At 45.4% G+C, this 72,089-nt stretch overlaps 1 long non-coding RNA gene across 1 annotated transcript; it reads left to right on the top strand.

The window, feature by feature from the left end:
• Positions 1–37,108: 37,108 nt before the first annotated feature.
• On the top strand, positions 37,109–55,121 carry LOC120993255. Its single transcript, XR_005777181.1, has 3 exons — positions 37,109–37,120; positions 51,404–51,418; positions 54,965–55,121. It is a non-coding gene; the product is annotated as an uncharacterized LOC120993255 (long non-coding RNA).
• The last annotated feature ends 16,968 nt before the right edge of the window (positions 55,122–72,089 follow it).

Raw genomic sequence — 72,089 nt, 5'->3', positions numbered from 1 at the left:
CGTCCGCAAAATGGGTCTGCATCCATTCCACAATTTTACGGAATGGGTGCAGACCCATTCATTTTCAATAGGGCCGAAATGTGCTGTCCCCAATCGCATTTTCGGATCCGCATTTGCGGATCCGCACTTCCGCATCCGTGCTTCCGTTTCCGCAAAAAATTGCAGACAAGATTAGCCATTCTCTATTATAGCGCCAGCAATGTGCGGTGCGCAAATTGCGGAATGCACATTGCCAGTGTCCGTGTTTTGCGGATGTCCGTAAAATTGTGGAAAGGATGCAGACCCATTTTGCGGACGTGTGAATGGAAAAGATATCCCTCAAAATGAAAATAAATTAAATTATTAAAGTTAACCAAAAAGCATAGATGTGGTAGGCAATAACAAGTGCTCGGCGGCACTAAATCAGGTGTTCGGCGGCACCAAATGAGAAACCATATGTCCTACCACAATCCGGGGGGTTCCAGTGCACATCCATGAATCTCGGAGGGAAAGCAAAAAACATCTATCCCTGAGCTAGCTGATGATGTGGTATTGAAGGACAGGGTGGGCAAAGAACTGTCCCTGATATTGCCCTACAGGGGGGTGCTATTCTGGCCCTGATAGCCTAACCACAGACCACCCGCCCTGATAAGAGCGACCCCGTCCGGATCCTTACCCTATATAAAAATGGCCCTAGTAAGCCCCTAGCCCGTAGGCCCCTGACTTCCAGGTGATTACTATATAGATCTAGGTGTTTTTGACTCATAATAAAAGTATATTAATTATTTATTAAGTATATCGCACCCCTCTGTGTGACACAACTATCGAACGCGTGCGCACACAGGAGACCGCGCGTTCACAGGATCGGGAGGTAAACGAGTACATCTACAGCCTGCCAGCGGCGATCATTCGCTGGCAGGCTGTAGATGCAATTTTTTTAACCCCAAAAAGGTATATTAGACACTGTTTTGTTAACAGCGTCTAATATACCTGCTACCTGGTCCTCTGGTGGTCCCTTTTGTTTGGATTGACCACCAGAGGACACAGGCAGCTCTGTAAGTAGCACCAAACACCACTACACTACCCCCCGTCACTTATTAACCCTTGATCACCCCATATTAGACTCCCTGATCACCCCCCTGTCATTGATCACCCCCCTGTAAGGCTCCATTCAGACGTCCGTATGTTTTGCGGATCCACGGATCCGCGGTTCCGCAAAACACAAACGGACGTCTGAATGGAGCCTTACAGGGGGGTGATCACCCCATGTAGACTCCCTGATCACCCCCCTGTCATTGATCACCCCCCTGTAAGGCTCCATTCAAATGTCCGTATGTGTTTTGCGGATCAGCGGATCCACGGATCTGCAAAACACATACAGACATCTGAATGGAGCCTTACAGCGGGGTGATCAATGACAGGGGGGTGATCACCCCAAATAGACTCCCTGATCACCCCCCTGTCATTGATCACCCCCCTGTAAGGCTCCATTCAGACGTCCGCATGTGTTTTGCAGATCCGCGGTTCCGCAAAACACATACGGACGTCTGAATGGAGCCTTACAGGGGGTGATCACCCCATATAGACTCCATGATCACCCCCCTGTCATTGATCACCCCCCTGTAAGGCTCCATTCAGACGTCCGCAAAACACGGACACCGCGGATCCGCAAAACACGGACACCGGCAATGTGCTTTCCGCACATTGCCAGAACTATATAGAAAATACCTTTTCTTGTCCGCAATTGGGGACAAGATTCGGACATGTTCTATAGGCTCTACAAAAAACGCATTGTTCGCCCGATCAGGCCTGATCTTGTGCGCACACTTGCGTTCAGTTCGTCCCACCGCAGTGACAGAAATTATTTTTTTCTGATCACTGCAAAAACACCGTAAAATCGCTGCGGCGGTATAAAAAGATCACTTTTGAGGGGCATGGCGAGTTCATAGAAGATTTTTTTTTTTTTGGCACAAGTTAGCGGAAATAGATTTTTTTTTTGGGGGTTTTTGTTTTTTCTTACAAAGTCTCATATTCCACTAACTTGTGACAAAAAATAAAATCTCACATGAACTCACCATACCCCTCACGGAATCCAAATGCGTAAAATTTTTTAGACATTTCTATTACAGAATTCTTCTCATGCTTTAGGGCCCCTAAAATGCCAGGGCAGTATAAATACCCCACATGTGACCCCATTTTGGAAAGAAGACACCCCAAGGTATTTCGTGAGGGGCATGCCGAGTTCATGTAAAATAAAAAATTTTGTCACAAGTTAGTGCAATATGAGAATTTGTAAGAGAAAAATAAAAAAATAAAAATAAAAATCATTTCCCACTAACTTGTGCCAAAAAAAAAAATTCTAGGAACTCGCCATGCCCCTCACGGAATACCTTGGGGTGTCTTCTTTCCAAAATGGGGTCACTTGTGGGGTATTTATACTGCCCTGGCATTTTAGGGGACCTAAAGCGTGAGAAGTAGTTTTAAATCCAAATGCGTAAAAAATGCCCTGTGAAATCGTAAAGATTATCATTCGAATTTGGGCCCCTTTGCGCACCTAGGCTGCAAAAAAGTGTCACACATGTGGTATCGCCGTACTCAGGAGAAGTAGGGCAATGTGTTTTGGGGTGTATTTTTACATATACCCATACTGTGTGTGAGAAATATCTCTGTAAATGACAACTTTAAAAAAAAAAAATATACAAAGTTGTCAATTTACTGAGATATTTCTCTCACCCAGCATGGGTATATGTAACAAGACACCCCAAAACACATTGCCCTACTTCTCCTGAGTACGGCGATACCACATGTGTGACACTTTTTTGCAGCCTAGGTGCGTAAAGGGGCCGAAAGTCCAACGAGTACCTTTAGGCTTTACAGGGTTGCTCACAATTTAGCCCCGCCCAAAATGCAAGAACAGTAAACACACCCCACAAATGACCGCATTTCGGAAAGTAGACACCCCAAGGTATTCGTTGAGGGGCATATTGAGTCCATGAAAGATTGAACTTTTTGTCACAAGTTAGCTGAAAGGGAGACCTTGTGAGAAAAAAAAAATATATATATCAATTTCCGCTAACTTGTGCAAAAAAAATTAAAATTCTTTGAACTCGCCATGCCACTCACGGAATACCTTGTGGTACCTTCTTTCCAAAATGGGGTCACTTGTGGGGTATTTATACTGCCCTGACATTTTAGGGGCCCTAAAGCGTGATAAGAAGTCTGGAATCCAAATGCCTAAAAATGCCCTCCTAAAAGGTATACGTTGGAATTTGGGCCCCTTTGCGCACCTAAGCTGCAAAAAAGTGTCACACATGTGGTATCGCCGTACTCAGAAGAAGTAGGGCAATGTGTTTTGGGGTGTATTTTTACATATACCCATGTTGGGTGAGAGAAATATCTCTGTAAAATGACAACTTTGTATAAAAAAATAGGAAAAGTTGTCTTTTACAGAGATATTTATCTCACCCAGCATGGGTATATGTAAAAAGACACCCCAAAACACATTGCCCTACTTCTCCTGAGTACGGCGATACCACATGTGTGACACTTTTTTGCAGCCTAGGTGCGCAAAGGGGCCCAAATTCCAAAGAGTATCTTTACGATTTAACAGGGCATTTTTTACGCATTTGGATTCCAGACTTCTTCTCACGCTTTAGGGCCCCTAAAATTCCAGTGCAGTATAAATACCCCACAAGTAACCCCATTTTGGAAATAAGACACCCCAAGGTATTCCGTGAGAGGTATGGTGAGTTCATGTAAAATTTAATTTTTTGTCATAAGTTAGTGGAATATGAGACTTTGTAAGAAAAAATATAAAAATAAAAATCATTTTCCGCTAACTTGTGCCAAAAAACAAAATATTCCAGGAACTTGCCATGCTTCTCACGGAACACCTTGGGGTGTCTTTGCGCAAACTTTTGCGCAAACCAATAAATATACACTTATTGCTTTTTTTTATCGAAGACATGTAGAACAATACATTTTGAGAAAAATTTATATAGAAATGTAGTTTTGTTTGAAAAATTTTACAACAGAAAGTTAAAAATAATTTTTTTTTGCAAAAATTTCGGTCAATTTTGATTAATAACAAAAAAAGTAAAAATGACAGCAGCAATGAAATACCACCAAATGAAAGCTCGACAGTATTAGTGAGAAGAAAAGGAGGTAAAATTCATTTGGGTGGTAAGTTGTAGGACCGAGCAATAAACCGTGAAAGTAGTGTAGTGCAGAATTGTAAAAAGTGGTCTGGTCATTAAGGGGGTTTAAGCTAGGGGGGCTGAGGTGGTTAAAAGTTTCCTGTCTGACCCAGGAAGAAGTACAACAGCGACTTAGGCTACTTTCACACTTGCGTTCGGCATTCCGCTTGTGAGTTCCGTTTGAAGGCTCTCACAAGCGGCCCCGAACGGATCCGTACAGCCCCAATGCATTCTGAGTGGATGCGGATCGGCTCAGAATGCATCAGTATGGCTCCGTTTCACCTCTGTTCCGCTCAGCAGGCGGACACCCGAACGCAGCTTGCAGCGTTCGGATGTCCGCCTGGCCGTGCGGAGCCAAACGGATCTTTCCAGACTTACAATGTAAGTCAATGGGGACGGATCCGTTTGAAGTTGACACAATATGGTGCAATTTTAAACGGATCCGTCCCCCATTGACTTTCAATGCAAAGTCAGGACGGATCCGTCTGACTAACTTTTAGACTTAGATTTTTTTCTGAAATATAATGCAGACGGATCCGTTCTGAACGGATACCATCGTTTGCATTATAGGAGCGGATCCTTCTGTGCAGACACCAGACGGATCCGCTCCGAACGCAAGTGTGAAAGTAGCCTTAAAAAGATTAAAATTGACAAATCGCCAGGACCGGATGGCATACACCCCTGTATCCTAAGGGAATTAAGTAATGTCATAGCCAGACCCTTATTTCTGATGTTTGCAGACTCCAGGGGCGTAGATAAGGGGGGGTATAGGGGGGTTCAAACCCCCCCCCCCCCCAGAGTGTCTGTCCTCCTAACCTGCCAGAGAACGGGCCCGGCGTGCCGCTGCCTGCAAGAGCGGCGCGGGCAGTGCGGCACACAGAGAGGTGATGGAGGCTGCAGGGCGGGCAGCGCAGGGGGGCAGGTACGACGGCACAAGTAACTCACAGACACACACAGGGCAGCCAGGCAGGTATGACGCTGATGATCACATGATCGCTGCCTTCAGGCTCCGCCTGTCGTACGTCTGCGCGTGCCTGCTACTCCTGGGCGGCGGCTGACAGAGCACAGAGCCTGGAGATCTCGGAAGATTAGAAGAGAGAGAGAAGAAAGAAAAATAAGTAGTTTGAGAGAGAGAGAGACAGAAGCACTGCTATCAATTCACCGTTTGGAACCAGTGACACCACTGGATGTTTTGGATGAGCTCGCTAAGAGAAAAAAGAAACTAGATATGTCATAACTTTGGTAAGTGATGCTTGTTATATCTCCTGCATTATATATTCTGAACTGTATTTGGGCCAAATTCACAAGACTGAAGAAATAAAAAGAATTGCCCATGGCAACCAATGAGATTCCATGTGTAAATTTTTAAGAGAACCTAAGAATACAGAAGCAAAGATCTAAGTGATTAATATGTGCAACAATTACAGTTTTTCTTGCTCCAGTCCAGGTGATTTGGGCCCACTTTTGTTTATTTTAAATAGACTTTTGGTTGGTGTCTGCTGCATATTTTTACTTTTTTTATATATTTTTTGAAAATACTCAATGAAAATGTGCAGTGGGTAGGTACCAATTACGAGTCTTTTTAAAACATGTTTTTTCCATATGGTGTCAAACAACTAAATCGGTATTGCTCAATGTAAAGGATTTGTTCAGGAATGATATGGCAAGTATATTTTTTCAAACCCTGGTGTGTCTGCTAGATAAAGTCTTATAATTTGAGAAAGCTGAACCCCCCCCCAGGAAAAAAAAATATCTACGGCCCTGGCAGACTCTATACTGACAGGGAATGTCCCACAGAATTGGCGCATAACAAATGTGGTGGCAATATTCAAAAAGGGTCCAAAAACAGAGCCTGGAAACTATAGGCCGGTAAGTTTAACATCTGTTGTGGGTAAACTGTTTGAAGGTTTTCTGAGAGATGCTATGTTAGAGCATCTCAACGGAAATAAGCAAATAATGCCATATCAGCATGGCTTCATAAGGGATCGGTCATGCCAAACTAATTTAAATCAGTTTCTATGAGGAGGTAAGTTCTAGACTTGACAGCGGCGAATCAATGGATGTCGTATATCTGGACTTCGCCAAAGCATTTGACTCTGTACCACATAAAAGGTTAGTATATAAAATGAGAATGCTCGGACTGGGAGAAAACATCTGTGTGTGGGTAAGTAACTGGCTCAATGATAGAAAACAGAGGGTGGTTATTAACGGTACACACTCAGATTGGGTCACTGTCACTAGTGGAGTACCTAAGGGGTCAGTATTGGGCCCTATTCTCTTCAATATATTTATTAATGATCTTGTAGATGGCTCGCATAGTAAAATATAATTTTTCGCAGATGAAACTAAACTGTGTAAAGTAATTAACACTGAAGAGGACAGTATACTACTACAGAGGGATCTGGATAGATTGGAGGCTTGGGCAGATAAGTGGCAGATGAGGTTTAACACTGACAAATGTAAAGTTATGCACATGGGAAGGAATAATGCAAGTCACCCGTACATACTAAATGTTAAAATACTCGGTAAGGCTACTTTCACACTAGTGTTCGGGTGTCCGCTCGTGCGCACCGTTTGAAGGGGCTCACGAGCGGCCCCGAACGCATCCGTCTGGCCCCAATGCATTCTCAGTGGAGGCGGATCCACTGAGAATGCATCCGCCTGCCAGCGTTCAGCCTCCGCTCCGCTCAGTGAGCGGACACCTGAACGCTGCTTGCAGCGTTCGGGTGTCCGCCTGGCCGTGCGGAGGCGAGCGGATCCGTCCAGACTTACAATGGAAGTCAATGGGGACGGATCCGCTTGAAGATGACACAATATGGCTCAATCTTCAAGCGGATCCGTTCCCCATTGACTTTCAATGTAAAGTCTGAACGGATCCGCTCAGACAACTTTCACACTTAGAAAATTTTCTAAGTTTTAATGCAGACGCATCCGTTCTGAACGGATGCGAACGTCTGCATTATCGGAGCGGATCCGTCTGATGAAACATCAGACGGATCCGCTCCGAACGCTAGTGTGAAAGTAGCCTTACACTGACATGGAAAAGGATCTAGGAATTTTAATAAACAGCAAACTAAGCTGCAAAAACCAGTGTCAGGCAGCTGCTGCCAAGGCCAATAAGATAATGGGTTGCATCAAAAGGGGCATAGATGCCCGTGATAAGAACATAATCCTACCACTTTACAAATCTCTAGTCAGACCACACATGGAGTACTGTGTACAGTTCTGGGCTCCTGTGAACAAGGCAGACATAGCAGAACTGGAGAGGGTCCAGAGGAGGGCAACTAAAGTAATAACTGGAATGGGGCAACTACAGTACCCTGAAAGATTATCAAAATTAGGGTTATTCACTTTAGAAAAAAGACAACTGAGGGGAGACCTAATTACTATGTATAAATATATCAGTGGGCAGTACAGAGATCTATCCCATCATCTATTTATCCCCAGGACTGTAACTGTGAAGAGGGGACTTCCTCTGCGTCTGGAGGAAAGAAGGTTTGTACACAAACATAGAAGAGGATTCTTTATGGTAAGAGCAGTGAGACTATGGAACTCTCTGCCTGAGGAGGTGGTGATGGTGAGTACAATATAGGAATTCAAGAGGGGCCTGGATGTATTTCTGGAGTGTAATAATATTACAGGCTATAGCTACTAGAGAGGGGTCGTTGATCCAGGGAGTTATTCTGATTGCCTGATTGGAGTCGGGAAGGAATTTTTTATTCCCCTAAAGTGGGGAAAATTGGCTTCTACCTCACAGTTTTTTTTTTTTGCCTTCCTCTGGATCAACTTGCAGGATGACAGGCCGAACTGGGAGGACAGATGTCTTTTTTCGGCCTTATGTACTATGTTACTATGTTACTCATTCACTCTTCTGCTCCACCAGCTTCATTAATGAAGTCGGAGGAGCATGAAGGAGTGAGTGATGTTACACTGCCGGCCTGCCCGCCGCTTTGATAGTGAGTACTACTACAGATGATTACGCTAGTTTAACAAACCAGAGCCACTGCTTTGGCATTAAAGGGGCTCTGCAGTTTTTTTTAAAGTGATTATCTATCCTCTGGATAGATCATCAGCATCTGATCAGTGGAGGTCTGACACCCAGGACCCCTGCCGATCAGCTGTTTGAGAAGGCAGCGGCGCTGGCAGTAGTGCCGCAGCCTTCTCGCTGTTTACTGCAGGCTATTGACATTCAAGTGAACAGAGCTTAGCCCCGCCCAGGCCATTGATACTAGTCGTGACGTCACTGGGCATGCGGTAAACAGTGAGAAGGCCGCGGCGCTACTGCCAGCGCCGCTGCCTTCTCAAACAGCTGATCAGCAGGGGTCCCGAGTGTCGGACCCCCGCCGATCAGATGCTGATGATCTATCCAGAGGATAGATCATCAGTTTAAAAAAAACTGCAGACTTTACATGTAAAGACTACTGTGAGCGGGGCCCAGTGTAATGGAGTACAGTGACTGCAGCGGGCCCCACCGCGAGTGCAACAGCAGTTGCTGACCTCCAGCCCCTCCTCCCACCCCACGTGATAGAGGTAAACTGTAACTGATAGATTGCAGGCTGCCCTGTGCAGCATAGCAGACGGCGATGTATCAGTGTCAGCAATGTAAAAATTGCACCATTCGATTTATAAGACGCACTGCCATTTATCCCCCACTTTTGGGGGGGGGAAACGGCGTCTTTTTTGTATTGTTAATTTTACACTTAGATGCCGCGATCATGTATGAATGCGGCATCTTAGGGGTACAATGATGGGGGCGGAGCTATTGCAGCTCCCTGTCATTGCACCAGCTGCTTACAAAAAATGAGCTTCATGACAAAGTAATTCGTCCCGAAGCAAATTTTCTTGTGAAATCCAGCGAATCAGCCGAATCGAACTTTTAAGAAATTTGCTTATTTCTACTAGTAATTTTACTTGAAAATGCTGACATGATAGTTAAAAATGGCAACTAGAGATGAGCAAACTTCCCAATATTAGTTTGGATCTGATTCAATAGAATCAGCGATTAGATTTGACCTAAATTGAGTGCCCCAATTGAAAAGTTGTTTATGAGACTCTGAGGTCTCCTAGGAATGTATCCAACCCCTTTCAAGCTTTTTTAATGTCAATAGAGCATTAGTAATGACAGTGATATAACGCTATGATTAAATGGATGGTGGTAACAAACAGCCTGTTTAGAAACACACTGCACTGTCTGATTTATAAATGCTTTTTTAAATTAAAAAATGGTCCAAAATTGTTACCTTTTTGATGGCAGATGCCTTCTTTTGTCTTCTGATCTATAAAGTGGTGACTGCCGTTTTAAGCAATTTGTGCAGTATAATTCACAGAAGTGTAGGATTTGCCAAAATTAAAATCTTTTTTTAGAAATTCATAACTCATTTGATTTGTGTAGAATTGATTTGTGACGACCAATATAACATTTTGTTGTTGACAAAAATTAAATGCCACTTTATTTACTATTATAGGGCCCATTACACAGGCCTATTCTTGGCCAGATGATCGCAAATAAATGTTCATAGGAATGATTATCTGGCAGTGTAAAAGTGGCTGATTACCTGATGAACTAGCGAAATGCATGTCATTCATGCAGTCACAAAAATCAACATTTGCCAACAGCAGATTGTGCTCTGTAAACAGTATGTGCTGCCGGCAAACAACAAGTCTGCATGGGGATGGGTGATGGCATTATCAATTGCTCCTCCCCCATACTGTGGAGGAGATTGCTGCATGAAAATGCTTCCTTCCTGATAATTGCCTGCAAAATTGGTCCATGTAAAGGAGCCTTTTGAATAGGTTTTCATGCCATTTAAAACACAGAAATACGAAACTAAACCCTTTAATGACCAGGCCTGCAAAGGCCTTATTTCTGTTATATTTTGGGGAAAACTGAAACTACATCACCGTATTTTTTTAACTATGCAAACTGACACCAAAATAAATTCTAAAAATGGATTCCCTATCTTGAATTGAGGAGAGGATCATAAAAGGAGAGAAAGTACAAAGAGCAGATAAGACTTCTCCTTTTTTTTTCAATTCGCTCCTGGTTTTGGCTTTCAAAACTGCATCAGAAAACCTGACCGTGTGGTCAAACCCTTATATTTATTCATCTAGTGACAGGGACCTGTTGTGGCAGACCATTGGTCAGTCACGTGAGGATCGAGCCACATGTTCAGGTGAATGAGTCAGCAGACAGGTATAACTCAGACAGATTACCATCTGTGATGGGTGAAGGCCCATTTATTTATGCCCCTTCCAACAGGGTATAACTTTTAAAGTATTGACATAATTGGCTAACAAATATTCCAACAATGGCTTCTGATTTGTACACTAATAATACTTCTAATTGGTCAAAACTGAATCCATCTGTTGGTTAATTAGCTCTCTCCCTTAATGGGTTAATACTGAAATTTACTGAAACGGTGTTTTTACAAAATGCACAATGGCTATTTAGCACGTACACAGCTTATCTTGTCTTAACACACAGTTGCTAACTTCTATATGTTTTAAAGGAAACCTGTCATCACTTTCTAAGCCTATTTATCCTCTTACTTTTCTAAACATACTTTTTAATACTTTAGTAATGATATTAAAATAAATTCTGAACGAACTATCAGTTCAGAAAAAAACCTAAAATAAATGTCCCTGCCATATATGTAAATGAACCTTAGGTGAGTCCTGTCTCCTCCATGCTTCAGAGATGAGTCCAGCGTTCTCTGACTCTGAGCCCAGCCACGCCCACTGTGAAGGAGCCCAGCACCGCCCCGCATCCTCGAAATCTCCTCCTTGCTCCCCGACGTCACAAAGCTAAAGCGCCGTAATCTCACGATGCACGAGCTAGTGCATGTGCAGTTCGTTCCCTGAGGCTAATGCCAGCACAGGGAAGGAACACTATGCCGACACTGCGCATGAGCTAGCTCGCGCATCATGAGATTATGACGCTCTAGCTTTGTGACGTTGGGGAGCAAGGAGGAGATTCGGAGGATGCGGGGCGGTGCTGGGCTCCTTCACAGTGGGCGTGGCTGGTCTCCGGAAATGTTAGTAACAGATCCTTGGGCTTCTTACTCGCCTCATTTACATATATATCAAATCTTTTTTTTTTACACAATAAAAGCACAGAGAGCTATGGGGAATGGATATTGCGGATGTGCTAGCGGCTATCTATAAGCAAGTCATCTTCTTACTGAACACTTTAGAAATTACACACAATAATTCTGTATTGAACAAGAGTCCTTAAAATGGCTGCCAAACGAAAGCTGGAGACTTCTTTATCAGACCTCCCTACACTTTTACTGTTTGTACATTACTTTTAAAAATGTGTCAATTTATTTTTTTACCTCCCCAATAGTAAAATGCTGTGGAACATGTTGACACCATATATTTAAAAAATATTACTATTTTACAGATAGTAGAAGAGTGAAGTTCCTTTAGAAAAAGAAATAGACCCAAATATAATTTGAGCAATTATGTTGACTAATAAAAATTGGCAGATACAAACATACTGTAGCTCTAGAATAGTTTGCTATTGCTTAGGGCTCATGCACATGACCATATGTATCTTGCTGTCCGCAAAACACGGATCCACAAAAAATATGGATGATGTCCGTGTGCATTCTGTATTTTGCAGAGCAGAACAGCTGGCCCCTAATAGAACAGTACTATCATTGTCTGTAATGCGGACAATAATAGGACATGTTCTATATGTTTGCGAAACAGACATACGAAATAACAAAATAAAGTGGTCTTAAAAGGCAGAAAACGCTCAAAACTCCATATGCTGTTGCGCATACTTTTTAAAAAAATTCTTTATTTATTTTCCCTTGTATATATCACGAGGGTTACATCATGTGTATAAATTAAAGGTAAAATACAATTACATGCTCAAGTTACTAATCATACAATACATTAAGAATAGTGAACAGAGCTCTTGTGCATCTAGATCATTTAAACAATCTATGTATGAGAACGGTCTAAGGTCAGCTAGACCGGGAACAGAAACGTAAGAAGCATAACTAATAATGACCACCATTTGTCCATCATCTGGAGGCTCATCTCAGTGAAATATTCGCAGAGACATACCCTGATTGACCTATAAGAAAGACGTGGGAATGCGCGAGATAACCACCCCAGGGGAGAGGAATTGTTCGTTCACCAACTCATTCCAGTAAGAATTGTTGTGCATCAGGGCCACTAGCAAAACATAGCCAGGGCTCCCATATCTTGTAGTATTTAGCCGTAGACCTGTAAGTAAAAGAGCCCATTTCCTATAGCCTGGCTACCTGGCCTACCTTTTATAACCAGTGAGGTAAGGGTGGCATCAGGGTCTGTTTCCAGTAGAGTGGAATCATGCTTTTAGCGGCCAGCACCATATGTCTCCAGAGCAAGGTATTATATTTAGTCGAGAAATCAGGCAGGATGTTTAGGAATAACAAGGATGGCAAGATTTCCAGAGATCCCGGGCACACATTTTCCAGTACCCCTCTCACCTTTTCCCAAAAGGGGGTGATCAAAGAGCACTCCCACCATAAGTGCAGATAGGAACCAGTGATGTGAGGCATCTCCAACAGGATGAGGGGATAAGGGGATTCATGGCATGCAGGGCTACTGGCGTTTTGTACCATCTACTGATGACCTTGTAAGAAGTCTCTTGCATAGTAATACATCTAGGTGCCATACGCATTTTTGTACACTGTTATAGTATCTTCCTTGAATAGTTTAAGGTGTAGTTCCCTCTCCCAGGCTTCTATAAATGAAGGTGCAGGACTGTCTATTGGGCCCACAATCATTTTGTATATTGTAGAGATTAGTTTCGGGGCAGAAGATCTCTGTGCTGCTAGCTTTTCAAACCAATAATAATCCCTTTTTAACATGTCTGCAATCGGGAGGGTTTTGTAGTTAAGCAGTGGCTGAGAGTATGTATGGTGATCAAACTTAAAACTTGGAAGCCTAGATTGTAAAGTAAGTAGGTCTAGGAAAGTGTCGTCTATCAGTATATTGCATAATCCGTAGTCTTTCAGCAATCTCTGCCTGCCAGTCCAGTGAGAAGTGAACACTGAACAGGTCTTTAAGACCCAAAAGGTCTCCTATGTTCAGGAGCGGAGAAGGATGGGCCCACAACTTGTATGGTTGATGGGAATTCGCCCATACGGAAAGTGGAGATTTCGTCAGTGTGAGGGTATTAGTGGAAGGGTGTTTCCCTAAACCAATTCCGATTAGGGCTTGGGTGAGTGAATAGCCTACTATTTCTTCCTCTATCCTAACATATCATTTTAGTAAAGGGTTTTTAAGCGTATCTAATATTCTGGTTAGTTGGACTGCTTTATATAGGCTTTCAATGTCAGGGAATCTAATGCCGCCGAGGTGTCTAGGTTTGACCTTAGTGGAGTAAGCAACTCTACACATGCCATTTTCCCAAGTGTATTTTAGGAAGATTTTTCGGAGTTGAGCAAAGAAGGATCGGGGCAAGAATAGGGGAAGTGTCTGGAGTAGATTCAGCACTATCGGCATTATCATCATCTTTAATAGATTCATTCCTACTGGCGTACATACAGAGGTTGCAGGGGTCACAGTTGCGACCAGGCACGGCACTCCAGGAAGCCTGGTCGCCTGTGGACCCCCCCCAGGCCACTGGCGTACATACAGGGGTCACAGGGGTCGCAGTTGCGACCAGGCACGGCACTCCAGGGGGCCCGGTCGCCTGTGGACCCCCCACAGGCTGCCCTAAAGCATGTTAAAAATGGCCACTGGCAGGGGCCCCGCTGTACTCACATGTAATGGAGTGCTCTGATGGGGCCCGGCATGAAGTACAGTGGCAATTTCTGGTCCCTTCTGAGCGCTCCATGCCTCCCTTACATGTATAATATTGGGGGGGGGGTAGGAAGAGGGGGGGAACGTGCACTCACTCACACACACCCGGACAGGCAGTTCGTTTTCATAGTGAAGCAGGGAAACCTTTCTTCTCCCTGCTTCACTGATCTTCAAAGCTCAGGAGCTCCCCCTGCTGGCCCCGCATTGCGCTGCTGGCTGTGGGAGGAGAGCTGAAAGCCCGGCAATATGCCTTCAGCACAGCCAGCAGCGCGATAAGTGTGGGAGCCTGTCATCAGGGAAGAAGGTAAGTATGTGTTTTTCTTTTTTTTTTTTTAATGCTGCAGACTGGGGGTAGAGGGGGGTGCTTGATGGGCACAACTAGAGTAAGGAGGCACAAAAGTGGACATCTCTACTGAGGGGCACCTAATCTGCCATAACTAGAGTTGAGCGGACACCTGGATGTTGGGGATCGGCAGGTTCGGCCGAACTTGAAAAAAAAGTTCGGGTTCGGCACCCGAACTTGACCCCGAACCATATTGAAGTCAATGGGGACCCGAACTTTTGGGCACTAAAATGTCTCTAAAATAGTCCTGGAAAGGGCTAGAGGGCTGCAAAAGGCATCAAAATGTGCTTAAGAGCATGGCAACTGTTCTGCAAACAAATGTGGATAGGGAAATGACTTAAAATAACATAAAATACAGCAAAATTAAAAATAACAATCTGGATCTAGGAGTAGGAGGTTGAGGAGGCGGTGGATGGGTGGATGTGGCGGTGTAGGTTGACGTGGCGGTGTAGGTGGAAGCGGCGGTGAAGGAGGAATAGGTAGCCAACACTGATTTGTGTTATTTTTTATTTTTAAATTGGGGTATCCCCCAAAATATTGGGACATATAACAAAATAAAACAAATAATAAGTGCACTTGAGTACAAGAATGGATGGATGAGGCTGGTATAAATGTCTATTCTGCACAAGGTACGGACAAGTCCTGTGGAATCCATGCCTGGTTTGTTTTAATAAACGTAAGCTTGTCCACATTGGCTGCGGCCTGTGATAATGCTCTCTGCCGTGCTAAACACACGTTCACACTATACACTGGCTGCAGGGCAGGTCAGCACCTCCACATTTGGGGCCATGCTAACCCTGCCTTCTCAGGTGCTGGTAGTGCCCCAGCTGCGTTGGCGACCTCTTCCTCCTCCTCTGCCTTCGCCTTGTGCTTCCACTGTGCCCCCGCTGTCAGGTGGGAATGCTATCATCAGCGTGCGCTTGTAGTCGCGCATCTTCCGATCAGTAACAGATGTTTTCACTAAATTTAGTTCCCTGTCAGCAATGCAGAGCAGGGGCTCATTCATGGCAAAAGGGGGTTCATGTCACCCAGCAATACAACAGAGGATTTTGAGAGATTTAGGCCCTTGTCACCCAGGCACAGCAGGGGTTCATTCACGGCAAAAGGGGGTTCAGGGTTCATGTCACCCAGCAATACAACAGAGGATTTTGAGAGATTTAGTTCCCTGTCAGCAATGCAGAGCAGGGGTTCATTCACGGCAAAAGGGGGTTCATTTCACCCAGCAATACAACAGAGGATTTTGAGAGATTTAGGCCCCTGTCTCCCAGGCACAGCAGGGGTTCATTCACGGCAAAAGGGGGTTCATGTCACCCAGCAATACAACAGAGGATTTTGAGAGATTTAGGCCCCTGTCAGCAATGCAGAGCAGGGATTCATTCACGGCAAAGGGGGGATCATGTCACCCAGCAATACAACAGAGGATTTTGAGAGATTTAGGCCCCTGTCAGCAATGCAGAGCAGGGGTTCATTCACGGCAAAAGGGGGTTCATTTCACCCAGCAATACAACAGAGGATTTTGAGAGATTTAGGCCCCTGTCAGCAATACAGAGCAGGGGTTCATTCACGGCAAAAGGGGGTTCATGTCACCCAGCAATAGAACAGAGGAGTTTGAGAGATTTAGGCCCCTGTCACCCAGGCACAGCAGGGGTTCATTCATGGCAAAAGGGGGTTCATGTCACCCATCAATAGAACAGAGGATTTTGAGAGATTTTGGCCCCTGTCAGCAATGCAGAGCAGGGGTTCATTCACGGCAACAGGGGGTTCATGTCACCCAGCAATACAACAGAGGATTTTGAGAGATTTAGGCCCCTGTCACCCAGATACAGCAGGGGTTTGTATACGCCAAAAATGGTAAAATGTCACCCGACAATTAAAAATAAGATTTTTTTCAATTTAGGGCTCTAAAATTGGATTTTTTATTTTATTAAAATGGCTCTAAAATAGTCCTTCAAAAGGCTAGAGGGATGTAAAAGGCAGTAAAATGTGCTTAAGAGCATGGCAACTGCTGTGCAAACAAATGTGGATAGGGAAATAACTTAAAATGAAATAAAATAACTAAAAATTACAAATTATTAACCTGCAACTCAGAGAAGTAGGTGGATATGGAGTCGGAGGTTGAGGAGGCGGTGAATGTGGTGTTGTACGTGGAGGCAGCAATGGAGGAGGAACAGGTAGCCAACAATGTTTTTTTTTATTTTTTATTAGAGTAGGTAGCCCTCAAAATATTGGGACAAATAAAAGAAAAAGAAAACAAAGAATCATTGCACTTGACTTGAGTACAAGAATGTATGTTTGATGGTGGTATAAATGTCTATTCTGCACAAGGTACAGACAAGTCTTGTGGGATCCAAGCCTGGTTTATTTTAATGAACGTGAGCTTGTCCACGTTGGCTGTGGACAAGCGGCTGTGTCTGTCTGTAATGACGCCTCCTGCCGTGCTAAATACACGTTCAGAGAGTACACTGGCTGCAGGGCAGGCCAGCACCTCCAAGGCATACAGGGCAAGCTCTGGCCATGTGGACAATTTGGAGACCCAGAAGTTGAATGGGGCAGAACCATCAGTCAGTACGTGTAGTTGTGTGCACAGGTACTATTCCACCATGTTGTGCAAATGCTGCCTCCTGCTAACACGCTCCATATCAGCAGTTGGGGCCGGTTGTTGCGGTGAGGTGACAACGCTTTTCCACATGTCGGCCATGCTAACCCTGCCTTCTGATGTGCTGGCGCTGACACAGCTGCGTTTGCGACCTCTTCCTCCTCCCCTGCCTTTGCCTTGTGCTTCCACTTGTCCCCCGGCGTCAGTCGGGAATGCTCTCAGGAGCGCGTCTACCAGCGTGCGCTTGTAGTCGCGCATCTTCCGATCACGCTCCAGTGAGGGAATTAAGGACGGCACATTGTCTTTGTAACGGGGATCCAGCAGGGTGGCCACCCAGTAGTCAGCACACGTTAAAATGTGGGCAACTCTGCATTCATTGCGCAGGCACTGCAGCATGTAGTTGCTCATGTGTGCCAGGCTGCCCAGAGGTAAGGACAAGCTGTCCTCTGTGGGAGGCGTAATGTCTGTGTCCTCTGTATCCCCCCAGCCACGCACTAGTGATGCGCCCGAGCTGCGTTGGATACCAGCCCGCTGTGAACATGCTTTATCTCCATCCTCCTCCTCCTCCTCCTCCAGTAGTGGGCCCTGGCTGGCCAAATTTGTACCTGGCCTCTGCTGTTGCAAAAATCCTCTTTCTGAGCCACTTCTAAAAGACTGGCCTGAAAGTGTTAGAGATGACCCCTCTTCCTCCTCCTCGTCCTGGGCCACATCCTCTTCCATCATCGCCCTAAGTGTTTTCTCAAGGAGACATAGAAGTGGTATTGTAACGCTGATAACGGCGTCATCGCCACTGGCCATGTTGGTGGAGTACTCGAAACAGCGCAACAGGGCACACAGGTCTCGCATGGAGGCCCAGTCATTGGTGGTGAAGTGGTACTGTTCCGCAGTGCGACTCACCCATGCGTGCTGCAGCTGAAACTCCACTATGGCCTGCTGCTGCTCGCACTGTCTCTCCAGCATGTGCAAGGTGGAGTTCCACCTGGTGGGCACGTCGCATATGAGGTGGTGAGCGGGGAGGCCGAAGTTATGCTGTAGAGCAGACATCCGAGCGGCGGCAGGATGAGAACGCCGGAAGCGCGCACAGACGGGCTGCACTTTATGCAGCAGCTCAGACATGTCGGGGTAGCTGTGAATGAATTTCTGCACCACCAAATTCAGCACATGCGTCAGGCAAGGGATGTGCGTCAAACCGGCTAGTCCCAGAGCTGCAATGAGATTTCGTTCATTATCACACACCACCAGGCCAGGCGCCCACTGGCAGCAACCACTCGTCGGTCTGTTGTTCTATACCCCGCCACAACTCCTGCGCGGTGTGGGGCCTATACCCCAAACACATCAGTTTCAGAATTGCCTGCTGTTTACCCCTGGCTGTGCTGAAGTTGGTGGTGAAGGTCTGTCGCTGACCGGATGAGGAGGTGGTAGAAGAGGAGGAGGAGGAAGGTTTTTTTCACTCTAACCAAAAAACTGTATTTCTGTCCTAAATGTGACAGTGACTTATGCACGTGTAATCACAGATGTGCAGTATATTAGAGGCTTTTTTCACCTTTAGTAACCAAAAAGCTGTATTTCTGTCCTAAATGTGACAGTGACTTATGCACGTGTAATCCCAGATGTGCAGTATATTAGAGGCTTTTTTCACCCCAGTAACCAAAAAGCTGTATTTCTGTCCCAAATGTGACAGTGACTTATGCACGTGTAATCACAGATTACTTTAGGGTTTTCGGCACCCGAACCTGAACATTTGCGTAAAAGTTTGTGTTCGGGTTTGGTGTTCGGCGATTTTTAGAGGCTTTCTTCACCCTAGTAACCAAAAAGCTGTATTTCTGTCCTAAATGTGACAGTGACTTATGCACGTGTAATCACAGATGTGCAGTATATTAGAGGCTTTCTTCACCCCAGTAACCAAAAAGCTGTATTTCTGTCCTAAATGTGACAGTGACTTATCCACGTGTAATCACAGATGTGCAGTATATTAGAGGCTTTTTTCACCCCAGTAACCAAAAAGCTGTTTTTCTGTACTAAATGTGACAGTGACTTATGCACGTGTAATCACAGATCTGCAGTATATTAGAGGGTTTTTTCACCCCAGTAACCAAAAAGCTGTATTTCTGTCCAAAATGTGACAGTGACTTGTGCACGTGTAATCACAGATGTGCAGTTTATTAGACTTTTTTTTCACCCCACTAACCAAAAAACTATATTTCTGTCCTAAATGTGACAGTGACTTATGCACGTGTAATCACAGATGTGCAGTATATTAGAGGGTTTTTTCACCCTAACCAAAAAGCTGTATTTCTGTCTCAAATGTGACAGTCACTTATGCCCGTGTAATCCCAGATGAGCAGTATATTAGAGGGTTTTTTCACCCTAACCAAAAAGCTGTATTTCTGTCCTAAATGTGACAGTCACTTATGCTTGTCTAATCCCAGATGTGCAGTATATTAGAGGGTTTTTTCACTCCAGTATGCCAAAGCTGTATTTCTGGACTTGCAGATAGCCTATGCTGGTGCACTATCGTTGCATAAAATAACTGCCGATCATGTATTGATATTGACTAACTGAAGAAAAAAATAATTGTTTTCAGCAGTAGTTGGCTCAGGGCAGGCTTAAAAAATTGTGCACTGCACCCACAAAACACTTTTTCTATAGATCGCTGAGTACATAACCCAGTTCTTGATGATATTTCTCCTTGATCTCTCCCTCATAGCAGCTGCAGCCTCTCCCTACACTAATCCGAGCAGAGTGACGGGCGGCGCTACGTGACTCCAGCTTAAATAGAGGCTGGGTCACATGCTGCAGTTGGCCAATCACAGCCATGCCAATAGTAGGCATGGCTGTGATGGCCTTTTGGGGCAAGTAGTATGACGCTTGCTGATTGGCTGCTTTGCAGCCTTTCAAAAAGCGCCAGAAAAATCGCCGAACACCAAACCCGAACACAATCTTTTACGCAAATGTTCAGGTTCGGGTGCCGAAAACCCTAAAGTTCGGTACGAACCCGAACTTTACAGTTCGAGTTCGCTCAGCTCTAGCCATAACAAAATTGAGGGGACACCTAATCTGGCATAACTACTGTGAGGGGGGCACATATGAAGGCATAACTATGAGGACACACATATTAAGGCGTAACTCCTGTGAGGGGGCACATAATCTGGCATAACCACTGTGAGGTCCACATATGTGGGGATATCTAATGTGAGGGGCACATAATCTGGCATAACCACTCATGAATCTGGCACATATGAAGGCGCAACTACTGTGAGGGGGCACATATCTGGGCATATCTACTTTGATGGGGAATATAACCAGGCATAAATACTGTGAAGGGCACATATTCTGTCATTACTACTGTGAGGAGACAAATAATCTGGCATAACCACTCTGAGGGGGCACATATCTGGGTATATCTACTTTGAGGGGGCACATAACTGGGCATAAATACTGTGAAGGGGCACATAATCTGGCATAACTACTGTGAGGGGCACATAATATGGCATTACTACTTTCAGGGGCAAATAATATGGCATTACTACTGTGAGGGGAACATAATCTGGCATTACTACTGTGAGGGGCACATAATCTTGCATTACTACTGTGAAGGGCACATAATCTGGCATAACTACTGTGAGGGGACACATAATCTGGCATTACTACTGTGAGGGGACACATAATCTGGCATTACTATTGTGAGGGGACACATAATCTGGGCATTACTACTGTGAGGGGACACATAATCTGGGCATTACTACTGTGAGGGGGGACATAATCTGGCATTACTACTGTGAGGGGCACATAATCTGGGCATTACTACTGTGAGGGGGGACATAATCTGGCATTACTACTGTGAGGGGCACATAATCGGGGCATTACTACTGTGAGGGGGCACATATCTTGGCATTACTACTGTGAGGGGGCACATATTTGGCATTACTACTGTGAGGGGGCACATAACTGGGCATTATTACTGTGAAGGGACAGATAATCTGGCATTACTACTGTGAGGGGACACATATCTGGGCATAACTACTGTAAGGGGACACATATTTGACATAACTACTGTGAGGGGGCACATATCTGGGCATAACTACTGTGACAGGAACAAAGGTGGCATAACTACTGTGAGGGGCCACAAGGTGGGCGTTAGTACTGTGTGGTTGCACTTAGGGGAAACGTCCTAGATTACCCTGCTATACATTGGCATGGCTCAGTCTTACAGGCCAGCACAGCACACCCTGCTGGTGATTTCACAGGGGCAGTCACCATCCCTTCCTTATGTGATTATTCTTTTTTTCTCACCAGAGGGACCTTGTTCTGGATCCATAGGACATCACGCCGACGCCAGTGACACCCTGGATGAGGTAGGACCAGATTTTATTAGGACTGCATGAGTTTAGCCATGCATTGGGCTTAGGGATATGTGAAAGAGAGCCAAGCCCCGTTCCAGACAGCAGAGACACGGAGCATTAACATGATTGATAATGCTATGTGCCTCTCTGTGATCTTTTTACTACAAAATCACAGTGAGATAAAGTTGTCACCGTGATTTTGTAGTAAAAAGATCACAGTCAATCATGTTACTGCTCCGTGTCTCTGCTGTCCAGAATGGGGCTTGGCACTCATTCACGCAGCAGATTAGCCGCACGGAAAGAGCCCTTAGTAAGAAAATATGCTGCTTCTTTGTAAAAATGGGGGGCCCCAATCCAAAGTTTGCACTGTTGCCCATAAAACTATAGTTACGCCACTGACCGCTGGGCAGTGTAACCCTCTAAGCTACGCGGGTGAGCGGCCGCGCAGCAATTATTGTGCCCCCACTCACAAGTCACCCGTACATACTAAATGGTAAAACACTCGGTAACACTGACATGGAAAAGGATCTAGGAATTTTAATAAACAGCAAACTAAGCTGCAAAAAACAGTGTCAGGCAGCTGCAGCCAAGGCCAATAAGATAATGGGTTGCATCAAAAGGAGCATAGATGCCTGTGATAAGAACATAGTCCTACCACTTTACAAATCGCTAGTCAGACCACACATGGAGTACTGTGTACAGTTCTGGGCTCCTGTGAACAAGGCAGACATAGCAGAGCTGGAGAGGGTCCAGAGGAGGGCAACTAAAGTAATAACTGGAAAGGGGCAACTACAGTACCCTGAAAGATTATCAAAATTAGGGTTATTCACTTTCGAAAAAAGATGACTGAGGGGAGATCTAATAACTATGTATAAATATATCAGGGGTCAGTACAGAGATCTATCCCATCATCTATTTATCCCCAGGACTGTGACTGTGACGAGGGGACATCCTCTGCGTCTGGAGGAAAGAAGGTTTGTACACAAACATAGAAGAGGATTCTTTACGGTAAGAGCAGTGAGACTATGGAAGTCTCTGCCTGAGGAGGTGGTGATGGTGAGTACAATAAAAGGATTCAAGAGGGGCCTGGATGTATTTCTGGAGTGTAATAATATTACAGGCTATAGCTACTAGAGAGGGGTCGTTGATCCAGGGAGTTATTCTAATTGCTGATTGGAGTCGGGAAGGAATTTTTTATTCCCCTAAAGTGGAGAAAATTGGCTTCTACCTCACAGTTTTTTTTTTTGCCTTTCTATGGATCAACTTGCAGGATAACAGGCCGAACTGGATGGACAAATGTCTTTTTTCGGCCTTATGTACTATGTTACTATGTTACTATGTCCTCTCAGCGCGCCCGCTCACCCGCCTTGCAAAATGCCCACACACTTGCCCACACTATTGATGAGTTCTTCCAAACTTCCTCCTGTGTGTGAGGTAAGTGGGGCGCAGCCTACCACATATTCCCCGCGCCACTGCTGCTACCTCCTCCTTCTTTTTCTGACTGAAGAGGAGGAGCGGCATTGCACAGGGAGAGGTAATGTGGAGGCGGCGTTGTCGCAATCTTAAAAGCTAGACTCCCTCCTGAAACTGAGATCTGCCTGCTGCACCTGCTACATAAGTATGCTGGGAGTGGGGACAGACCTGGAGGGCATGCTGCTGCAGAACACAAGGGGTTAAGCCACTGTCATGGACACACCATCCTATCCCAGTGATAGTCTATCACTGGGATGGTGTGTTCCTGCCAGTGGTTTAGCTTTCACCCCTTGTGTTCTGCAGCAGCATGCCCTGCATTTATATACAGCCTATACCTATGTACAGCCTATACCTGTACATAGATATAGGCTGTATATAGGTATAGGCATATCTATCTAGCTACCTATCTCATATCTCTCTATCCCACAGGGGTTATATTGTCCGTCATGGTGTAACCTCCAAACATTTGCTGTACAGTACACATTATAATCCCTGCACAATGCCATACAATATACATTATAATCCATACACCATGCCGTTCAATATACAGTATAACACTGGCTTCCCTGCGATAATCAATCATGAAGCAGCCGCCGGAGGTTGAAGCACTGTGTGCAGTGAGCGCTTACTTCCGCCGCCTGCTTCATGAGTGATTATCGCAGGCAAGGCAGGTTAGTAAGTGTACCGGAGCATTAGATTTCATAGAAATGGTGAATATACAAATTATTTTAACTCCTAAGACGCCTGTGGCCACCGGGGGAGCACGGGAGGCAGAAGCACAAAGCCCGCACACCCCGTCTCCCCTTTTCAAATAGAAGACGGATGGCCCATAGCAACGCTCATTTCTGAGAGCGCTGCTTGTTCTGTCCCCACATGAAGGCGAATGAAGGTGTAACTGATAATGGCTTTGTGACTGGCCTACCTTCGTATCCAAGCAGTGGAGCAGACCGGACCGGCAGATGCTCAGGTTAGATGGATCCAGACGTAGACATGAGGATGCAATCAAACGTGGGTTTATTTGATCCAGAGCAGTGACATACAGTGATGCAATACAGGAATGCAGTAGATGCTGTCATGTGAATGTCTTTCCTGAGGCTAACTGCTGAGGCAACTACTGGTCAAAAACTGATGCCTTCACAAGCCGAGGTGTGTGTCTCCAGTCACAAAGGATGCAGCACTGAAAAAGGCTACAGGAAGTGACCAGGCCCAAGGCTGCTAAAACCACGCCCAGAGAAAACTTTATAGACAACGAACGAAGCGTGCAGCATACAAATTCCGGCCAGCAGATGGCAGCAGAGAACAATAGATTAAAACAACATAGGTAAAACAAGAAATAATACAGTGCAGAAATTCAATATGAAAGGAACAGCACACTCCCCGTCTGAAATTCACTTAGGGGATTTCACTATGACGAATGTCCATAAAATATAAACAACCTGTAAAAGAAAACATGTTAGAATGCAAACATAGATAGTCCTGTTCACCCTGCAGGGACGTTCTCGACGGGTAATATTAAAATGAGTTCGTTGATTGGTCTTGAGAACGTTTTAAGCTCGCCTTTCCTGAAGATCTTCAACTCCACCTTCCGGACCTTGCCATCCTTGCTAGGGAAAACCTTTGAAATTAGTCCGATAGGCCAGTCAATCCTTTCGGTTTGTTGCTCTTTCATCAATACAAGGTCCCCTTCCTTCAAGTTTGGTTTGTTGTGTTGCCATTTTCTTCTTCCTTGAAGAATACTGAGGTACTCCTTTCGCCACCTGTTCCAAAAGTAATCTGCTAGATATTGTACACGTTTCCAGTGTTTTTGGTAGATGTTAGCATGAGTAAATTCTCCACTAGGTGTTAGCGTACTCTCAGTCTTTTGGGTAAGTAGAATAGCCGGAGTCAGTATGGCAGGTGTTTCAGGATCCATAGACACTGGCACAAGGGGTCTTGAGTTGATAATAGCCGAAACTTCGGCAAGAAGGGTGACTAGAGTCTCATGTGTGAGTCTTGACGAGTTTACATCCATCAGCATAGAATTTAAGATGTTGCGCGAGACGCCGATCATTCTCTCCCAGGAGCCCCCCATGTGGGAACTATGAGGAGGATTGAAAATCCAGGTGCAACCTTTTTCCGCCAACTGATCTTGAATGGACTTGGTGTCGATGTTAAGTTCTCTACAAGCTCCGATGAAGTTGCTTCCCTGGTCAGACCTCAATTGTTTTACTGGTCCTCTGATTGCGAAGAACCGTCTTAAGGCATTGATAAGGCTGGATGTGTCCATAGATTCTATCACCTCTATGTGAACTGCTCGCACACTCATGCAAGTAAATAGTACAGCCCAACGCTTACTGTTTGCGTGACCGCCGCGAGTCCTGCGTGCGGATACCATCCATGGCCCAAAGACATCTAGGCCAACATAGGTGAAAGGCGGCTCTGTACATAGTCTGTCCGCAGGCAAGTCGGCCATTTGTTGATGTAGTTGTTTTCCTCTTGCTTTACGACAGTGCACACATTCATGCAATACTTGGGCCACGCGTTTTTTTATACCTATAATCCAAAGGCCAGCAGACCGTATTTTGCCCTCAGTAATTTGCCTGCCTTGGTGTTCGGCCCTTTCGTGGTAGTGTCGGATTAGCAAGACGGTGATATGATGTTTGCTGGGAATGATGAGAGGATTTTGTGCTGCAATTCCCAGGTGGGCTTGATTCAAACGACCACCAACTCTTAGCAAGCCAAAACTGTCGATAACTGGATTTAAGTTGGCAAGAGGGCTTTTTAAAGGAATCTGCTGTTTGTTGTACAAGCACTTCCATTCTATGTTGAAATTTTCCTGCTGGACGTGACGTAATATGAGGTACTCACTATGAGAGATGTCCTCAGCAGAGAAGGGTTTATGACAGGCATGCCAACCATGACAATCTTTATCTTGGTGAGTATTATGATAACATCTTGCAATGTGCACTAACCTTGCAATAGTTCTGACGAGTCTCATCCAGCTGGAGAAACGTTCAAAGCGCTGACAACCGAAGCTGGCGGTTTGCTTTGTTCCAGTGACTAATGCACTAACTTCAGCGCGGATTTCTGGATCATTATCCGGATCCTGGATGCTGAAAACTTCCTGTACACATTCGTCCGCCTCTTCAAGCAGAAACTCTGGACCTGTAAGCCAAGTAGAGTTAATAAAGGAACCTATAGACATAGGCCTAGTGGCGTGATCTGCTGGATTAAGTTCGGATGGTACGTAGTGCCATTGTTCAGGTTTGGAGGACCTCCTGATTCTCTCTATGCGGTTACTAACGTACACATAGAATCGCTTGGTCCGATTGTGGATGTAACCTAAAACGACCTTACTGTCGGTGTAATACTGGACTTCAGCTATGTCGACACCCAGTTCTTGTTGTATGAAATCCGCAATCTCAACTGCCAACACAGTCCCACAAAGTTCCAGTCTGGGAATAGTATGATCGGGCTTGGGGGCTAACTTAGCCTTACCAAAGACGAATCCAACGTGGTTTTGGTTGTTAGGTTCTGTCACTTTCAGATAGGCAACCGCTGCGATGGCCTCCGTGGAAGCGTCTGAGAACACGTGGAGTTCTTTCTTTATGCTAGAGGAAAGTGAGGTTTTAATATAGCATCTCGGGATGTGGATCTCATCCAAGGCACACAAAGATCGCTTCCAGGCTTCCCATTTTTGCTCTTTCTCGGAGGGAAGTGGGGTATCCCAATCCTTGACTGTTTCAGAAAACTGTCTCAGTAGAGATTTACCTTGTATGGTAATGGGCGCTACAAATCCCAGCGGATCAAATAGGCTGTTTACTACTGATAGGACGCCTCGTTTTGTGAATGGCTTGTCTGCACAACTTATCTGAAAACCGAAGGAGTCAGCCGAGAGATCCCATCTGAGGCCCAAGCTCCTCTGCACAGGTGGACTGTCCAGTCCCAAGTTAATGTCCTTGAATCCTGGTGCATGATCGCCTGATTCGAAGGCCCTCATAACGGCCAGGCTGTTTGAAGCAATTTTGTGTAGTCTAAGTTTAGCTTGGTACAACATACTTTGAGTCCTTTTGAGCAGATCGATAGCCGCTTCTTCAGTGGGTAGTGATTTGAGTCCATCGTCTACGTAGAAGTCCTTTTCTACAAAGTCTCTGGCGTCTTTACCGTACTCGAATTCTCCCTCTAATGCAGTGCGCCGAAGGCCGTAAGTTGCCACGGCAGGTGAAGGGCTGTTTCCAAATACGTGTACCCTCATACGATATTCTGCCATCTCTGCGTTGGTGTCATTATTCTTGTACCACAGAAACCTGAGGAAATTCCGGTGGTCCTCTCTGACTACGAAACAGTGGAACATCTGTTCAATGTCGGCGGTGATGGCAACGAGCTCTTTTCTGAACCTCATCAGCACTCCGACTAAGTTATTCGTCAGATTAGGACCTGTGAGAAGGACATCATTAAGCGATACACCTTGATGTTTGGCACTTGAGTCGAAAACAACCCTAATTTGATTAGGTTTCCGTGGGTGATACACTCCGAATGAAGGCAAGTACCAGCACTCGTCGTTCTTCCCTAAGGATGGAGCTGGTTCTGCATGGTTGTTGCGGAATATTTTGTCGATAAAGGCAACGATGTGTTCTCTCATCTCAGGCTTACTGTTCATGGTACGCTGAAGAGAGTTAAATCTAGACAGAGCTTGTTCCCTATTGTTCGGGAGTCTCACCCTGGTAGCTCGGAAGGGTAATGGAGAAACCCAGTGATTGGTTTCGTCTTTAAGGAACTCATTGTCCATTATCTTGATAAATTCTCTGTCCTCTACTGACAAAGCTACTTTATCATCGTCCTTGCTGGTATGAAAGACTAATCTTCCCAAGTTGTCAGCAAAGTAGGGAATGTCGTCAGGTGGTTGTATGAGGTCTGGAGGCTTCTCTTTCACCTCATAGTGATGAGGGCAAGGCTTAATGCAAGTTGTGCGTCCATCTCCACGCACGTACGTTTTGAATGAGCGGATTTTTGGTTGATCCAAGCATACATTTCCTATGACTACCCATCCCAAGTCCAGTCTCTGGGCGTATGGTGCATAGTCGGGACCATTACACTGTTGACGCACCTTGTGTACCCTTAGATTGTCTCTGCCAAGCAGGAGTAGAATCTCGGCGTTGTTGTCCATAGGTGGGATAACGTTGGCTAGGTGCCTTAGGTGTGGATGGTGAAATGCAGCTTCCGGGGTAGGAATTTCATCCCTATGGTTGGGTATTTGATCGCATTCGATCAGCGTCGGTAGAGGTATTTCCGTATTTCCACTGACGGAACAAGCGATGAATCCTTGTGCCCTCCTGCCGCTAGTCTCTATGCGACCCGAGCAGGTGTTTAAGATGTAGGGTTCTGATGGTCCCTTTATTCCAAAGGCTTCAAAGAATTTAGGTCCTGCTAGGGAACGGTTGCTTTGGTCGTCAATGATGGCATACATTTTTACTGCCTTTTCTGGTAGCCCCTCCGGGTAGACCTTGATTAGGCATATGCGGGCACAACATTTCTCACTCTGGCCCTCCCCACATACGTCCAAGCATGAGCAGGAAACAGCAGTGGCTGTGTTAGCGTGGTTCTGGGGCTCCCCGCCATGACTTGGAGCAGGACTGGTGGTGACGGCAGCAGGTGAATCCCTTGTGAGTGGAGTTGGGTGCATAGCTGAGGCATGTCTATCACTATGACACTCCTCACACTTGATAATGGATTTGCAGTCCTTAGCCATGTGCTCCAATGAAGCGCAGCACTTGAAACATACCCCAAGCTCGGTCAGGACTTTCCTGCGCTCCTGTATTGTTTTGGATCTAAATCCTCTGCATTTGTTCAGTGAGTGTGGTTTTTTATGAATGGGACATTCACGATTGAAGGCCTTGTCTCCTGTTGAGGTAGTGTACTGTCTACCAGTGGGTACTGCAGATGATGGTAGGTTAGTCTTTCTAACATTCACGCTGCTCTTAAAGTCTCTGTGTTTATGTACAATACTTTCATACCTTGATGATGGTGTCACTGAGGCTGTAGTATTGAACTCCAGGAAGTCGAGGCTGGGGTCATTCCTCATCTGGGACTGTTCATCGATGAATCTGCAGAAATGAATAAATGGGGGAAAAGTGACGTCATGCACTCTTTTGTACCTTGAGACTGATGCCGCCCACTTCTCTTGCAGGCTGTATGGTAGCTTTACGACAATTGGGTTCACCCCATGGGCTGTATCCAGGTAGCACAGCCCGGACAGACGAGGGTCTCTTTTGGCGAGCTCCAGTTCCATGAGCAAATCACTTAAATCCTGAAGCTTATGGACATCCTTGAGACTGATCTTGGGGACGTTCTGCAGTCTCCTGAATAGTGCCTTCTCTATTGCTTCTGCACTGCCAAAGGTGCGTTCGAGTCTCTGCCAGGCTGCAGCGAGACCTGCTTCTGCTTGTCCCACATAGACAGTTCTAAGGCTCTTGATGCGATTTGTGGAGCCTGGGCCCAGCCAGTTGATCAAGAGGTCGAGCTCCTGCTCTGCGGTTAGGTTGAGGTTGGCGATGGCGGCTTTGAAGGTTGCCTTCCAGGCTCTGTAGCTCTCCGCACGGTCATCAAATTTTGAGAGACTGGTGTTAATTAGCTCTCTGCTCACCATAAACCTGGCAAACTCAGACATATCTGATTTCTCACTGCTTGTTGCCATGACAACTTGTGATGCCCCTGGGGCGTATAGGCTGCGTGGCGTGAAAGGGTGAGATGCTTCCGGGTAGAATGATGTTGCTGCAGGGTTGAGCTGTGGTCTAGCCTCTGTAGATTCTGATGACTGCTGCTTGAGCTGTGGAGGTAGGCCAGGAAACACCTGGTAGCCATCTTGCTGTAATAACTGCCCTTGAGAGGGCGCGTCTGGGCAACTGTTATTGGATTGCTCGGGTGCTGTGGGTGTCACTGGCCCTGCAGGTAGAGCTGACTTGGAGGTTTCAGTGTTGTTGGCTTGGACAGTACTGCACACTGGGGGTGATGCAGATAACTGTTTCAGTATGTAGTCGCTGGTGCGATCAGCTGGATCGTCTATCTCCTCTGGTGGTAAGCAGACTGAATCAAGGCCTTGGCTCAATGCTTGCTCAAGTAGTCTTACTTTTGCTAATGCAATTTCCTCTTCCCTCTCTGATTCAAGGATCTTTATTCGAGCCTCTGCTTCTGCCCTCTTGGCTTCTGCCTCCGCTTCAGCCCTCTTGGCCGCCGCCTCTGCTTCTGCCCTCTTGGCTTCTGCCTCCGCTTCAGCCCTCTTGGCTGCTGTCTGTGCTTCTGCCCTCGCAAGGACTTCTTTTTCGGTGAAGGAACGTCTCACTTTGGATTGCTCTGCATTTATGCGGGCCTCTAGTAATCTGTCGCTCAGGGTGGAGCTTCTAGAGCATGATGATCTGTAGGACCGCGAGGAATGTTTGGATGAATGCGATCTGTGTGATCTGGTTTCTTGCAAATGAGAGATGCGGAGTTCCACTTTATCTTTAGCATCCAGCACCATGGCGTCTCTTTGTCTGTCTATTGATTCTACCTTGCACAATTCTGATGGGGCTTCTTCAATATTAGAGTCTTTTAGAAAGGTTATATACCTTGTGGACAGTCTCTTGTATCTTTCATGGGCTGCATTCAGCCGCCCGACGGCAACTTGTAAACTGGTGGTGTCGCCTGAGGAGGACTTAAGTCCTGATATGAGGGAGGAAACTCGTCCCCATAGCTCTTCCAAGTTGTCACATAGCTCATCTTTCATGGTGTGATAGTTTTCTGTGATCTTTATAGTTGGTTTGAGAGAGCGCCTTGGTCGCGTGACTTGGTCTGCTGGAAGTGTGGGTTCTACCTCCAGCTCTTCATAATGATCAGTATCAGGTTGCATTTGCTTTATTTGATCACTGGGGAACTGTACGAGGTCCTTTTCGGCCATTTTGATTTAAGGTGCGCTGTCTCTTTAAGAAAATGAACTTTTGAATTGGGGGCTGAAAATTGCTGTGCGGCTCAGATGAGGCACCCCGATGAGTTTCCCAAGGTGTTTTGAGTGAATTGCGGGGTTTTGGTTTGAGGGAGGCCCCGCGTGCGTGAACAGTTCTTATATCATGCGAGCAAGGGTTAATATAGGATGTAGAAAGTGGCTTGGCGAGTAGTGGAGGACTTCCAGGCGAGAGTATATCTACTGCGGACACGCCGTGCTTCCCCTTAGGCTTATGGGACGAGCACTGTTGCTGGGCAGATTTGCTGGGAGTGGGCCTGTTGCAGGGGAGGTTCCTGAGTGTGGCACTGGGCTCTGAGGGAACCTGCAGCCGGGCATTGGACATTCAGACGGATATTGACTGGGGTACAAGGCTTTAAGGCAGTTTTTGACTGTTCTGTCCCCACATGAAGGCGAATGAAGGTGTAACTGATAATGGCTTTGTGACTGGCCTACCTTCGTATCCAAGCAGTGGAGCAGACCGGACCGGCAGATGCTCAGGTTAGATGGATCCAGACGTAGACATGAGGATGCAATCAAACGTGGGTTTATTTGATCCAGAGCAGTGACATACAGTGATGCAATACAGGAATGCAGTAGATGCTGTCATGTGAATGTCTTTCCTGAGGCTAACTGCTGAGGCAACTACTGGTCAAAAACTGATGCCTTCACAAGCCGAGGTGTGTGTCTCCAGTCACAAAGGATGCAGCACTGAAAAAGGCTACAGGAAGTGACCAGGCCCAAGGCTGCTAAAACCACGCCCAGAGAAAACTTTATAGACAACGAACGAAGCGTGCAGCATACAAATTCCGGCCAGCAGATGGCAGCAGAGAACAATAGATTAAAACAACATAGGTAAAACAAGAAATAATACAGTGCAGAAATTCAATATGAAAGGAACAGCACACTGCTAAGGGCCATTACAGCCCCAGTTTACTACTAAAATTAAACGTTTTGGCTAAATAAAGTATATAACAAAAATGTTACCTATCATTTGCCCTACACTTTAGCAAAAAAAAAATTTTTTATGGCAGTTACACTTTAAGCTTTACAGCTGAGTGCGGTTATGTACATGTACATACCTCCCAACTCTTGCCCCTGGCAAATTGTGCAGAGGTAAAGCTTGGCAGGACAGCAGGATCCAAAATCGGTCTGCCCCGCACAAAGCGGTACTGTTGGGAGGCATGTCGGGTGAATGGTAGGGGAGGTAGTTAGGGGGGGTATTGGAGGCAGTTTGGGGGGGGGGGGGCGATGGGGAGGGGGCCCCATGGATCAGTTTCACACCGGGGCACCATGGATTGTGTGTACGCCACTGCCTCTACCTATCCACAATATATATGGGATTTTCCATGAAGTAATTATATTCCCTTTCTGTCACAGCAATGAAGCGTAGTTTAGTGTGAACCATTTGTCTAGATCAGGGGATAATTGTAGGTCTAAATATTTTATATGACTGGTAGACCACAGAAAGTTAGTGGTAGATTTACTCTACAGATCATATTCTGAGGGCAGGATATATTCATGGCCGTTAATTTTGTTTGGATTTATCTTAAAGTTTGAAAGGAGATGGAATTCCTCAAACATCTCTGACAGTAAGGGAAAAGATATGTCTGGGTTAGAGGTTATGACGAGTAAATCATCTGCATATGACGCAGTTCTATGGCACTGTCCTCCAATTGTTACTCCTCTAATTTCTGGGTGTTGTCTAATGTTTTGTATAAGTGTCTCCACAATGAGAACAAATAGAAGGGAGGAAAGCGGGCAACCCTGTCTGTTCCATTAGTGATCTAAAAAATAGAGGATATAGTTCCATTTATCCTAATCGAAGCAGAGGGGCGAGTGTATAGCCAATCTATTCTATTGAATGCTTTTTCAGCATCGGTAGAGAGAAGAGCGACAGGGGCCCGTTTGACCTTTGCATATTGTATTAATTGCAGTATCCGTATAGTGTTATCCTTTCCCTCCCTGCCTTTGACAAATCCAATCTGTTCTGGATTGACCAAGGAGGGGAGCAGATGTTGGAGCCTATTGGCATCATTTTAGCATACAGTTTGACGTCTACATTGAGGAGGGAAATAGGTCTATAGCTTCTGCACAATTTGCTATCTTTTCCCTCCTTGGGCAATACAGTGATATGCCCTTTCAAAGATTATGTAGGGAAATCTCTATTTTAGCTGCTGAAGTGAAAGTTGACAAGATGTGGCAGGAGCAATTCCGAAAATGTTTTATAATAAGTTACAGACAATCCACCTGGCTCAGGACTCTTACCAGTAGGGGTTCCTTTTAGAGACAGTTGTAATTCCTGCATAGTGAACGGGGTCAACAAGTGGTTTCTCTGTAAGTTGGATAAGCAGGGCAGCTGTAAAGAGCTTTGGAATTTCTCAATCTTTTCTTGTCTGGAGGTGTAGGTTTGGGGTGTGTCCTCAGTTCTTAAATTATATAGGGATGAATAAAAGTTTTCAAATTGAATTGAGAGCTATGTCTTTAGTTTCTGTGGTCATCACCCCAGATGGCTTGCGTATCTCTTTAATATACGTTTGGTCTTGCCTTCGTTTCGCCATTAGCACCATCAGTCTAGAACCTCTATTATTGTGTATATAAATTTTCGCGTGTGGAAGCTTTGTAATTTAACAGCTGATTCAGTTTGTCTCTGTGTCGTAAGCTCAGATAAGTCTCGTAGTGCTAGTGAGTATTTGTGTTTTTGCTCTAGTTCTGAAATAATTGTTAGTACATCATCTATTTCTTCTTGACATAGGTTCCTGGTGTGATTAAATCTCCCCGAATCACAGACTTATGGGCTTCCCAGATCACCAAGGGAGATATCTGAGAGGCAACATTTTCAGTGAAGTAGTTTGAGAGGGTTTTAAATAATCTGTCTTTATGGGGGGCTGCTTTTAAAAGAGATTTGTTTAATCGCCATGAGAAGGATCTCTGAGGAAGGGAGTTGACCAGTATAGGTCTTTTAGGAAGAGAAACCTACCCTCTGGGTCTGTCAGACTAGATTGTAGAGTAAATGTTACGTTCTTTTTGATTGCAATGGTTACACCTCTTGACCTGGACCCGCCATAGCAGGAGTGGAACCACTGCAAAAAGTATTTCTGAGGTAATGTTGGTACCTTACCAGACTTAAAGTGGGTTTCTTGTAAGTTAACAACCTCAGCATGAAGACATCGCAGGTGTTGGAGGAGACGTGACCGCTTCTGTGGTGAGTTCAAACCTCGTGCATTCCACATCAAAATTTTAACAGTAGCCATAAAGACAAAAAATAGAACTGATTAAGTCAAATGTATACTTAAGGGCATACTGATAGTAGAAGATGCAGTGTATCCCTCTTTATTCCAGCAGTGCACATTTTGCCTGCTGTGGCTGTGGTATGCTGGTGTCTTAAGGAAGGGGGGGGGGGCTAAATTACTGAGTCGATCAGACAACAGAAATAAATTCTAACACAGCAATTTTTTTTATCTGCTGTTTCCCTAACTGTAGGAAAGTCTGAATGCCTGAGCCAGTCAGTGGTATCTGCTTAACCAAAGGCTATTAAACCTGTAGGATTAAATATAACGCAAAAGGGGGAGCAGAGAACCATCAGTTATAATATATCAATCATTATATCAATTGAGTGCGAAACTACTCAATCTTCTGAGGTGGGCAGCCGCTTCTGTGGATGGTGACTTTTAGACGGCTTCCAAGGCATCACTTCTGGCAATTTTGGGAGATCTGCCAAGTCTGTTATCTGCAGTCAAGACAAAATCTCTGAAGGTGACAGACCAATAGTTTCACACAGAGGGATCTGATCATCTGGCCTTCTGATAAATTTAGTAGAGCCTTGCAAGGAGAAGATACCAAAGGGGAACAGCCACCTATACATTATCCCTTTTGAATGCAGAGCATCGGTGACTGATTTTAGTTGTCTTCGTTTGTTGAGCGTGACCGGGGAAAGATCCTGATAAAAGGAGAGTCGGATCCCTCAAATGAGACTTCTTTTGCCTCTCTGGCTGATTTCAATATTGCATCTCTATGCTGTGAGTGAAGAACCCTGCAGATAATGTCTCTAGGAGGTTCTCCGTTTTTAGGCTTGGCTCTAAAAGCTCTATACGCTCTTTCCAGAACCAGGTCTACTGTGACCTCAGGGGTTAAAAAGGGTCTCAGGATTGAGTATGTAATGTCCATTGTTGAAGAATCTGCTTGATTTTCTGGTACCCCCTTAATTCGTAGATTGTTTCACATACCCCTGTTGTCCTGGTCTTCTATGTAGGCTAATAGGTTATTCTTGCTTAGCATGTTTGAAAAGCTTCAGATGTTGCTCCACCGAACGCTATTAAAGAGGCTTGCGTTTCTTCTAGTCGTTCTACTCGTCCTCCTGTTTCACGTATATCTTGTTTGATATCTGAGAGGTCAGCTAGAACTGGTTTGTAGGGCCGATTCTATTATTCTCTGCAGGGCTTTCTGTGTGGTGACCAATTGCATATCTTTGGATAGAGGTCTTTCATGACTCACGCTTTTTGTGTCTGAGGACTCCAAGGGATCTTGAAGCGTGGAGTTCAATGCTTATAATTGGTGACCGGGTTTGGTATGGGGTAAGCATTTGCGCAATTTTTTTTCCATATGGTGCTGTGTTTTCTTCTGTTTCGGTGTAGTTGCCACCTCTGGTTTTCCAACTTTGACCATGTTTAAATATTTAGTATATATCCAGTATTGTAAGTGGAAAAGGGGTACTCCGTTCTCCTCTAGTTTAGTAATGATGCATTCAGGGGTTCTCCCAAGTAGGTATGAGAAATGTGAGAGACAACTTCTTAGGTGTTAGATAAGGAAGATGTCACGAGGGTGTCAAGAGCCACAGCTGACTCCGTTATACCCGGGGTCAGGAAGTCGCAGGGGGTGGCTGCGCGTTCTATGTAGAAAGATAGTGCTGTTTCTTTATGGTAGCTTTCTGGGTTTGCCTTGCAACCCTTTTTGGCTCACTCAGGGATCCGTAGCTCCTTCTCCTCAGCTGTTTCTTGTCCAGCACTCCCAACCTCCTTATATTCCCCTCTCCCACTTCTCTGGTTGCCAGATATAGAGCTTCCTGCCTGGACTTCTATACTGACCCACTGGAGCTGTGTAGCTGTGTTCCCTGGTTGTTGTTCCAGAACGTTACCCTCCGGATCCCTGTTGGGCCTTTGTGGTCTGCTGTTGTCGCCCACCTGGGATTATATGTTTGTCTGTATTGTCTGTCCTCTCCTTGGTGTTTTCCTCTTAGTGTCAGTGGTGCGGACTAGTGATCCCACCGCCCCGTTCACTACATAGGGCTCATCTTAGGGAAAGCCAGGGTTTAGGCACGTGATCGGCGTGCGGGTGAGGAACCTGTCTAGGGACGTCAGGGCAGTCAGGTGCCAGCCGCAAGGTGAGTCAGGGGTCACCACCTTTCCCTCTCCCTTGGACAGGGCCTTCCCATTTCCCTCCCTTTGCATGACGCCGGTCATTACATTATATCTGGCCTTTATTTTGTGTAGGTAAAAAAAAAAAATTAAAATTTTTTCTTTATACCTACTTAGAATCCCCAGTATGGATCCAATTGCTGCTTTGTCAAAGCAACTTCAAGGCCTGTCTTTGGAGGTGGCAGGATTGAAGGCGTCGGTCCTCCAGCAACAGCAGCAATTGCAACAGACCGCAAGCCCAGCGGTTGCTACAGGTAACCAGGTTGTTGCGGAACCCAAGGTTGCTCTTCCTGACAGATTTTCTGGGGGAAGGGACAAATTTGTGACATTCCGTGAGGCCTGTAAATCATATTTTAAGCTGCGCCCTTACTACTCTGGTAATGAAGAAGCACTGGCTGAATCAAAATTACGGAGACTCCTACAGGGAGAGCGGCCAGTAGAGGAGTATTGCTCAGAGTTCCGTAGGTGGGCTACGGATACCCAGTGGAAAGGCCCGGCTCTCAGGAGTTAGTTCTGCTCTGGGTTATCCGAAAGGATTAAGGATGTGCTTGCGCTATATGAGACTCCCTTTTCCCTTGATGCGGTTATGTCCCTTTCTATCCGAACAGATAGACGTCTTAGGGACAGATTGAAAAATCCGGAGCAATTGGTAACCCCTTCCAAGCAGCAGTTAGTCTGTACGGACTTAGACGAGCCTATGCAGCTAGGAGGAACTACTCGTCAGGTCCATCCTCCTGAGGCTCGCGGTAGGCGTGGGGTTTGTTTTTTCTGTGGGGAGAGGGGTCATTTTATTAATGTCTGTCCTTCCTTCCTCAAAAACAAAAGACCGTCGGAAAACTACTAACCCCAGGCTGTGTGGAGGATTTCAGCCGGGGGGTATTTGTTTCCTCCATACGTACATCGCAATTTGTGTTGCCAGCGGTTGTTGTTTTTGGCGTTAAGACGGAGACTATTTCTTTTTTTCTAGACAGTGGAGCAGGAGTAAATTTGATAGATGCCCATTTTGCCCACACTATGGGTTTGTCTCTCTGTACGCTACAGAGATCTATTCCCATATTCGCTATTGATTCTGCTCCTCTGTCTCAGAGAAACCTCACACATTGTCCATAACTTACACCTTCGGGTAGGGGACCACCATAACGAGTTGCTTTCATGTTATGTTCTGGAGGGGCTTCCCACTCCGGTGGTGTTGGGTCTTCCCTGGTTGGTAGCGCACAATCCAGTGGTGGATTGGCAGGCCAGAGAGATATTGGAGTGGAGTGAGCAGTACAGAGAAAATTGCTTAAATAGCAATTGCTTAGTCGCCTCTATAGCTACCCTACCTACATTTGTTTCAGACTTTGAGGACGTTTTTTCTGAAAAGGGTTGTCAGAAGTTACCACCTCAGCGTCCTTATGATTGCCCGGTTAACCTGATTCCCGGTGCAAAATTACCCAAGACCAGGTTATATAATCTTTCGGGTCCGGAGAGACAAGCCATGAAAGATTATATCTCCGAGAGCTTGGCTAAGGGACACATCAGACCCTCTTCTTCACCCGTGGCTGCAGGGTTTGTCTTCGTTAGAAAGAAAGATGGGGGCCTGCGTCCTTGCCTAGATTTTCACGAATTAAATCGGATAACCATCCGAGACCCATACCCTCTTCCTCTCATTCCTGACCTATTTAATCAGATTGCGGGTGCTAGGTGGTTCTCCAAACTTGATCTTAGGGGGGCCTACAATCTTATTCGTATCAAGAAAGGGGATGAGTGGAAGACAGCTTTTAACACCCCTGAGGGGCATTCTGAAAATCTAGTCATGCCTTTCGGTCTGACCAATGCTCCTGCTGTCTTCCATCATTTCGTTAATGACATTTTTAGTCATCTTATCGGCAGGTTTGTGGTGATATACCTAGATGATATTTTAATTTATTCGTCTGATCTGAAAACACATGAGGTGCATGTCAGACAGGTACTGCAGGTCCTACGGACGAATAAATTATATGCTAAAATTGAAAAGTGTGTCTTCGCCGTTCAGGAAATACAGTTCCTAGGTTATTTATTATCTGCTTCAGGTTTCCGTATGGATCCTAGGAAGGTCCAGGCAATTTTAGATTGGGATCTTCCTGAGAACCTCAAAGCACTGCAATGGTTCTTGAGCTTCGCAAATTTCTATAGAAAGTTCATTAAAAATTATTCAGTGATTGTAAAACCCCTTACTGATATGACTAGGAAGAGAACTGATTTTTCTAAATGGTCTGACGCCGCTAAGAAAGCTTTTTCCTCTCTAAGGCCTCATGCACACGACCGTTGTGTGCATCCGCGGCCGTTGTTCCGTTTTCCGTTTTTTTTCACGGACCCATTGACTTTCAATGGGTCCGTGGAAAAATCGGAAAATGCACCGTTTGGCTTCCACGTCCGTGATCCGTTTTTCTAGTCCGTGAAAAAAATATGAGCTGTCCTATTTTTTTCACGGACAACGGTTCACGGACCCATTCAAGTCAATGGGTCCGTGAAAAATCACGGATGCACACAAGATATTCATCCGCGTCCGTGATCCGTGTCCGTGATCCGTGTCCGTTTTTCCTATCATTTTCAATGGAAACTTGACTTAGGTTTTTTTTTCACTTTTCATGTCCATGGATCCTCCAAAAATCAAGGAAGACCCACGGAAGAAACAACGGTCACGGATCACGGAACAACGGAAATCTGTTTTGCGGACCGCAAAAAAAAACGGTCGTGTGCATGAGGCCTAAAAGAGAGGTTTACCTCGGCACCTGTACTAATCCAACCTGATGTCTCCCAGCCTTTTATTGTTGAAGTCGATGCGTCAGAGGTGGGAGTGGGGGCTTTGCTGTCTCAGGGTCCGTCTCCTGGCAAATGGCGTCCTTGTGCTTTCTTTTCTAAAAAACTATCTGCAGCAGAAAAGAACTATGATATTGGCAATAGGGAACTATTAGCTATTAAACTAGCGTTTGAAGAATGGCGTCACTTTTTAGAGGGGGCAATCCCTGTGATTACGGACCACAAAGACCTTCTGTACCTCGAATCAGCTAAGCGTCTCACCCCTAGACAAGCTAGGTGGTCGCTATTTTTTACCAGGTTTAACTTTGTTATTACCTAGGCAGATGCATTGTCTCGTTGTTTCCCTGGAGGGGGTAATGTGAGTGATCCGGTACCCATTCTACAAAGAGGAGTGGTTGTCTCTGCGGTACACTCTGTTCTGGAGGGGAAGGTGTTAGAGGCCCAGGGGGACGCCCTGGTCTCTTGCCCCTCAGAGAAATTGTTTGTACCGTTGAACCTGCGTCTCAAATTATTAAAGGGACATCATAATTCGGCACTTGCTGGGCACCCGGGTAGTAAAGCAACCTTGGAGCTATTGTCTCGTCGTTTTTGGTGGCCAAGGTTGCGTCAGGATGTAATAGATTTTGTGTCTTCTTGTTCTACTTGTGCGCGCGCGAAAGTCTCTCATACACGTCCTGCAGGGTCTTTATTGCCACTTGTCATTCCCAATAGGCCATGGACACATCTGTCAATGGATTTTATCACTGACTTACCTTTGTCTGCGGGTAAAACAGTTATTTTGGTAGTAGTGGACAGGTTTAGCAAAATGGTACACTTCATTGCGTTACCCGCACTACCTAATGCTAAGACTCTTGCTCAGGTATTCATCAGTGAAATCGTGAAGCTTCACGGGGTCCCTTCCGATGTTGTTTCGGATCGGGGAACCCAGTTTATTTCTAAATTTTGGAAAGCTTTTTGTTGCCGTTTGGGGGTACACTTGTCCTTTTCCTCAGCTTCCCATCCTCAGTCGAATGGACAGACTGAGCGTACCAACCAAAACCTTGAGACATATCTAAGATGTTTTGTGTCTGAAAACCAAGAGGTGTGGTCATCATATTTACCGTTAGCCGAGTTTGCCATAAATAATCGCCATCAAGAATCAACTAGTAAGTCACCATTTCTTGGTATATATGGTTTTCATCCCCAATTCTGTACTTTCAAGGAGGGGGGGTTTTCTGGGGTTCCCGAAGAGGAACGTTTTTCGTCATCTCTTTCATCGGTATGGCAGAAGGTGCAAGCTAACTTGAAAAATATGGGAGGTAAATATAAATGCATGGCTGATAAGAGACGGTCGCCAGGTCCGGACCTAGGAGTGAATGACTATGTGTGGTTGTCTACTAGGAATATTAAATTAAAGGTTCCCTCTTGGAAACTGGGTCCTAGGTTCATTGGCCCTTACAAAATAGTAGCCATCATTAACCCCGTGGCTTTTTGCCCGGAGCTACCTCAGACTTTTAAAATCCATAACGTCTTCCATAAGTCGTTACTCAAGAAATATGTTCCACCTCTAGAATCGTCACCGCTGCCACCCCCTCCTGTTGTTGTGGATGGTAATCTAGAGTTTCAAATATCCAAAATGGTTGATTCTCGTCGGGTCCGCCGCTCTCTTCAATATCAGGTGCATTGGAGTGGTTACGGTACCGAGGAAAGAATGTGGGTTCCAGCGTCTGAGGTAAACGCTGACAGGTTAGTTCGGGCTTTTCATGCCTCTCATCCTGAGAGACCTAGTCCTGAGTGTCCGGAGGGGGGTACTGTCACGAGGGTGTCAAGAGCCACGCCTGACTCCGTTATACCCGGGGTCAGGAAGTCGCAGCAGGTGGCTGCGCGCTCTATGTAGAAAGATAGTGCTGTTTCTTTATGGTAGCTTTCTGGGTTTGCCTTGCAACCCTTTTTGGCTCACTCAGGGATCCGTAGCTCCTTCTCCTCATCTGTTTCTTGTCCAGCACTCCCAACCTCCTTATATTCCCCTCTCCCACTTCTGTGGTTGCCAGATATAGAGCTTCCTGCCTGGACTTCTATACTGACCCACTGTGTTCCCTGGTTGTTTTTCCAGAACGTTACCCTCCGGATCCCTGTTGGGCCTTTGTGGTCTGCTGTTGTCGCCCACCTGGGATTATATGTGTGTCTGTATTGTCTGTCCTCTCCTTGGTGTTTTCCTCTTAGTGTCAGTGGTGCGGACTAGTGATCCCACCGCCCCGTTCACTACATAGGGCTCATCTTAGGAAAAGCCAGGGTTTAGGCACGTGATCGGCGTACGGGTGAGGAACCCGTCTAGGGACGTCAGGGCAGTCAGGTGCCAGCCGCAAGGTGAGTCAGGGATCACCACCTTTCCCTCTCCCTTGGACAGGGCCTTCCCATTTCCCTCCCTTTGCATGACGCCGGTCATTACTGAAGACTAGCGAAAAGAGTAGTCCTTAAAAATTGCTGAGGTTCCCAGCCAAGTAGGCAAGATATATGTAGAGGATAGGGGTTGTGGTAGACCAAAACTAAATTTAGTCCGTAAAAATTAGCGTCTCGTTTGCTCCTTGCAGGAATACTGCTAGTTGCTGCTCAATATGGCAGTAATGGGGTTTGTTGGCCTTATTGGGCTTTGGCCCACAAGGGTTAAATTGTCGCTTCCTCCCTCCGTTAACTGTAATATGGTGGCTAATGTGAGCAGGGCCAATCCCTTTGACCGGTCTGCGTGCTGTGTAGGGCCGAGTTGGGGAGCAGGTATGTAACTTGGGCTCCCCAGTATTTCGCAGTGCTCATTACGTCACCGCTGGGCCGGGCCTGGAGGAGAGAAGGAGCTGTGCAGTGATGTAACTAGAACGGACTGGGCCCCACAGAAAATGTTTGTACATGCCCCCCCCAGTGGGTTTTTCCTATCGGTTTGATGTATACAAATGTGCAGCACTGCACGTTTTTGTATTTTGCAGAGTACAGTAAAAAATACATACAGTATGTTAACATATATTTTTTTATTTTTAATGGAACTGTATGGTGAACGGATGCCACTGTATGGCATCAGTCTAAGGCATCTGTTAATGTATACATCTTTGGTATACATTAAACAAATGGCAAAAATGTGATGTGAACTTTGCCTTAGTGCCAGAATATTCACCAGTACACAGCGGAGTAGCGGGGCGGAGAGGGGAGGCCGCCATGTACTGACAAGTACAGCCTGGTGGTCAGGGGTGAGGACTGTGTTTCCCAAGGATCATTTATCTATTGGGAAATACAGGGCACAGTATAATACACTAGAATCTATATAATATAAAGATATAAGCCCTACCCTGGAACAATAATACAATTAGGGGGTCATTTATTAAACAGAAATATGCCTATATTATGCGTATTTCAGACACAGAATGTTATCCCTGGGCGCCGCTCTGTTCTCCTGCTATGCCCTCCGATATGTTCAGTCACTTGGTTATAGTAGGAGGAGACTGCCCTTGTTCTCCTGGGCGTCTCCTTCTCCTAGGCTGTAGCGCTCGCCAATCGCAGTGCAGAGCTCACAGCCTGGGAGAAAAAAAAACTCCCAGGCTGTGAGCTCTGCGCTGCGATTGGCCAGCGCTACAGCCTAGGAGAAGGAGACGCCCAGGAGAACAAGGGCAGTCTCTCCTACTATAACCAAGTCCCCTAAGTCTCCGCCTACTATAAACAAGTGACCGGACATACCGGAGGGCATAGCAGGAGAATGAAGCGGCGCCCAGGGATAATAGTAAGTGCAGTGAGATCCCTGGGCGCCGCTGTACAGATCATGAAATGTCATCTTTAACCCCTTCAGGACACAGCCTTATTTCACCTTAAGGACCAGGCCATTTTTTGCAAATCTGACCAGTGTCACTTTATGTGGTGATAACTTTAAAACGCTTTTACTTAGCCAGGCCATTCTGAGATAGTTTTTTCGTCACATATTGTACTTCATGACACTGGTAAAATGGAGTAAAAAAAAATCATTTTTATTTATAAAAAAATACCAAATTTACCAAAAAGTTAGAAAAATTAGCAAATTTCAAACTTTCAATTTCTCTACTTCTACAATACATAGTAATAACTCCAAAAAAAGTTATTAATTTACATACCCCATATGTCTACTTCATGATTGGATAATTTGGGTAATGATATTTTATTTTTTGGGGACGTTACAAGGCTAAGGGCTCTTTCACACTTGCGTTCTTGTCTTCCGGCATAGAGTTCCGTCGTCGGGGCTCTATGCCGGAAGAATCCTGATCAGGATTATCCTAATGCATTCTGAATGGAGAGAAATCCGTTCAGGATGCATCAGGATGTCTTCAGTTCCGGAACGGAACGTTTTTTGGCCGGAGAAAATACCGCAGCATGCTGCGCTTTTTGCTCCGGCCAAAAATCCGGAACACTTGCCGCAAGGAATTAATGCCCATTGTAAGGCATTGATCCGGATCCGGCCTTAAGCTAAACGTCGTTTCGGCGCATTGCCGGACCCGACTTTTAGCTTTTTCTGAATGGTTACCATGGCTGCCGGGACGCTAAAGTCCTGGCAGCCATGGTAAAGTGTAGCGCGGAGCGTGGGAGCAGCCTACTTACCGTCCGTGCGACTCCCGGGGCGCTCGTGAGTGACGTCAGGGCCCCCCAAGCGCATGGATCACGTGATCGCATGGATCACGTCATCCATGCGCATGGGGCGCTCTGACGTCATTCTGGAGCGCCCCGGGAGCCGCACGGACTGTAAGTATACCGCTCCCCGCTCCTACTATGGCAACCAGGACTTTAATAGCGTCCTGGGTGCCATAGTAACACTGAACGCATTTGGAAGACGGTTCCGTCTTCAAATGCTTTCAGTACACTTGCGTTTTTCCGGATCCGGAGTGTAATTCCGGCAAGTGGAGTACACGCCGGATCCGGACAACGCAAGTGTGAAAGAGGCCTTAGAAGTTTAGAAGCAAATCTTGGAAATTTTCAAAAAAACATTTTTTAGATACCAGTTCAGGTTTGAAGTCACTTTGTGAGGCTTACATAATAGAAACCACCCAAAAATGACCCCATCTAAGAAACTACACCCCTCAAGGTATTCAAAACAGATTTTAAGAACTTTGTTAACCCTTTAGGTGTTGCACAAGAGTTATTGGCAAATGGGGATGAAATTTGAGAATTTCATTTTTTTGCCAATTTTTCCATTTTAACCCATTTTTTCCACTAATAAATCAAGGGTTAACAGTCAAACAAGACTGTATCTTTATTGCCCTGACTCTGCCGTTTACAGAACCACCACATATGTGGTCGTACACTACTGTACGGCCACACAGTAGGGCGTAGAGGGAAAGATGCGCCATATGGTTTTTGGAAGGCATATTTTGCTGGACTGGTTTATTTGCACCATGTCCCATTTGAAGCCCCCCTGATGCACCCCTAGAGTAGAAACTCCATAAAAGTGATCCCATCTAAGAAACTACACGCCTCAAGGTATTCAAAACAGATTTGTACGAACTTTGTTAACCCTTTAGGTGTTGCACAAGAGTTATTGGCAAATGGGGATGAAATTTGAGAATTTCAATTTTAACCCATTTTTTCCACTAACAAATCAAGGGTTAACAGTCAAACAAGACTGTATCTTTATTGCCCTGACTCTGCCGTTTACAGAAACACCACATATGTGGTCGTACACTACTGTACGGCCACACGGCGGGGTGTAGAGGGAAAGGGGGGCTGATTTTTATGGACCGGTTTATTTACACCGTGTCCTATTTCAAGACCCCCTGATGCACCCCTACAGTAGAAACTTCCTAAAAGTGACCCCAATATGGAAACTATGGGATTAGGTGGCGTTTTTTTTGTGACTATTTTTAGGGTACATATGTTTTTTGGTTGCTCTATATTACATTTTTGTGAGGTAAGGTTACCAAAAATTGAAATTCTGAAAATTCTGAAAAACTGTTGAGGAACACCTAAAGGGTTAATAAAATTTGTAAAGTCAGTTTTGGATACCTTAAGGGGTTTAGTTTCTTAGATGGGGTCACTTTTAGGGAGTTTCTACTCTAGGCGGGCATCAGGGGGGCTTCTAAAGGGACATGGTGTCAATAAAAAAGGCCATCAAAATCGGCCTTCCAGAAACCATGTCGGTCCTTTCCTTTTGCACCTCCCTTTTACTGATACAGCAGTTTACAACCACAAATGTGGCGTTTCTGTAAACTGCAGGATTAGGGCAATAAATATTAAGTTTTGTTTGGCTGTTAACCCTTGGTTTTTACCGGAAACAACGGATTGAAATGGAAAAGTGCCAAAAATAGCTGTTTTGGCACCATTTTTTTATTTATTTTTTGGACCGTGTTAATCTGGGGGGTTGGGTCATGGGGTATTTTTACAGAGGAGATTATTACAGATGCGGCGATACCTAATAAGTCTATTTTTTTTACAATTATTTAAGTTTTAGACTATATTATCTTTTTGGATACAAAAAAATAAATTTTTTGTATCTCTATAGTCTGAGTATTTTTTTTTTGTTTTTTAGCCAATTGTATTAGGTAGGGGCTTATTTTTTGAGGGATGAGGGGACCGTTTTATTGGCACTATTTTGGGGGCTATATGACTTTTTGATCGCTTGCTATTACACTTTTTGTTATGTAAGGTGACAAAAAAAAAAATTGCACCTTATTTATTTATTTTTTTTGACAGTGTTAATCTGGGGGGTGAGGTCATGGTGTATTTTTACAGAAGAGATTATTACGGACGCGGCGATACCTAATAGGTCTATTTTTTTACAATTATTTAGGTTTTAGACTACTGTATATTATCTTTTTTTTGGATTCAAAAAAAGAAATTTTTTGTATCTCTATAGTCTGAGTATTTTTTTTTTTTTGTTTTTTAGCCGATTGTATTAGGTAGGGGCTCATTTTTTGCGGGATGAGGGGACGGTTTTATTGGCACTATTTTGGGGGCTATATGACTTTTTGATCGCTTGCTATTACACTTTTTTTAATGTAAGGTGTAATCCTTTTTTGCACCATTTTTATTATTACCGACGCAGCGCTACCTAGTAAGTCTACTTTTTATTTTTTTTAGTTCTACAAAAAAAATTTTTTGGGTGTCTCAAGTCTGAGAACCATAGTTTTTTGGAATAGTCAGTGGCTAAATTGGTGAAGGGGATTATAAATTTAGAACTCCATTAAAGTGTGGTACTCCCTGAAGCAACCAATAACGCAGAGACACGTGTCACATTGAGTAGTGGTGTCCTTCCCTCTCCTGCATTTTTTTGGGGTTCGTCCCTTCTTTCCAGTATGGGGGACCACACCTGGAAAGTGTTGGCCAGGGACGATCCGGGCGCCTCCAATTCCCGAGGTACTCCCACCTGCTCTTTCCCGGTCAGAAAAGATCAGGGTCTTGAGGACTGCCTCATAGAACTGGAGGAATGTCCCTGTGTTGCCAGCATTCTGGAACAGTACAAAAGAGTTGTACATGGCAACCTGCACCAAGTAGACCGCAACTTTTTTGTACCATGCCTTGGTTTTGCGCATGGCGTTATATGGCTCAGAGATATCAACTCCTCCCATATACCGATTGTAGTCGACAATACAATCGGGCTTGAGGACTGTTGCCGCGGTACCTCGCACAGGGACAGGGGTGATGCCGTTACCATGAATTGTGGACAGTACAAGGACATCCCTCTTGTCCTTATATCTGACCAGCAGCAGGTTTCCACTGGTAAGGGCATGGGTCTCCCCCCTGGGGATAGGTACCTGGAGGGGGTAGGCAGGGAGGCCGCGCTGATTTTTCCGCGTGGTCCCACAAGCGAACGTGGATCTGGCGGCGAGGGACTGGAACAAGGGGATACTAGTATAAAAGTTATCTACGTATAGGTGGTAACCCTTATCTAGCAGTGGTGCATAAGGTCCCACACAATTTTCCCGCTAACACCCAGAGTGGGGGGACATTCTGGGGGTTGAATACGGGAATCTCGCCCCTTGTACACACGAAACTTGTAGGTGTACCCTGCGGTACTCTCACAAAGTTTGTACAGCTTCACGCCATACCTCGCCCGCTTTGAGGGAACATAATGGCGGAAAATGAGTCTCCCCTTGAACGCAATGAGAGACTCATCAACCGGGACCTCCCTTCCAGGTACATAGGCCTCCATAATTTGGCCCCAAAGTGATCGATGACCGGCCGTATCTTATACAGACGGTCATAGGCAGGATCACCTTGGGGGGACATGCTGCATTATCTGCATAATGCAGGCATTTCCGGATGGCCTCAAATCAGGAATGTGTCATGGCCATACTGTAGAGTTGGGTCTGGTAGAGGACGTCCCCACTCCAGTACAGCCTGACACTGGGATTTTTGACTAGGCTCATATGCAGCACGAGGCCCCAAAACCTCCTCATCTCGGCTGCACTGACCGGGGTCCAGCCACCGGGCCTAGCCAAAAACGAGGGTGTTGAGCGACGAACTGTTGGGCGTACAGGTTCGTCTGCTCCACCATCAGATTTACCAGTTCCTCACTGAAAAAAAGACTGAAAAAGTCGTATTCAGTGAAGCCCACTGTGTAAATCTGGATTCCTGATTCACCAACAAAATCAGGAATTGCGGGCTCAAAGTTCTCTGGGGTACACCAGACAAGTCCACCTGCAGGGGGCTCAGGTGGACTGACCTGGTGGGCCGGAAAACTAGTACGATCCCCAGAGCTGCTCGTACTAGGCTGGGCCACAGGGTCCCTAGCATGGGGGTCCCCTCAATCTGCCTGGCGGCGTCTCCGCCGCCTTGGGGGCTCATCATCGCTTGATGATTAGGAGGATGCGGATGACAACATGAACGTGGGGTCATCCTCATCCTCTCTGGGGCTCTCTGACTAGGAGGCAAGGAGGGCGTATGCCTCCTCGCCCGAGAACATCCGGCAGGCCATAGGGGAGTGTGTATGTGCGTGTGTGTAAATCTTTATTAGGTGTGCGTGTGTGTGGGGCACGGGTGTTCACGCACTTACCCTATAGCTATAATAAAAAAATAAAAATAAATCCCTAACTAAAAAAAGTTAAAAAAAAGTGTAAAAAAAAATAAATACAAATGCGCTGTGGGGCGGGGTGGGCGATGCGCTAACAGTGACCGGACGCAAAGAGTGCCCGCCACAGATAGCGCATGTGGGGGGGGGGGCAAGCTGCAGCACCCCTGGGGGGGGTCTAGGGTCACACAGCTAACTGCTGTGGACCCTAGACAACCGATCAGGGGGCTCACAGACCAAAAAAGTTATTATTATTTTTTTACCTAATCTAACCCTAAACTTGCCCTAACTACCCCTGCCTACACCTCCCACTACCTGCCTGCCCCTGCCTGTCCCTGCCTCCTAAGGTGCCTGATGGCACCAAAAACTCACAAGTTGGTGGACAGCGTGATCTCCTGCTGCTCTCCCCACTCCACGGACCGGAATGAGGGAGGAGAGCAGCGGCGGAGATTCAAACTTGCAGCGCTCCACACACATGCCGCATGGGGACCAATTTCAGGCGATCCTGAGAGGTGACGTGATCGCCACCTCACAGGATCGCAGGACGGTGATTGGTGGTGTATAATCACACCACCGATCACTGTCCTTTCCGGGTTAACGGGTCATCAAAGACCCGAATAACCCGGAAAAGCAGGAAACCGCAGGTCTGAATTGACCTGCGGTTTTCTGCGATCGCCGACATCGGGGGGGTCACAAGACCCCCCTGGGCATTATACAGAGTGCCTGCCGAATGATTTCGGCAGGCATTTGGGGATCGCCCGACAGCCTATGGAGGGTGATAAGAGACTGGGGGTACTTCCTGATCCCCTTTGCCCCGAGTTAATAATGGGGTCATGGCCCCTTTAAGGGTTTGTGAGCAGTGAGGGGAAGGATGGGAAGGAGTTAAGTGGAGGCCTTCCCATGATCCAGTGGGAATGGGGGCGGTGCTGAAGGGCTATATATTCCTGGGAGTGAGCATTTCACTTCCTCTTGACGGTGGATGCGCTGGTTCCCACCCGCCCTCCCCGTAAAGGTTGATGGTTTGGATGTATTGCATCCGTTTTCCTCACGCGAGGTATTCTTTTAAAAAAAAAAAAAAAAGTATATATAAAAAAAAATATATATATATATATATAAAAAAAAAAAAAAAGAAAGAAAGAAGGATGATGATGGAAATATAAATGAAGTTATTGACGTTATGAAAACAAGTCACAGCTGGCGGTATATAATTCAGTATGGAGTTTGGTTATGGCACAAGGCAGACTTGCCCGCTGGGAGTCCAGCGGCTGGCATACTGCGCCATTTACAGTTATGGTGTTATGATTAAATAAAGTAAGCTGTGGCCGATCATCACCCAGCATTAAAAGTAAAATGGTTGTCGGTCTCTTATTTAAGGGAATGGGTTGTAAATAGGCCTGACCGGGTGGCCCATCCCCCAGGGGGTTAATCCCTATTTACCAACAGTCTGGTTCCGATCACCACAGGCGGTGGTGCGGTGATCGAAAATTCTCAGGACGTACCGGTATGCCCTGTGTCCTGAAGAGGTTAAAACGTCCTTATGGTGCATGTGGTTTACACACCACCATAATGAGAGGTAGAGGAGTGAGACAGGTGACCTGGACACTGTATGGACAGTAGGGGTGGAGACAGCAAGTAGGTGGAAGGGCTCTGAGGGGGATTCATACAAGAAGTAGTGGCAGCAGGTCTGTGCAGGGCAGCAATAGGAGATAGGAGGGTGGAACAGGAGCTCTGGATACATGAAGGAGTAAAGGAGACAGCAGTGACTCCATGAGGATGGGATAAGAGAAGGACAGGATATGGGGGACAGGTGTCATGGAGGCAAACTGCCTAATGAGGCAGTAAAACAACTAAATAGCATTGAAGCTGCTGGTCTACTACAGTATCCAGCAGCAGCTTGAGGAGTTCCCTGACCCACTACCCCCTTCGTTCCCACAGAGAAGAGACAGTCACAGTGCAGACTCACTTACAAACTGTCTTCACACTTCTGTTCCAGCGCTGGGATCTCTCTCCTCAGGTGGCACTTCCCGTGTAGAGGGGTGTGTCTGAAGCTGGTAAGGCAACATGTCTTCTCTGCTGGAGTGAAGAGGGGGCGTGTCTGAAGCTCTGCAGCACAGGAGGGAAGGGCAGCAACAGCCGGCCTCATGTGACTATCAGAGGGCACACTAGAGGATGCTCCCTTGCTCCAGTCTGAAGCTGAGTAAGTGAAAGGACTGCAGCTCCCTGCACTCCAGCAATAAGCACTTCCATCTGTATTGATGGAAGCGCTCATAGCAGCACAGTGGTGGGCCCTCCCTAGGAGCAGTGGGCCCCAGAACTTGCCCGGGTGTGTCGGGTGCTGAATCCGGCCCTGCCCGCAGCGGACCACATGTACCACAAAGACATTCTACACAGGATAACTAAATGTGTGGATGTGATTGGCTATATAAAACAGAAATTTACAAAAAATGGCGCACTACAATGGTAAATGCAATTAACAATATATGGCTAAACCCTCACACTGATATTAAAATGAGACTTTCGCCAATATATTCTTATATCAAGGATGATAGCGGAGCCCGCGCACCCCGTCAAGGTATGTCAAAGTGGCACGGGACCTAACGCTAACCTACTTGTGCCGTATGAGCAATTACAGGGGCCATATGGTCAATTACAGGGGCATATGGACATACAGAAATGGAATGCACACGGAGTAACTTCTGTTTGTTTTGCAGACCCATTCAAATGAATGGTTCCGCATATGGTCAGCACAAAAAAAAACAACCAAAAAACGGAACTGGCACAGAAAGAAAATACGTTTGTGTGCATGAGCCCTTAAGACAAGTCTATGTATCTTGAATAACTGCAGATATTTTAATGCAAAAGAGAGTTAGACCAGCAACCTCAAAACCATATAAAGGGAATTCAGGTCCACACTACCATAGCTGCAATGCAAAGCATACAAGGACAACAAGAAGCAGAACACTACTTTATACACAAAGATGCAAAGATACAAACACTGAAAACATAAATGAAATGTAAACTGCATTACTGCTGTATTTACTATATGAAACTTATAAGATCTTTGCGCATATTTATGATCAAGAATATGTCTGTCCCATCTACCAGCGACAAAGTGGCTTCTAACTGACGGGATCTACACTAACAGGGAGAGATTTATCAAAACTGGTATGAAGGAAAACTGGTTTAGTTGCCTATAGCCACCAGATTCTGCCTTTCATTTTTCAGAGCTTCTTTGGAAATTGAAAGGTGGAATCTGATTGGTTGCTATGGGCAACTAAGCCAGTTTATCTTTTCATCAGTTTTGATAAATCTTCCCCACAGTCTTGCATCTCTTGAGCTTTTGGCTTACAAATTTCAGGGCAATGTAGAATCCAGCTACAGGATACTCTGAATAAAAGCAGGCTTTCCCTATTTAGACCATGCACTCCTGCTCACCTGCCTAGTGCTTTTATTCAGAGTATCCTATAGATGGATTCTACATTGCCCTTAAATTTGTAGGCCAAAATCCCAGGACAGGCAAAACTGTTAGAGCTCATGCACGCGGCCGTTGATCATCAGTTCCGTGCATTCGGGACTGCAATTTGCGGTCCCAATGCACAGGCAACATCCATGTGGGTTTCACAGATGAATCCAGACCCATTCAACTTGAATGTGTCCGTGGTTCGTCACTACTTATTTGCGGTGCAGAGACATGGACAGAAACCCCATGGAAGCACTTCGTAGAGCAGGGTTTCTCAACTCTGGTCCTCGGGACCCACCTACCGATCAGGATTTGAGAAAATCCCACAGAATAAATACCTGTGGTAAGTCCTGATGTATGAACACTAATTATATCACCTGCTCAATACTGAGGAAATCCTGAAAACATGACTGGTAGGTGGGTCCCGAGGACCGGTGTTGAGAAACCCTGCCGTAGAGCTTCCATGGGGTTCCGTGCCTCCGTTCCGCACCGGACCTTCTGGATTGTGGACCCATTCAAGCGAATAGGGGGGTGCACAAGCCCGATGCCTGCATATTCCAGGCACACTGTTTGCGGACCGCAATATTGGCATGGCCGGGCAATGGCCATGTGCATGAGCTCTTAGGGTGCCTTCACACGGGGAAGATTTTGTGGCAGAAATTTCCGCGACTGAAAATAAGTTCCATTCATTTGAGAGGGTCAGCAAGCACAAGTGGCGGATACAGAGCCTGGTCTTGGGAGGGGCACTTCCCGGGGCAATAGGAGATTATGGGGCCCCTGTTTCCTCGCCCAACCTCAAGCCGCACCCACACACAGCCCCACCCATATATATTTCACCCATACTTCTTACATCCAGTGACGTCTCCTTTGATGTAGATGTTCTCTTTCTTCATCTTCTCCATTCAGACCAGACCACCATGATTTATTTCAGCAGTCTCTCATCTCTGCAGAGTTTGACAGACAGACATCTTAGTTTCCTACTTTTCCTCCCACCTTCTCAACATCCCACTATGCACCCCCAATACTGAGACTCTGTGCCCCCCAAAACTATACTGTAGAAACAGATAAACCCCCTGAAAATACTAGTTACACACAAATAGTGCCCCTTTAAATAATTTTTGAAACACAATGCCCTAAAAAATAACTGCACCCAGCAAATAGTGAACCTGACACTAATAGTGTAACCATAATGTGCCCCAAAAATAACTGTGCTAAGCTGATACTGTGCCAGGGTGCCCCCACAGTAATAGTGCTCCCCAAAATCCCAACAATAGTAATAATTCTGTGCCAGAGTGCACTTAGTAGTAATAGTGCTCCTACAGTGCCCCCAACAGTAATTTTGTCCCAGAAGTAATAATGCTCCCATAGTCCCCCAGTTGTAATAAAGTCCCCTTATAATGTGCGCCAGTACAAAAAATGCTCCGTTGTGTGGCAGTAAAAAAATAAATAAATACCTCCTCTTAGTGCCCCCAGTCAATGTCCCCAGAGTGCCCTAATGTGATCCAATGACCCATACTGTGTGCCACTACAAAAAACACTTAGTGCCCCCAGTTGAGCTAAGGTGCCCACAGTGCCCCTATAATTTGTGCGATCTGCGATACAGATGAATATGGAGATGAGCGCTTCCACAATAGAAGCGCTCATCTCTCCCTGCCGCTGCCACCACCGCTGGGCCCGGAATGTTTCACTACATTCTCGGGGCGGGGGGCAATTACTCCGTTGCCCCTCCCCCCCACATGGATCCACCAATGGCAGGCACATGGATTTCTGCAAGCCTCATTAAGGTGAATGGAACTGATTTTCAGTTGCGGAATTTTCTGCCACAAAATCTGCCTCGTGTCAAGGCGCCATTAGTGTAGGTGTTGTCTGTTAGAAGTCACCTGGTTGCTGGTAGATGGGCAAAGTGCTTATTATTTCCATAAAGTAAGTATAGCAGTAAGCAGTTTACATTTCATTCATGTTTTCAATGTTTGCATATGTCTTTGTGCATAAGGCAGTGTGCTGCTGCTCGTAGTCCTGGTTTGCAGATATTTTAATAACACAGAATATTACATCAAACAGCAGTTACCATATTTTACATCTTTTTGCTCAAGTTTGCATCAGTATTGATGCAAATAACATTACATGGCCTATCAGGAACATAGAAGCTTTTGTATTTGCATTCCCATGGGTCAAATATCCCTGCAGCTGCAGAATTTATATTGCTCATTTTTTTTTCTTGGAAATACACACTTGGGAACAGCATGGCCAAATGTCATGTTTCATATCCTCTGGCTCTTGGTTAGCTTAGCCTCTGGCCTCTTGTGCTGGCTCTGATCCTTTAGCTTCAGCCGCAGCAAGGAAATCACTATGTTAATGAGCATGTTACAATCTGGAGATGACATTGTGCCCTTGTGCCATCAATACTGATTCCAACCGTTTCCTGATCATCCAGAATCTTCCAATAGTTTCGGACATGCCAAAATCTGAGCTATGTTCAAATGTCTCTATTAAATTATAGTACCCCAGCTGCTGAGGTAATGAAGATGTATTCACTAAGACTGCTTGATTGGTGCTTGTCTGGGTCTAATTACATGGGCAGACGAGCATCGGTAACCGCACACACGTATTATAGCAAATTGCTGTGCGGCACCTGTATTTGATGTGGTTTCACATTGCAAGCACAGGTGCGGCAACCCATGTGCAAGTACTGAGAGCCGGCCACAAAAATGAAAAAACAACCTTAAGACCCCTTGCAGACGAGCGTGTCCAGATTATGCACGGATGCCTTCAGGGAAAACTCCGCTATTTCGGAAACAAAGCCATTCAGTTTTCTTTGCGATCGCGTTCAGTTTTTATCGCGCGGGTGCAATGCGATTTACTGCGTTTTGCACACGCATGATAAAAAACGAATTTTTTACAAAAAAACATCTCTTAGCAACCATCTGTGAAAATCGCATTGCATCCGCACTTGCTTGCGGATGCGATTTTCACACAGCCCCATTCACTTCCATGGGGCCAGTGTTGTGTGAAAATCGCAGAATATAGAACATAGAACGCACAAGTGATGCGTGAAAACTAATGCACATGTACACAGCGCCATAGAAATGAATGGGTCCGGATTCCATGCGGGCGCCATGCATTTGCATCACGCATTGTACCCACGCACAATTCTCGCTCGTGTGAAAGGGACCTAAGGCTAAGTTCACACGAACGTGTGTGATCCGTGGCCGTATTGCAGGGCGCAATACACGGCCACAGTTCCGTGTGCATTCCGCATCACGGATGCGGACCCATTCACTTCAATTTGTCCGCAAATCCGGAATAGCGGAACGGCCGCACGGAACGGGACCCCTCGGAAGCACTACGGAGTGCTTCCGTGGGGTTGCGTCCCGTACTTCCGTTCCGCAAAAAGATAGAACATGTCCTATCTTTTTGTGGAACGGGCAGATCGCGGACCCATTAAAGTGAATAGGTCCGCGATCCGATGCGGGCCGCAGCACGGGCACGGGTCGCACACGTTCGTGTGAACTCGGCCTAAGGCTCATGCACACGGCTGTAGGTTTAGTCTGTATCTGATCCGCGTTTTTGTTACATATCAGATGTGGACTCGTTCATCTCAAAGGTGCCACAAAAGATGCAGACAGCGCAAGGGTAAGTCCGTTCCGTGGTCCCGCAAAAAGATAGAACATGTCCTATTCTTGTCCATTTTATGCACAAGGATAGAACATTTCTGCAGGAATAAGAAAAAATGATGGCATGCACTCTGCCAGGATTCGTGTTTTGTGGATCAGCAATTTGCAGACTGCAAAACACCTACGGACTTGTGGGTAGGTGTGTTTAGGCATTTTTGTTTTCCACTTTTATTTCCTTTCTTGTATTGATGGCTTACATAGGACAGTGATGGTGTACCTTTTAGAGATTGAGCACCCAAACTGCAACCCAAAACCCACTTATTTATTGCAAATTGCCAACACAGCAATTTACCCTGAATACCAATATAGTATATCTTCCATGTACTTTATCATTTAGCTATAATAGCCTGTCTACATTCAATGCACTGCCTGTGCACTGCCTGTGCCCTGCACTAATGAATGGCAGGAAAAGTCTAAGGCATACTGGTACACCAAAGACTTTTTCCCAGGTGCGGGAACCCACAGAGAGGGCTCTGAGTGTCGCCTCTGGCACCCGTGCCATAGGTTCGCCACCACTGACATAGCGGCATGACCAAGTAAAGCAAAATTCACCTCCGCAGTGAGCATTACACAACATTATATTTTTTTTATGCAATATCATACGTGGACTAGTGGGGTTTGTGTGCCAGGGCTGTTTTGTAATCCTAGTCCAGCCCTTACAGCAGACTATATAACTAGTGTTGATCGCAAATATTCTAATCGCAAATTTCTATCGCGAATATTGGCACTTCTAGAATTCGAGAATATCTAGAATATAGTGCTATATCTTCGTAATCGCAAATATTCTAGATTTTTTTCATCAGTACCCATGATCCCTCACTGCTTCTTGCTTGTGGGCCAATGAGAAGGCTGCAATATCTTTGAATTTAGGAGTAGTGTTGATCACAAATTTGTGCATCGCAAATTTTTATCGTGAATTTTCTGGTTTTGCAATCAAGAAAATTACTAGAGATCACGAATTCTCAAATATATGACGAATATTCGCCCAAATATTCGAGAAATATCGCAAATTTGAATATTGCCCCTGCCGCTCATCACTGTATTTAACATGCAGCAGCAAGCACAGTTCATGGAGCAAGGGAAGGGGCTAGGAATGGATAGTGGGAGGGGCTGTGGATTGGGCATTGGGACCCAATTTAGATTCTTGCTATGGTGCCCAATGATTTCTATGTGTACCTCTGTGTGACCATATCTTAACCCCTTCAACCCCGGGCCTGTTTTCACCTTCCTGCCCAGGCCATTTTTTGAAAATCTGACCAGTGTCACTTTATGTGGTAATAACTTTAAAATGCTTTTACTTATACAGGCCATTCTGAGATTGTTTTCTCGTCACATATCGTACTTCATGACACTGGTTAATTGGAGTAAAAAAAAAAAAAAAAAATTTAGAAAAAAAATACCAAATTTACCAAAAATTTGGATAAATTTTCAAATTTCCAAATTTCTATTTCTCTACGTTTATAATAGATAGTAATACCTCCAAAAATAGTAATTACTTTCCATTCCCCATATGTCTACTTCATGTTTGGATCATTTTGAAAATTACTTTTTATATTTTTGGGACGTTAGAAGGCTAAGAAGTATAGATGCAAATCTTAACATTTTTAACAATATTTCCAAAACCCAAATTTTTCAGGATCAGTTCAGTTATGAAGTCACTTTCTGGGTCTTACATATTAGAAACCACCCATAAATCACCCCATTTTAGAAACTAAACCCTTTAGATGTTCCACAAGAGTGAATGGCAAATGGAGATGAAATTTCAGAATTTCACTTTTTTGGCATATTTTTCATTTTAATCCATTTGTTCCAGTAGCAAAGCATGGGTTAACAGCCAAACAAAACTCAAAATCTATTACCCTGAATCTGGGGTTTACAGAAACACCCCATGTGTGCTCAAAAACTGATGTATGTGCGCATAGCAGGCTTCATAGTGGAAGGAGCGTCATATGGCTTTTGAAGAGCGGATTTAGCTGGAATGGTAATTGAGAGCTATGTCGCATGTGAAGACGCTCTGAGGAGGCCCTACAGTGGAAACCCCCAAAAAGTCACCCCATTCTAGAAACTACACCCCTCAAGGAATATTTCAAGGTGTGTAGTGAGCACTTTGACCCATCGGGCATTTCACAGAATTAGGAAACGCTTGGCTATGAAAATGAAAAATTACAATTTTTTCCATAAAAAGTTGCTTTACACCCACATTTTCCACTTTCACAAGGAGTAACAGGACAAAATACACATTTTGTTTCCCATTTCCCCCCGAATACGCCAACACCCAATATGTGCTCATAAAATGATGTATGGGTGCATGGCAGGGTCCAAAAGGAAAGTAGCACCATAGGGCTTTTGGAGGACAGATTTTGCAGGATTGACTTTTGGGAGCTATGTCGCATATAAAGACACCCTGAGGTACCCCTACAGTAGAAATACCCAAAAAGTGACCCCATTCTGGAAACTACACCCCCTCAAGGAATATTCCAAGATGTGTAGTGAGAACTACATAGACGATTGCCTTCAGATGATACGAGATGTGCAGCACCTGAAACTACGGATACTGGAAGCCTGTGCTAGCATTTCTCCTGTGGTGTTGCTATCAGTGTTTGAAGAGTGGGAGAAAGGGGTTGCATTGACAATCCAACACAATGGGCAGCACATTGAACACATTTTGTAAGTGGTCAGAAACTTGTAAATAACTTATGAAAGAATAAAGTTACGTTAAAACCAAGCACATCATTGTTTTTCTTGTGAAATTCCCAATAAGTTTGATGTGTCAAATGACCCTCTTCCTATTGAAAAAACAAAAGTTGGATTCAAAATGGCTGACTTCAAAATGGCCGCCATGGCGTCACCACCCATCTTGAAAAGTTTCCCCCCTAACATATACTAATGTGCCACAAGCAGGAAGTTAATATCACCAACCATTCCCATTTTATTAAGGTGTATCCATATAAATGGCCCACCCTGTATAAGGAAAGTAACATGACATGTACATTCAAGTAGATACAAGTAAGGCATACTTTTAACCTGTGGAATGCACAAGTGGACAATCCCCACTCAAGCAGAAACAGGAGTATTTCATAAGATATAACTCAATAAAGTTGACACTGGCATGAGTGCGGAAGAAATACAGTGGCAGCTTAATAAGGATCTTAAGTTAGACAAGGTCTAAACACTGAAATTTGAGTTATATAAATAAAGCGTCAGCCTTAGTTCCTGTGAATCGAAAGTACTGTCAAAACAGAAAGGGGTAACAGTAACATAAAACACAGTAGACAGGTGGGTCCGAACCGTAGTCTTATAATCTGGAGGCCTGTTATGCTGAAGATTACCAAGGGAGTGACATAGGTAAACAACCTATTGCATGCTAGAGTAAGTCCTGTAGGATCATACATGTTTTAGTAAATGGACATTAAACGCAATGTATGTGGGATGATAGTTGGTGTTCCACTATAAATTGACTTGTGGGGGACAGATCAGATGATTGTATAATTGAGGGTAGATGGAAAAAATCTTAAGAAGTAGCAAGGGCTAAGTTCCCAGATAGGATCTGTGGAACTCTAACCATGGTTGCCAGGTCTTTAGAAAGGCATTCCTATTACTCTTTTCCCAACTCACCATTTCTTCCATAAGACACATTTCATGAGTTTTTTCCACCTATTCTTTAATGGTAGGAGGTTCTGAACTTCTCCATTTGGTGGGGATTATATATTTAGCTGCAGTTACCATGTGTGTGGCCAAGTTGTTACAGGAAGGTCTTAACTCGCTCTGTGGAAGCCATAATAAGACAAGAGTCAGAGTTAGTGAAATATTAGAACTACAGACTCTGTTAATGGTTTGTTCAACTTCAGTCCAGAAGTTTGAGACTTTCCTGCAGGACCACCAAATGTGGGAAATGGTACCTCGCTCCTCTTGACACCTCCAGCACTTGTCTGAAGGGGAAAGGTGTGCTCTGTAAAGAAATTCAGGGGTTTTGTACCACCTCGATACTATTTTGAATGAGTTTTCCTGAATGCGTATGCATCTCGAGAAACCTTGAGAATGCTTTAGTATTACTTTAACCTCTTCCTCTGAAAAGGAAGTCTGTAGTTCTCTTTCCCACGCCCTAAAATAAGTGGGTTCCCCATCTGAGGAGTCAAGTATCAGTTGAGAGTATACTTTTGAAAGGGTTTTAGGAGGGGAGTTCGACTATAGAGTGTAGTTTTCAAGCCAAGTGGGATCATTATGGGGCTTAACACATAGCTTCTTGTATTTTTTACAGCAGAGTTCGAAATCTAACTCTACTAGTCTGGACCATAAATACCTAGTGACATGGGTTTGGGCCGTATTTAGGAATTCTGGAAGATCCGTGGCTCTAACCAAGTCTGAGACTCTAAGTACAGTTAGGTACTTCCAAGCTTTGTGAAAATCACCTTTGCCTTTATTGAAGTAGAATGGGAGAACAGACAGAGGAGCTATAGGGGAGAGTTTATTAGTGGACATTGACAGGGCCTCGGATCTCCCGCAAACCTGGAACATACATCGTGTTAGGGCACTGAGGGAGGTTTTTCCTCTTTTGGTGGGTGCGTTGACCCAAAGTCAGTGTAGATCGTTGTCATCTAACAGGGCTTTCTCCAGGTCAACGTGGAGGGCTTTATTATGGGGTCTAGCTAACTCAGTCCACCTCTCTAACTGTATAGCGTGGAGTTATGTTTTTAATTCAGGGAGGGATAATCCCCCTTTGCTATGTTTCCTAATGAGGAGAGAATATGCTAAGCGAAGTTTTTTGTTGGTCCAGAGAAAGGAACTAAATAAAACACGGAAGTCAGAAATGTATCTATTAGACAATGGTATGGGAAGGCATCTTAAAGTATAGAGGATCTGTGGTAAGACATATGTGGACAATAAATTTTTCTTACCCAACCACGATAGGAAAGGCAGTTTAATGGAGGCCAAATAGGACTTGATTTTGCTAAATAAAGGGGCGTAATTAAGTCTAAACAGGAGAGAGGGGTTTGCTGGGATCATGATCCCCAGGTGCTTAATAGCCTCTGATGGCCATTGGAAGGAGGTATTTGATTTGATCTCTGACATATGTTTCTCTGAAGCTGTAATGTTGAGTATTTCGGATTTATCATAATTGACCTTGAAATTGGAGATTTCTCAAAAGTCTGAAAAGATTCTGATTACCTCTGGGATTGCAATTTTAGGGTTTGTTATAAAGAGAAGCAGGTCGTCCGCAAAGGCTGCTAGCGAGTGGGTTTTCCCATTCACCTGCAGTCCTTTAATAGCCTCAGTGTTTCTTAGTTTGCATAGTAGCAACTCCAGGGTCAGGATAAATAATGCTGGAGAGAGAGGGCAGCCCTGCCTTGTCCCATTAGAAATGTGAAAAGGTGGGGATAGAAAGCCATTAAAAGGACTCTAGCAGAGGGATGTGTATAGAGGGAAAAAATGGCTGAGATAAACAAGGGCGGGAAGCCGAAATGGCGCAACGCACTATCTATGAAAACCCAGTTAACCCTATTAAATGCTTTTTCAGCATCTGTACCTAGAAGTGTTAGTGGGATTTTATGTTGTTTTGCGTAATATATGGCATGTAAAACTCTGCTGACGTTGTGTTTACCCTACCGACCTTTCACAAAGCCCACCTGTTCCTCACCTACGAGCTTAGGGAGTAACTTTGCTATCCTATGGCTTAGGAGCTTGGCCTACAATTTAACATCAACGTTGAGCACGGAGATCGGTCTGTAGCTGCTACATTTGGTGGGGTCTTTTCCCTCTTTGGGGATAACTGTTATGTGAGCAATTAGCGATTGTGGTGGGAGGTATTCCCCATTTAATAGGGAGTTGCATAAGTTTACTAGTTGTGGGGCAAGGGTGTTTTTAAATTTTTTATAGTAGACTATGGGCAGCCCATCAGGCCCTGGGCATTTCCCTGAAGGAATACTCGCCAATACATCTAATACCTCTTCTACTGTCACTGGGGAAAGCAACATATCTTTTTCATCATTTTCTAGGGTCGGTACTTTAACCGCTTCTAGAAAAGTGTTTATTTTGGCAAGAATATGATTTGGGTCATCAGATTTTAGGTTGTAGAGGGATGAGTAAAATCCAGTAAATTCTTCTGCTATGGCAGGGGTGTTAGTAAGCTTGAGTCCTTTATCTGACTTAATACTGGCGATGAAGGCTGTCTCTCTTTGACCTTTAATCATTTGTGAGAGAAGTCTGGAACCTCCATCTTCATGTATGTAAAACTTGTATCTGGCTGATCTAAGGGCTTTAGCTGATTTTAAGTTTAACAAGTCCTTCAGTTGGCTCCTCAGCTTAAGAATATCATTATATTGGGTACCTGAGGGGTTACTTTTATTGATGTTTTCTAGGGCAGAGATTTGGGCTAAAATGGAGTCTATCCTAAGTGACCTTTGCTTACGTACCCAGGAACCTAGGGATATGAGCTCACCTCTGATAAACGCCTTGTGGGCTTCCCATATCATGGCCTTATCCATAAGGGGAGTGTTATTTAATTCAAAGAAGGTATCAAGTTTCCTTTCCAGCTTACTTCTGTCCTTTTCATTTTCTAGAAGGGTTTCATTTAGTCTCCACGACCACGCTTTAGGGGGGAGACCTTTCAGCTGAATCACCAGAGAGACAGGGGCATGATCAGAAATGGTGATCTGTCCAATAGTAGAGGACACAAGCTTATCCAATACGTGATTGGAAATAAATAAGTAGTCTAGACGCTGGTAAGATCTATGGACAGCTGAGAAAAATGTATAGTCCCTGTCACTAGGGTGAGACAGCCTCCAGGTGTCGGTTATTTGGTGCGTAGCTAAAGCTTTGCGTAGTTTACTGAGTTGTGCAGTGGAATATTTGGGGACACTAGAAGTAGAGTTCATGGGATGGTCAAGTATTAGATTCAGATCTCCACCTAGAATCAATATTCCCTTCCTAAAGTCTTGTGAAAAACTTAACATCTTACAGTTGCAAGAAAAAGTATGTGAACCCTTTGGAATAATATGGATTTCTGCACAAATTGGTCATAAAATGTGATCTGATCTTCATCTAAGTCACAACAATAGACAATCACAGTCTGCTTAAACTAATAACACACAAAGAATTAAATGTTACCATGTTTTTATTGAACACACCATGTAAACATTCACAGTGCAGGTGGAAAAAGTATGTGAACCCTTGGATTTAATAACTGGTTGAACCTCCTTTGGCAGCAATAACTTCAACCAAACGTTTCCTGTAGCTGCAGATCAGACGTGCACAACGGTCAGGAGTAATTCTTGACCATTCCTCTTTACAGAACTGTTTCAGTTCAGCAATATTCTTGGGATGTCTGGTGTGAATCGCTTTCTTCAGGTCATGCCACAGCATCTCAATCGGGTTGAGGTCAGGACTCTGACTGGGCCACTCCAAAAGGTGTATTTTCTTCTGTTTAAGCCATTCTGTTGTTGATTTACTTCTATGCTTTGGGTCGTTGTCCTGTTGCAACACCCATCTTCTGTTGAGCTTCAGCTGGTGGACAGATGGCCTTAAGTTCGCCTGCAAAATGTTTTGATAAACTTGGGAATTCATTTTTCCTTCGATGATAGCAATCCGTCCAGGCCCTGACGCAGCAAATCAGCCCCAAACCATGATGCCCCCACCGCCATACTTCACAGTTGGGATGAGGTTTTGATGTTGGTGTACTGTGCCTCTTTTTCTCCACACATAGTGTTGTGTGTTTCTTCCAAACAACTCAACTTTGGTTTCATCTGTCCACAGAATATTTTGCCCGTACTGCTGTGGAACATCCAGGTGCTCTTGTGCAAACTGTAAATGTGCAGCAATGTTTTTTTGGACAGCAGTGGCTTCCTCTGTGGTATCCTCTCATGAAATCCATTCTTGTTTAGTGTTTTACGTATAGTAGATTCGCTAACAGGGATGTTAGCATATGCCAGAGACTTTTGTAAGTCTTTAGCTGACACTCTAGGATTCTTCTTCACCTCATTGAGCAGTCTGCGCTGTGCTCTTGCAGTCATCTTTACAGGACGGCCACTCCTAGGGAGAGTAGCAGCATTGCTGAACTTTCTCCATTTATAGACAATTTATTTTACCGTGGACTGATGAACAGCAAGGCTTTTGGAGATACTTTTATAACCCTTTCCAGCTTTATGCAAGTCAGCAATTCTTAATCTTAGGTCTTCTGAGAGCTCTTTTGTGCGAGGCATCATTCACATCAGGCAATGCTTCTTGTGAACAGCAAACCCAGAACTGGTGTGTGTTTTTTATAGGGCAGGGCAGCTGTAACCAACACCTCCAATCTCATCTCATTGATTAGACTCCAGTTGGCTGACACCTCACTCCAATTAGCTCTTGGAGATGTCATTAGTCTAGGGGTTCACATACTTTTTCCACCTGCACTGTGAATGTTTACATGGTGTGTTCAATAAAAACATGGTAACATTTAATTCTTTGTGTGTTATTAGTTTAAGCAGACTGTGATTGTCTATTGTTGTGACTTAGATGAAGATCAGATCACATTTTATGACCACTTTGTGACAAAAATCCATATCATTCCAAAGGGTTCACATACTTTTTCTTGCAACTGTAATTAGCCAGGGTAGTTGTTTAGAGTTAGGGGCATATACATTAACTAAGGTCAATTTACTACCATAGAGTGTACCTTTTAAAAACAAGTACCTGCTTTCAGGGTCTATGTATTGCGCCTGTAGTTGAAAAGGGACATTGGCCATTATCCCTAAGGAACACCCCTAGAGGCTGAAGAGTGTGTGCTATGAAACCATTTTGTGTACTGTTTAGTGAAGAGGGTCGGAATACGGTTATGTCTGAAGTGCATCTCTTGTAGGAACAATAGGTCTGCCCTCTCTCTCCTTAGCATGTGGAAGACCTGACTTCTCTTTTGGGGAACATTAAGCCCATTTACGTTTAGTGAAGTTACCTTTAGAGGATCCATAAGTTATGGATGGTTGTATAGCAGAATAAGAAGTTGCATCCCAGTAAGGCACATGTTTCCGGACACTGGACCCATCTTGACAAACTATATACAGGTTGTATAAGAACAAATTTGAGCATAATAACACTCAGTAAAGTAACAACAGAGTAGGAGCCTCCTGGAAGGGAGGATAAACAGAGAAAGCAAAAGGATGAGGGACAAGGCGAGGAAGGAAGAAGGAAGGGGGGAAAGGTTAGAGTGTATAATGAAAGAAGGTAATAATGGAAATAAGAATGAAAGTGAGAGAGAGGGAGGAGAAATTGTGAGGTACACAAAGCCTATAAGAGCCCCCACAGCACAAGCTTTTTAAGACAATCCGGGAGGGGGGGGGGGGGGAACAGGACGTGTTTATATCTCAGAAATCGCTCCCCCCCTCCTCCTAGCGTCCAAAAAACTGTGGGTTCCAACTTAAATAACAATTGGGATGCCCCATTACTCACATGGGACTCCCAGCAGGTACAATGCAACGGGGAGAAAAACCCAAAGAAGCAATTATTGAAGTCATAGTGACCTAGTACATAATAACACATATATGGTCATCTAATCTGAGAAGAGAATAAGAGAAATCTGCACCACATCATTGCCTCTTTGATCAGGTCAAAGCAAACCCTGAGAATGATGCATGTTTGGATGGGTTAATAAGGCAATGGCAATGATGAGGTTAACAGACAATGACATGGTAAGCAGATACGGCATACGGAGTGAATTAAAATGAGAGATAGTAGAAATGGCACTATGTTACCAGCATTATTACCGGTGTTGTGCCACAATTGAAAGGTAGGAAAGCATAGCAGATTTGCAGACTATCTTTAAGTGTCCTGGAGTTCTGCCTGGCGCTTCTTCGCCTGAGGTGACTTGAACTTCTTGGCAACTCGCCAGTCTTCAATTGCAGGCAAAGGAGGCATCTTCAAGTCGCCGGGCATCGGTAACCACGAGGGAATGTCCAGGGGTTCCACTTGTAAGGCATCCCACATCTTGGCGAGATCGTCTGGGTGGTAAATAATAATTTGCTTTCCGTTAATAGTGGCGCAGAGGCTGAACGGAAAAAGCCAGCGTAAGGGGTGTCTTCTCTCCCTTAGAAGGTCCGTTAGTGGCTTGAATTGCCTCCGCTAAGCTAGGGTGCTAGCTGCTAGGTCTTGAAATAGCTGAATTTTGCAACCTTCCAGCAGAATGTCACCTTTGTGCCTGGTGGCAGTTAATATGGCGGCCGTATCCTCAAAGCTAAGTAAGTCTGGAGGCGGTTTGGGTCTGAGGGCCCTGTGGGCTCTTTCTATAACTACTGTCTTCGCCTGTTCTGGGCCGACAAGGGAGGAGAAAATTTGACTGACCGTGTCGAGGATGTCATCCCTCTGCACGCTTTCAGGGACGCCTCTGATGCGAATATTTTTTCTCCGGCTTCTGTTCTCCTGGTCTTCCAGGTGTAGAAAAGCTGCGTTCATCTGTTCACGAATCTCCTCCACTTTGGACTGTAACGCACGGCTGTGCTTGGTCAGAGCAGTTTGAGAATCCTCCAAGGCTGCCCCTCTGTGCCCCGTTTGCTTAATTTAATAGCAGAGAGCTCTTTCATAACGGGTTTGAAAGCGAGGGCTAGGGACTCCTTGAGGAAGGCTCTAGTAATGGGAATCGAGCCTAGTTCGCTGTGTGTTTCAGACATGGCACAGGAACCCTCATCATCGGAGTCCTCTGTGCAAGTTAGAGCGGCGGCAGCTTCCTGCGCCATCTTGGATCTCGCGGTTGGTGAGGACAGCTTCTTCTTTAAAGGGATTCTGTCACCTCGTTTAACCGAAAATCCGATTTTAAAGCATTCATGTAGCACAGCTTACCTTGAATAGGCTGTGCTCTTTTATCTTCTAATCCGTCCAGTAGTTTTTGATAAAATCGACTTTTATCTTTATGTAAATTAGCCCTGAAGGTGCCCAGAGGGGCGTTATGTTAGCTTTTGTGTGCCCAGTACCGCCCCTCTTACGGTGCACAAAACGCCTTCCTTCTGACTGCCTTACCGCCCACAGCCTCTCATCCCTCTCCTCCCTCTCCTCCCCCTCCCTCACGGCCGAACGTACTCTCGCGCAGGCGCAGTACCCACTGAGGGCTGCGCCAGTGCGATCTGCAGGAGACTGAGGGCATGAGCTTCATCTTTGTCACTGGGCATGCGCCGAGCCCAGTGACGTCAGATGCTCGCTCTTCCCTCAGTCAGCCTGGTGAGGAAGCGCAGAGGATTGCCGATAAACAATAAACCTTTTGTTCATATAATACCTATTTTCTCCAAAAAAATACTGATTTCTTTCCAGGAGGGAGGGTGGGGAAGGAAATCGCTGGCAGGCAGACAGGCTGGAGAAAACGCAGGGTGCATCAGCCGATCGGCAATCCTCTGCGCTTCCTCACCAGGCTGACTGAGGGAAGAGCGAGCATCTGACGTCACTGGGCTCGGCGCATGCCCAGTGACAAAGATGAAGCTCATGCCCTCAGTCTCCTGCAGATCGCACTGGTGCAGCCCTCAGTGGGTACTGCGCCTGCACGAGAGTACGTTCGGCCGTGAGGGAGGGGGAGGAGAGGGAGGAGAGGGATGAGAGGCTGTGGGCGGTAAGGCAGTCAGAAGGAAGCCGTTTTGTGCACCGTAAGAGGGGCGGTACTGGGCACACTAAAGCTAACATAACGCCCCTCTGGGCACCTTCAGGGCTAATTTACATAAAGATAAAAGTCGATTTTATCAAAAACTACTGGAAGATAAAAGAGCACAGCCTATTCAAGGTAAGCTGTGCTACATGAATGCTTTAAAATCGGATTTTCAGTTAAACGAGGTGACAGAATCCCTTTAAGTATTTATCCAGGTCGGACTGTCCCCTGGCATGTCTAGGAGTCATCTGGGTCTCCTTAGCCTTGTCCTTGTTGAGTTTCCCCATAGTAAAGCGGGGTGGGAACCCGTAAAATAGCTATTTGCTAGTGCTGCTGTGAGGAGCTCTCGGGTCAAGCGGCCATTTCCTGACGCGGCTAGCTCCGCCCCCCGTATGGACATTTTAAGTGGTGGACAGGGTACTTTTTACCAAACAGGTGTCTCACAGAAGGCAGAAATACTAGAGAGAGGATTTCAAAGCACACATTTGTAAAAATGAAAAAGTACTAGCAGACCCCAATTTTTCACTTTCACAAGGGGTTAAAGGAGAAAATGCACCCCAGTATATGTTCCCCATTTTCTCCCCATTTTGCAAACACCCTTTATGTTCTCGTAGCCTGCTGTATTGGCGCACAGCAAGCCGCTACAGGCAAAGTGCAAGATATGGTTTTTGCAGTTCTGAATTGGCAGACATGGATTTTAGCTGCCATATTGCATTTTAAAAATTTCCAGAGGTCCCCAGAAATGAAAAACCCCAAGAAGTGATGCCATTTTGGAAAGAGCACCCCCGTACTGACATTTTAAGTGGTGGAAAGGGTACTTTTTACCAAACAGGTGTCTCACAGAATAGATTATGTAGTGGTTGTTGGAAAGTGGGTATGCAAGTGAGGTGGACTAAATCAGAGACATGGAAATATTACAGGGAGCATAAAGGATGAAAATCCATGGATGAGTGGTAGGTTCGGAAGCATTCTTTTATGCAGAGGCCAGGTTTATCAGGGCAGGTGTCGCACTGATAAATGGTGTCCTTTCGGATTCCCCTTTTGTAACAAACCCAACATCTTTTTTGGGTCTTTCCCCTCTTTGCTGTTTGTGGTACTTCACCAGGGAAATGTTGTCCTGGTACAACACGGGCACCATGACCTCCTGAAGTACTCGGGCCCTCCACTTCCTGACTTTGGAAAATTAGGGCCTTGATTACCACCTCTTGGAACTGAAGGAAAGTTCCTGTCTGGCCTGCAGTTCTATGTAAAATGTATGCATTGTACATTGCCATCTGTACAATTTATACGGCAAGCTTTTTGTACCACACCTTAGTTTTACGCATAGCACTGTAGGGCTTCAGAATTTGATTGGACAGATCAACCCCTCCGATGTGCCTGTTGTAATCAAGGATGCAGTAAGGCTTGTTGACAGGGGTAGTGGTACCTCGCACTTGGGCAGGAGAATTGGTGTTTGTGTGAATGGTGGTTAGTACAAGGACATCCCTCTTGTCCTTGTACTTAACCGCCAGCATGTTCTCATGGAGGAGAGCCTTACTGTCACCTTTTCGGAGTAGTTGCCCTACCAGGGATCTAGGGAGCCCTATCATATTTTTTCTCACTGTGCCGCAAGCCACAGTACCTCAGGCTTTTAGGGACATGAATAGGGGTATGCTGGTGTAATAGTTATCTACATAGAGGTGATAACCATTATCCAGCAGTGGGTGCAGTAAGTCCCACACAATCTTGCCAGTAATTCCTAGGACGGGGGGCATTCAGGGTTTTTTATCCAGGAATCTTTCCACTCATAAACCCGGAACCTGTAGGTGTACCCAGAGGTACTCTCACACAGCTTGTACATTTTTATTCCGTACCGTGCCCGCTTGCTGGGCAGGTACTGGCGAAATTTAGCCCTTCCTTTAAAATGTACAAGGGACTCGTCTGTGCTAATTTCTTTTGCTTGGGTGAACACCTCTGTAAATTTTGAGTTGAGGTGCTCCAGAAGGGGTCTTATTTTGAATAGACGGTCAAAATTTGGGTAATTTGGGTCATTTGGGGGGGGGCACTGTGCATTATCATTGTAATGTAGGAATTTCAAAATTGATTCAAATCTTGAGCGGGACATGGTCATATTGTAAATTGGAGTGTTGTACAAGACATCTGAACGCCTATATTGTCTCATTTCAGTTTTTTTTACAAGGCCCATATGCAGCAACAGCCCCCAAAACTTCATAATGTCTGCTGCATTTACAGGGGTCCAACCTAGGGGTCTAGCATATGAGGATGTTGGGTTTTGAGAAATAAACTGCTGGGCGTACAAATTTGTTTGGGTCACGATCAAATTTATGAATTCGTCAGAGAAATAGATTTTGAAAAAATCTATTTCTGTGAAGTCCATGCAGTCAATCTGGATTCCAGAGTTTCCCACAAACTCTGGAATTTTGGGCTCATGATCCTCAGGCGGTGTGGACCATAGGGGATCACTGGGGGGGCTACTTCATCTCTCCTGGGGCGTCTCCTTGAGGGTCTCTCATCACCGGATGATGATGATGATGAAGGAGTTGAGGAGTAGAGGAATGTGGCATCCTCTTCTCCCTCACTTGCAGACTCAATTTCAGAGGCAAGGATGGCGTATGACTCTTCAGCGGAGTACATTCTATGGGATGAATTGGACATTTTTATTTTTATTGGTGTATGTAAAGTGAAAAGTGTCAGGGGGGTGTATGTAGTGATTTAACACGTGAGGGGACTTGTAATGAATTAATTTTTAAAAAAAAATTATGATAAAGAAAAAAATAGAAAGAAAGAAAAGAAAAAAGATAAGTGAAAGAATTAGATAAAAATTTAGAAAAAAAGGCTCCAAAAAATATATATATAAAAAAAAAAGGCTCAGCAGGTGCAGGACCCACGTGTGCGGGTTCAAAATTCAAAAATACTACTAACTAAAAGTGACATATATACTATATATATATATATATATATATATATATATATATATATATATATATATATATATATATAAACAAAAAAAGAAAAGAAGCAGCACACAAAAAAAGGACGGGTGCAAAAGAATCCTCCCAGGAGACCTGCGACCAAGATCCCAAATGTAGATAATGTAGCAAAAGAAGGCAGCACTCCAGATTGCAGTAAAAAAGTGGACGGTTTATTCACTCATCAGCAACGTTTCAGCTCTCACATTGGAGCCTTTTTCCAGCTGGAAAAAGGCTCCAATGTGAGAGCTGAAACGTTGCTGATGAGTGAATAAACCGTCCACTTTTTTACTGCAATCTGGAGTGCTGCCTTCTTTTGCTACATTATATATATATATATCTATCTATCTAGCTAGCGCCAAAAAAACACAAGTGCTGAAGAGCACTTGCCAGTCACAGCTCGCACACTAAAAAAGTGATGCAGAGCCAAAAAAAAGCCAACAAAAAGCCAAAAAATGCAAAACAAAAACAAAAACGGACGGACGGAGAGGGGGGTGAAGGGGGAAGGATGAGAGGGGGAGAGGTGGGGACAGCGACAGGGAATGGGTATCTGAAACAGCTGCAGATGAGCCAAAAATCACTACAGCTGTTCCAGATGTTGTTCTTTTTCTTCTTCTTCTTCAAAGCACTGAATGGAAAGCACTGATTTATGTGGTAGTACCACAAGTCCCAGCCGACAACGAGCAGCACAGAAGGGCACAGGTCCTCTCTGCAAGCAGTCACCAAGCTAGAATGGCTGCCTGCAGAGAGGCACCAACGGTTCTTTCTGCTGCATAGCGCTGCCATTGGCTGGAGCGTTGTTCCAGCCAATCGCAGCGCTGGGAGGGGACATCAGTGTCTGATGTCCCCTCCCTGACCTCGGAGGTGACATGGGCTGATGTAATCAGCCCCAATCACCTCCGTCCCAGCCACCAGCAGCACCATAGATTGGATAATTGTAGTATAGCGCTGCCATAGGCTGGAGCGTTGCTCCAGCCAATCGCATCGCTGGGAAGAGATACCTGTGTCTGGTGTCCCCTCCCTGACCTAGGAGGAGACATGGGCTGATATCATCAGCCCCCTCCCACCTCTAGCCAAGCCCCCCTGCAGCTCCATTCATTGCCGTCGCTGCGATGGGCTGGTCTTCACTAGCCAGCCAATCGCAGCGATCGGGGCTGCAGGGGGGCGGATAAACTCCTCCTCACCTTCATCTAAGATGGCTGACTGCCGATTAGTGCAGTCAGCTTACTCCGGTCACTACGCGATTCGCCGCGGTGACCGGAGTTATTCATGACGTACTATTACTATCACGATGCGGTAAGTCACCGACTTTCATGACGTACTAATACGTCATGTGTCGGGAAGGGGTTAACCACTTGCCAACTGTCTGTTGACAATATAAATCCAAGTGATCACCATATATCTCATTTTAAAATGTCTGTGCAAAGATCGCAGCTGCACACTAATTATGCAGCTGTGGGAATGGGAGCATGCTGTCAGTGATAGCCTTCCTCTCCATAGAGAAGGTAGGGACATTTTTTCATCTTCCCTGCCACCCCCATCGCTCTATACACAGCACTCAATGATGATATGTATAGCAATCATGAAGCAGCAATGTCCCAGAGGTTACTATCCGACTTCTAAGCCTCCTTGAAAAAACACTCCTGGCGATGATGGAAGAGGATGTGGCACAGGAGGAGGAGGAGGAGGAGGAAGAGGGATCATTTCGTAGGGTTTCCGGCCAGTCATTCCCAAGTGGCTACGAGGGTTGGTTCCTGCCCCCACAAACCCAAGGTACACAATTGTCCAGCCAGGGCACAGTTCTGGAGGATGAGGAGGTGGAGGATGAGGAGATGGAGGAGGAGGAACCATGTTTACAGCAGGGTGGCACCCAGACCAGCTCATGGCCATCACTGTGTGTGGATGGGGGGATACAGAGGACACAGACGATACACCTCCCACAGAGGACAGCTTTTTGTTGCCTCTGGGCAGCCTGGCACCCATGAGCGATTACATGCTGCAGTGTCTCCGCAATGACAGCCGAGTTGCCCACATTCTAACTTGTGCTGATTACTGGGTGGCCACGCTGCTGGATCCCCGTTACAAGGACAACGTACCGTCCTTAATTCCGTCACTAGAGCGTGATCGTAAGATGCGCGAGTTCAAGCGCACGCTGGTAGACGCGCTGCTGGTGGCATTCCAACCTGACAGCGGGGGCACAGTGGAAGCACAAGGCGAAGGCAGATGACGAGAAAGAGGTCACCAACGCAGCTGGGGCACCGCTAGCACATCAGAAGGCAGGGTTAGCATGGCTGAAATGTGGAAAAGCTTTGTCAGCACGCCACAACAACCAGCACCACCAGCTGATATGGAACGTCTTAGCAAGAGGCAGCATTTTACCAACATGGTGGAGCAGTATGTGTGCACACGCCTACACGTACTGAATGACGGGTCTGCCCCCTTCAACTTCTGAGTCTCCAAATTGGGCACATGGCCTCAGCTTGCCCTTTTCTTACGCCTTGGAGGTGCTGGCCTGCCCTGC

The sequence above is a fragment of the Bufo bufo genome, chromosome 3 (assembly GCF_905171765.1).
Source record: "Bufo bufo chromosome 3, aBufBuf1.1, whole genome shotgun sequence".
NCBI lineage: Eukaryota > Metazoa > Chordata > Amphibia > Anura > Bufonidae > Bufo > Bufo bufo.
Note: the sequence above shows the minus strand (reverse complement) of the source record. Positions and strands in the feature narration are given on the sequence as shown.